The sequence below is a fragment of the Vicia villosa genome, linkage group LG2 (assembly GCF_029867415.1).
Source record: "Vicia villosa cultivar HV-30 ecotype Madison, WI linkage group LG2, Vvil1.0, whole genome shotgun sequence".
Taxonomy (NCBI): domain Eukaryota; kingdom Viridiplantae; phylum Streptophyta; class Magnoliopsida; order Fabales; family Fabaceae; genus Vicia; species Vicia villosa.
Genome location: NC_081181.1, coordinates 191,627,744 through 191,688,691, shown reverse-complemented (window position 1 = coordinate 191,688,691; position 60,948 = coordinate 191,627,744). Strand labels below are relative to the sequence as shown.

General features: G+C 34.7%; 2 protein-coding genes across 6 annotated transcripts; both read left to right on the top strand.

The window, feature by feature from the left end:
- Window positions 1–1,058: 1,058 nt before the first annotated feature.
- Window positions 1,059–13,353, top strand: LOC131653390 (probable leucine-rich repeat receptor-like serine/threonine-protein kinase At3g14840). Of its 4 annotated transcripts, none has more exons than XM_058923520.1 (24): window positions 1,059–1,235; window positions 4,840–5,014; window positions 5,484–5,555; window positions 5,680–5,751; window positions 5,910–5,981; window positions 6,099–6,170; window positions 6,300–6,371; window positions 6,458–6,529; window positions 6,630–6,701; window positions 6,815–6,889; window positions 6,987–7,058; window positions 7,375–7,446; window positions 8,075–8,134; window positions 9,042–9,104; window positions 9,186–9,221; window positions 9,363–9,400; window positions 9,757–10,136; window positions 10,216–10,414; window positions 10,523–10,660; window positions 10,943–11,061; window positions 11,182–11,392; window positions 11,512–11,749; window positions 11,905–12,055; window positions 12,787–13,353. In XM_058923520.1, the coding sequence occupies exons 4-24, from the start codon at window positions 5,732–5,734 to the stop codon at window positions 13,183–13,185; spliced, it is 2,631 nt and encodes an 876-aa protein (XP_058779503.1). In that variant the 5' UTR covers window positions 1,059–1,235; window positions 4,840–5,014; window positions 5,484–5,555; window positions 5,680–5,731; the 3' UTR covers window positions 13,186–13,353. The 4 variants fall into 4 exon arrangements, with proteins under 4 accessions (XP_058779503.1, XP_058779502.1, XP_058779505.1 ...); XM_058923519.1 differs by lacking the exon at window positions 1,059–1,235 and adding an exon at window positions 3,606–4,388; XM_058923522.1 differs by lacking the exon at window positions 1,059–1,235 and adding an exon at window positions 4,491–4,741.
- Window positions 13,354–27,259: 13,906 nt separating this feature from the next.
- Window positions 27,260–45,541, top strand: LOC131653391 (probable leucine-rich repeat receptor-like serine/threonine-protein kinase At3g14840). Of its 2 annotated transcripts, none has more exons than XM_058923524.1 (24): window positions 27,260–27,506; window positions 27,692–27,842; window positions 28,099–28,170; window positions 28,299–28,370; window positions 28,549–28,620; window positions 28,738–28,809; window positions 28,936–29,007; window positions 29,104–29,175; window positions 29,264–29,335; window positions 29,433–29,507; window positions 38,446–38,517; window positions 38,702–38,773; window positions 38,903–38,965; window positions 39,155–39,217; window positions 39,299–39,334; window positions 39,463–39,500; window positions 42,014–42,399; window positions 42,630–42,828; window positions 42,919–43,068; window positions 43,369–43,490; window positions 43,605–43,815; window positions 43,933–44,170; window positions 44,327–44,477; window positions 45,009–45,541. In XM_058923524.1, the coding sequence occupies exons 1-24, from the start codon at window positions 27,410–27,412 to the stop codon at window positions 45,405–45,407; spliced, it is 3,027 nt and encodes a 1,008-aa protein (XP_058779507.1). In that variant the 5' UTR covers window positions 27,260–27,409; the 3' UTR covers window positions 45,408–45,541. The 2 variants fall into 2 exon arrangements, with proteins under 2 accessions (XP_058779507.1, XP_058779508.1); XM_058923525.1 differs by having other exon boundaries at window positions 27,261–27,506; window positions 43,372–43,490.
- The last annotated feature ends 15,407 nt before the right edge of the window (window positions 45,542–60,948 follow it).

The window sequence follows — 60,948 nt, the reverse complement described above, 5'->3', positions numbered from 1 at the left end:
TATAATTAATTTAGTTTAGTTTTAATTTAGTTTAAATTTGGTTTATTTTTAATTACTTAAAATAGTTTAAATATCAATGTTAATACATTAATATTTAAAAAATATTAAATACCATTTATATTTAAAAATGTTAATATTTAAATAACTTTAATATTTAAATTACTATTTAAAAATAATGTTCGTATAAAAAATATTAATGGGATAATAGCTAAATTAAAACTAAACTAAAAATAAATTAAAGAAAATTAAAACAAATTAAAACTAAATTAAAACTAAACTAAATTAATTATATTTAATCTATATAAACTAATTTAAAACTAGTTTAATTAATCTAGTTAAATTAAAACTAGTTTAGTTAATCTAGTTAAATTAAAACTGGTTAAAATTATTTAAATTAAAACTAAATTAATTTAATTTATAATAATTTAATTTAGTTTATATTTTATACTTTAATTAACTTTAACAGTAAAATAAATATTAATTATTAATTTATAATTTAACTAATATTAATTAATAATCTTAACTGTTAACTAATAAATATTAACTAATAATTGTTAATTTAAATATTAACTATTAGCTAATATACTAATAACGTTTTTAGTAGAAATGCTAGTTAAGGCAACTATATGTCAAAAACCAAGCTGCAGCCTAGTGGTGAGGGCGTATTCCTGTATGTAATGAGTCTTGGGTTCAACTCTCCTTGAATTTTACAAAGAAATTCTCTTATTCTATACACTACTAGATACTTTAATAAAATAAACAGAACGAGATCGGATTAAATATTAATGTCCTTGTTATTTGACTGATCTCTATATATTTTCTAAAATAGAAAAACTTAAATTCAAATTCAATTAAAATGAATTTTTTATGAATGACTGATCTCTATATATTTTCTAAAATAGAAAAACTTAAATTCAAATTCAATTAAAATGAATTTTTTATGAATCCGAATTCAAATCCAATAAAAAAAAAATTATATGTTAAATTCATGATACATACTAAAATATTAAACTAATCAGACTCAACACTTAATACTATGACAATAGAAGGTGCAAAGTTATAACAAAAGTTAAAATTGCAAACAAGGGAAAAGGTGCTCATGACACGCGCGAAGAAGCTTAGGGCGGTGAAAGGCGGAGCATGGTGGTTGTTGAGTCCTCGCCGCGGAAAAACGAAGCTAAGATGATAGAAAGATTTTCGCATCAAAATAAAGATTATTACCTCTAAGATTAAAGGTATAATAAGCATCAATTCGAAGTTAGTAAATATTTTGAAAAATAGTAGCTTATGACTTTTACTTGTTTTAGAAAATTAATTGCTTATTACTATGACGTTTATCTGTTTGTTATAATTCCTAGCTGGGTCATACAACTGTAGTACATGCATAATTGTCTAAAGCTTGACTTGTATATGCATTGGCTTAGCCAGTATCTTAGTCTTTGAAACTAATGAAATTAAGACGTTTATCTGTTTGTTGAAATTCCTGACTAAAGCAAACATCTATTGTACATACATGCATTGTAGTGTAAAGCTTGACTAGTATATACATTTTCTGAGTCTTCTTCTCAATCTTTTCTATGTCACTTTCCTCCCCATAAATATATGTCTGGCAATCTTCCATGTAAATTCAGCATCATCCAACCATATACCTGACTTCAATTACTTTTATTTGTGAAGACATTTAAAGTTTGACTTGTATATGCTTTTCATGAGTCATTATCTTAGTCTCTGAAATTAATGAAATTTTAACATGTTTATCTCTTTGTATTAATCCTGGCCGGGGCTTACATCTATAATACATGCATAATAGTCTAAAGCTTGACTTATATATGCTTTTGTTTTGGTTACATGACTTATATACGCCTTAAATTTACATCTGATTACATTTTAAGTAAAATTTAACGATAATATAAAAATTGACCTTGTTCATATATATTTTCCAAAAACCCTTTTCATCTCTCATTCTAAAATCTTCACCTCATTTCTCATAGATATTTGATCAAGATGATTGAATAATTAAAGATTGAATCACAAGGTTTCCCAAAGTGAATTTATGTGTTTTCGAGAATGTTTTTAAGCAAAATTTTCGTTTTCTTTCCCGCATCTGCGAATCCTAGGTGAACTCATGTTTCGTTTAAAGTTTAAATTTTAGACTTCACGTGAACTGGAGTCACGTATGCGTACATATTAGAGTTTACGTAGGTTAAGTGATCCAAATTTACAAAAACTAAGTTTGTGCAAGCTTACGTGAATTGAGTTTGTGTAAGTTTTAATTGATATGAGTTTAGCTTACCCCTAAGATAAAAAAACCCAAAAAACTAAAGTTTGCAGAAAAAATAAACACTAAATCAAACACATAAGTAGTATATAATCACAAAAGAAGTATAGAATCACAAAAGAAAAAGAAGTATAGAATCACATAAAAATATATGGAGAAAAGCATGTGGTATACTACAAGAAATCCTCTGAATAGCCAGGGGATTTAGCTAGGGGTAAAACTTCACACAAATAAGTGAGGTTGCTTGGGTTAAGCCCCTCGCAACACACAATTAAAAAAAAAAAAAAATTCACATACCTAGAGGACACCCCTCGCAAATAGAAGAAGAGGGAAATTTTGATTTTTGAAAATCTGCATTGCGAGGGGCTACCCCAAGTAAAGGAAAGTGGCGCCAAAAAGAAAGTTTATTTGACAGCTAATGCAACATTTAGCGAGGGGGGTCCCCAAGGAAAAATTGGTACTGATTTTAGCGAGGGGCTACGTATGAATTTAATCGGTTCTTCATTTTAATTTTCTTGTTTATATCATGGTTTTAAATTGCGGTTGCGGCTATTGTGGTTGTTGCGATGCGGATTGCGGTCGTTGCGACATGAATTTATATTTATGAACAAAAAGTATTATATTTTATTATTTATGTTAGATTTCACATATCTTCTATTTCCTCTCTAAATTTTCATATATATATATATATATATATATATATATATATATATATATATATATATATATATATATATATATATATATATATATCTTATTAACAATTCGCCATCATTTTGAATATCACTATTCCTTTCAAAACATACCTTAAATCTATGATATAAATAAAAAGGAAGGTAGACCAAATAATTTTTGCGGTCTGATGCAGCTATTGCAGTGTTATGATGCGGCCATTGCGGCATTATGATGCGGTTTTTATTGTGATTTGCAATCACATCGCAATTGCGTTCTGATGCGGATGCTGACACTACCGCAACCGCAATATTGCGGCCGCATCACGTGATGCGGTCCGCAATTTAAAACCATGGTTCATACGTGAGCATTGGATGCAATAAATTATAGCCTTGAACTTTTGATCTTGGAGAAATTCAACATAAGCTTAGAAATGGTTTTACATCAAACAAAAAATGTGTTGGCAATATGGAATTTAATTTCAAATTAAGGGTACTTTAATAATTTTTGGGTGTAATCTGACTTTTATGGGGCATGACTGGAAAATATATTTTAAAATTAATAGGCGCTATTATGCTAGTCTCTAAAATTAAGGAAATTTTAAGTGTATGCTTTAATTTTAAATTTTTTATTCACATTCGTTCCTAGACAGTTTTAGGATTAGATTAAATACTTTAAAAGGATTAATATGCATAATTGGAGAGTTTCAATTTCAGATACTATTTTAGCATAATAATGTATTTATAAATCTCAAATTATTTAAATTCTATGTTGAAAAATGAAATGGTGTATTAAACGTTGTTCACAATTTCACATGCTACCTACTATTTACACTCGTGTTTCAGATTTACAAAATCGATAATGTTTAGCAAGTTAATACTTCTTACAAATATTTATCGAAATATTAAGAGTGTGCTCATCTCAATGTCTCGGGTTTGAATCCTGTTATGTGCTAACAATTCTTTTGTTGGACCAATTCATATAGAGTTTGCTTACAAATTTTTATCGAAATATTAAATATTGATAAAATATTACACAATTTTTTTTCAAAACAAACACATGAAATTATGTAATTGTAAAATTTTAAATAGATTCCTTAAAAATTGGCACATGCCTGTGGCATGCATGGTACACACTAGTATTAATAATTTTAGCGATAGGATTAATGAGGCCCTACATTTTTATTGACAAAATTGGTGATTTATGCTGATGATAAATGTGTTTACAATGCATGCATTAAGAACTTTCCTCAACTCTTTCATTACATATACACTATATATTCAGACTCTTTAGCTCTAAATTATTGATATATTTGAACCTCTCTTCCTTGTTAACATGAAGATGAGCACTACCTCTCCATTTTTCTCCCTTTTAATCATTGCTATTTTGTTCTTATCTCTAACAGCTTTTGGGGCTAATACTCTTCACCCGGACGAAAGTATGATATGTATTTATACAATAGCTCCCAAATAATAAACAAATTTCTTTGGTTTCACTTTTCCAGTCTTTTTATCTAAAGTTTCTTGTTAGTTTTATGTCATGTTTAGATAAACAACTTTTACAGCTTATAGCACAAACACTTATTTATAAGCTTACATAAATTATTTATATATAGCAAACGATATTTGTATATGCTATAAGCTGTTTTTTTATATATTTCAAAAAACTTGTGAAATCAAGTTGAAAAAAGCAAATACAAATGTCACGGGCTCTTTTCATAAATTCACCCGAACAGTATCTCAAAACTTACGTTAATCAGATAGGCTAATCCAAACAGGTCCTATATATCATGTATGTTTTGCTCATAATTTCTGTAGATATTTGATGATATATCTGTAGTTGAGGATTTTTCAGTACTTAGCTGATGGCTTTTGAATTTGTATATTTAGAGAAAGCTCTTGAAGATATAGCTAAATCACTTGGTAAGAAGGATTGGAACTTCGACATAGATCCATGCAGCAACAAACCTAACTGGTTTACGCCTCCCATACCCAACATCTTAGAAAATAATGTAACCTGTAACTGCTCTGTTCCTGGTGACAACTTCTGCCATGTTATTTCAATGTAAGTTGCTTTTTCGTGGAACTGACCCTTTTCTATCTCCACTTCTAATTAATTTAAATTTTTGTTTCTTCATTTACGGTTGTACTGAAATAATGAGGTAGGAATTGACATTGTACATGTGTATATACACGAGTTAGATCGGTTTACACCATGTAATAAACTTACCAGGTATACTTATAGTTATACCTTTCCATTCAATAGAAATTTATCATTATTATACATCTATAAAATTGCTATCCCTAATGTTCAAACTAAGATTTAGAAATAAAATCAATATTGTCAGAGACATGTATTTTTATTAAAATTATGTTGACAAATTGTAAAATCAATTTTAAAACTCTCTACACTAGAAGAGCTTGATGCAGTTTTTTTCTCTAAAATCTACCGGCTAAGAAATATATTAGACTTCACTACTTTATTTTGCTCATTGTTTATGTTTTACTTTTTTTATGGTAAAATGTATGTTTAGAACTTTGAAAGGGCAAAATCTTCCCGGCACTCTCCCGCCAGGACTGACCAGGTTGCGTTACCTTCAAATTATGTATGTAATTCCCAAACTTTCCCTCACATCCAAATTAACAGTATTATTGAACTTTTTTTTATATCTTCGATCACTTTTTCTATTAATTATTTTGCATGACACTTTTACTCTTCCTCTATTACAGTGACCTCTCTCGCAATTACTTGAATGGTACAATTCCGAGACAATGGGGCTCCATGATGAATATTAGTAAAATGTATGATTTGTCTCTTATTTGTCTGTTCTGATATTTACTCATTGATTGTTTGATATATTATACAATGTTGATCTTGACATATGGGTCTTATTTTTACATTCTTTGTAAGATTTTGTAACTCAATAAGCTAATGATGACATGTTTCTTAATTATTTCAGTGCTCTTCTCGGAAACCGATTAACGGGTTCAATACCAGCTGAGATTTCAAACATATCTACTCTCCAAACCTTGTGAGTTTCTCATTACCCACCTTATCATGGAAAATAAGCCATTTATAAGTACGCAAACATGTATGTGTTCAATTTAGATAGTTTAAGTAGAACTTAACTTTAACTTGAAATGGATAGGGAGTTATGGAACAATCAGTTGTCAGGAAATCTTCCTCCTGAACTTGGGTATCTAACCCAAATTAAAACACTGTAAGCACTTTATTTGTTTCCCCTTAATTGATGTTCCCCCTGAAATATCAAAGCTCATTGTTTAAAATCCACTTTGATTTACATTGCTTACAATCATAACATACTGTTTTGTTTTACAATTATATATAGGCGACTTTCCTCTAACAATTTTACCGGAGAGCTACCTATGACATTCGTCAAGCTCACTACATTACAAGATTTGTAAGATTCAAATTTTGTTGCGGTGTTTATTGATTACTAGTTATTTTTTATGATACTTCAAATTACCATATGCTCTCCCAATGCAGCCGAATTGAGGACAATCAATTCTCTGGAAAGATACCTGATTATATTCAGAACTGGACAAGTATTAATGCGCTGTATGCAAATTCTTTTTTATTTTAATTTTTTCCTCAACTTTAGTTTTTGTATTGCTTGACTTTTAAAAAGAATTATCAACGCTTACTTTACTTTTGACAGAATGATTCAAGGAAGTGGATTAAGTGGGCCTATTCCTTCTGGAATTTCACTTTTGAGAAACTTAACTGACTTGTATGTATATGATATTTCACATTCTATATACTATATACTGATAAAGTAAGGATTGAAATTTAACTTTTATTTTAATTATGTTTACTTAGCTTTGATTTAAATGTGATATTCAGGAGAATTTGTGATTTGGATGGATATGAAGATGCACCTTTGCCACAACTTAATAGTATGACAAATTTAAATACTCTGTAAGTTGTTTCCTCTGCCTCTTTCAAAAATAGAACATAAAAAAAGCTGCAAGAGAGGCACTCATACTATATCGTTGTCTATCTTATTGTTTCACAGGGTTCTAAGGAACTGCAACATCAGTGGAGAACTGCCTGGTTATCTTGGGACTATGACATTATTAAAACACTTGTAATTGCTTACTTGCTGCATTTTGTTTTACTATAGCTAACCATTATAATTTCTTCTGTTAAGTTTAGCTTATTAAGTAAACTTTGGTATATTTTTGCAATTATTGTTTTATAGATATAATATTTAGAATAATGCTAGCAACACACTCTCACACACATTTTTTAACACACTTTCTTTTATTGGTTTAAAATTTTCATGGGTCCTACCTAATTTATGTTGGACCCATATGAGTTTTAACCAATAAAAAAAGTGTGCTAAAGAGTATGTTGCTCGCTCTTTAACTCATTCTCTATATGATGTATGATATCTCTTTCAGGGACCTCAGCTTTAACAAGTTAAGTGGAATAATTCCAGATTCCTATGCTAACATGAAGAGTTCGAATTACATGTATGAATTTCATCATAGTTTCTTAGCACAACTCTTTCGGGGGTATATTTTTAGTCACATATTTGTTGGTTTCTTTACACCTACAACTCTATTTTCAACTTTTAATCTGAAGTAGTAGGGTAGCTAAATATTCTACTTAGATTCATGAAATTGAACTCAACCTAAATACTTGAGTAAAAATGTCAACCATATGGAGCTCAAAAAGTGCAGACCAAGTTTCCATTGTTAAATGTAAAAGATGAGTCATGTTGGAATTTAATTAATTATATGGTTGCAATATGTTAAGTGCCAGCAATAATTTTGCTAATTAAATGCCAAATGTTATTGCACCATTCTATAGCTATTTTTCTGGTATCAAAAGGATCACACACCCTTTCTATTTTAAAAGGCAAAAATCCAAGAGAAAGAAGGTGACCATATATGAAGTGTGATGATGAGAGTCAGTGTCTAAGAATTAAAACACATTTCTTTACAGAAGGGTCCTTCAACTAGATCAATTCAACCCTTCATATAGAAAAATAGATAAATGGATGTGATTAAAGATGACTGCTTGTATCCTTTAATGTTCGGTCTAGCTCAATAAATATTAAGCTTTGTATATTAATATCTTGATAATCTTTTATGGTAGATTTTTAACTGGAAATCTTCTCACTGGCCCCGTGCGTCGTTGGAGACATTATGTTGACACGTGAGTTATCTTTCTAATACTACTGTATGATTCCTTCGATTGAACAATGTTCCTCATTTATGAGGCAGAAAATACTGAACATATCATCTGTTTTTTTGGGTACTTTCAAAGTAGACTTTTCTTTTGCTTTTTGCTTGCTTTCATGCATTTTCCCCTTCTTTTTATTCAATAATTATTGTTTTAGCCTTATAGTTTTTATTTGGTTCACATAGGTGCATGACCACCAAGCACCAACTATGCTGCAATGATTATTTATATATCACCAAATTAAAGCTTCTAAATAATGTTATGCAAATAATATCTAATCTAAAGCATTAAAGCTTTTTTTCAGAAGTACTACAATTTAAACCTTTATTGTTGTTCTCCTGATAAACTCCAGTGTGTTAACTGTTAAGTCAATGATCATGAGTTTAGTTTTCCTCACTGTATAAGTTCATAAACCCTTCATCCCACTTCTCTCGGACATGTATGATCTATCTTCCTAAAGCTTCATGGTTGTCTTGCTCTGATTTAATGTTCAGGCTGATTGCGAATAACCTTTGTTTCATTTCTTTGATTGACTTAATATTATATCTTCAATATGTCATTCTCAAGTTTCAATTCAGAGATAAAAATCATTCTTCACATTTGTATTCTGTTGTCATTTTTAACGGAATGGTTTTCTCTTCCCTTCAATTGAAAATAAAGTATTCTTTAATGGAACAATTGATGAGGAGGTTATTTTTCACCTACTTCTCGGGAAGGAAATCGTTTTGATACTTTTATGTTCTTGGAGTAGTATTATGCAGTTGTTTAAAATATTAAAAACATTTATGTTGAAGGTTTCTTTGTAGTCACCAAATGTTTCTAGTCTCTAATGGTTGTATTATTATCATATTTTGATTCTAATTTTATGACTTGTATGTAGAGATCTCTCATACAATAATTTCAGCATCAGCCAAGTGAGTCAAAGATGTCAAGATGACAATGTGTAAGAATCCTTGCATTTGCGTGCTTTTGTTTGCGAGCCTTAGAACCTTCCTGAGACACTATCTTCTTTAATATATCTCAGGAACTTGTTTTCTACCTCATGGGCACACAATGACATGTAAGTTTGGTATTATAAGTTCTAAAACATGCGCGTGATGCCCGCATACACACATATATAACCTTTCCATTTCCCTCTTACTATGTGATGAATCTTATTTTACTAATCATGCTAACTTATTTTGTTGCTTCCATATCTCAGAGAAACAGTTTCGTGTTTGAGATTTGAATGTCCCAAACGTGAGTTTTTTTCTTCACGGTGACTTTCCTATAGACAGCTAAAGATCTCCCTATGTTTGTATTTCTTTTTTTAATAAAAGACAGCCATGGTTATTTTTTAATTTGGACACACTGCAATCAAGTTGTTTGTATGGAAAATATCAGCAACAATAATTCAAGGGACATAAAAATAAAATATGAGTATATTAAAATTTATGATTCCCTCCTTTAATCTTTGTTTGCATTGGGAAATAACGTGATAGCTAAAAAGAAAGACAATGAGTATATTAAAATAAATTTCAAGGGGCATATTTTTCTTTATTTGATTTTCTTAGTTTCCTTAATATTTTGTTGCTTACATGATCTCTTCAATCCAGCCTCATACTCCCTTTATATAAATTGTGGCGGAAAGCATGCAACAGTCAACAAAACAAGTTATGACGAAGATTCAGACTTATCTAGCCCAGCTAGATTCCATGTCAGTTCAAATGGAAATTGGGCATTTAGCACCACTGGTGAATTCTTAGATAGTCATGATCTCCGTGAAAATTATTCCCCTAAAAATATAGCTAAACTTACTATGGTGGATGCTGAATTGTACATGAATGCACGTGTTTCTCCTATTTCTTTGACTTATTATGGGTTTTGCCTGGCAAATGGAAACTACACAGTAAATCTACATTTTGCTGAAATAATGTTCACAGAAGATCAAACTTATGGTAGTCTTGGAAGGCGTGTATTTGATATCTACCTTCAGGTATATGGTTTAACAGTTAAAATACTTATAAATTGTAATCATTATGAAACACTAGAAGGTTGTGATTGAAATGTTGCAGGGGAAGGCAGTGCAAAAGGACTTCAATATTGCCAAAGAAGCAGGAGGAGTTGGTAAGAAAATCATAAAACAGTTCAAAGATGTTGTTGTTTCTAGTAATACTTTGGAGATCCGTTTATATTGGGCTGGAAAAGGGACACAGTTTGTCCCAAATAAATCAGTATATGGTCCTCTTATATCGGCTATCTCAGTGGAATCTGGTGGGTTATACTATGTACCTTCCTAATCTTATACTATGATCTCCATGTTATATATGATCTCTATGTTATAATCTAATAGTTAAAATGTGTTGTAAAATAAACAAACAGACTCTCCACCTGGAACTGGAAGCATATCTGCAGGAGCTGTGGCTGGAATTGTGGTTGCAGCAACAATTGTTATCATTCTTGTATTTGGTATACTTTGGTGGAAAGGATGTTTTGTAAAGAAAAACTCATTGGCAAGAGGTGACGATTACAAATGAATTTCTTTTGTTGCCATCATCATCTAACATTTTATTAACACATGAGTAGTTCAAGTGATAAAAAAAACTTGCGCATGTTGAGTAACTGAGTAAAGTTTCGACACGTATTTTTATCAGTATATCATGTTATGGAACTTGAGACTAGTTTTATCTTGATAAAAGGGAAGTTGCAAGCTTTCAAGAAATGGATTGTCAATGCAGAATGTCCATATGTAATTTTCTTAGTGTAAGAGATATTTGATCTTTCTTTTACTTCAATTAACAGAACTGAAGAGTTTAGACCTACCAACGGGTTTATTTACCCTAAGGCAAATCAAAGCAGCAACAAACAACTTTGATAATTCCAATAAGATTGGAGCAGGAGGATTTGGTCCTGTCTACAAGGTATATTGCATAATATAACAAATCATCTTTAGTGTCATGCTTTTATTATGATTGTACATGTATATTTCACAACAACAAAAAATTTCAACTTCTAACAACATGGCATTCCTCAAAATCCAGGGATGTTTATCCAACGGGACACTGATTGCAGTCAAGCAACTTTCTTCTAAATCAAGGCAGGGAAATCGTGAGTTTTTAAATGAGATAGGCATGATTTCTGCATTGCAACACCCTTATCTTGTTAAACTCCATGGTTGCTGTGTGGAGGGAGATCAGTTGTTGCTGATATATGAATACTTGGAAAACAATAGCCTTGCTCGTGCTTTATTTGGTAATTTTCATTATGGTCGGTCTAAGTCAGTTTTTATTTGTATGATATTCCACGTTTTCTGATATAACATGTGACTATGTGGTCTCGTTATTTGATATTTGTTAAATTCGCGAATATAGGTCCAGAGGAAGAACAAATAAAATTAGACTGGTCTATACGGCAGAAGATTTGTGTTGGTATTGCTAGAGGTTTGACATACCTACATGAAGAGTCAAGACTGAAGGTTGTTCACAGGGACATCAAGGCTACTAATGTGTTGCTTGACAAGGATCTCGACCCTAAGATATCTGATTTTGGTTTGGCCAAACTTGATGAGGAGGATAATACTCACATTAGCACTAGAATTGCAGGGACATAGTGAGTAACTATTATTCTTGTGTTCTCTGAGTTTATTAAAAAGTACTCCAAAAAGTTACCAAATTTAATTCAATTGATAATTTTTATAATATAATAGTTTGACATTATGTTGTATATTGATATTGTTGTTGAAATGATATGTTTCAATCATGCAGTGGATATATGGCTCCTGAATATGCATTGCATGGTTATTTGACGGACAAAGCAGATGTTTATAGTTTTGGAGTTGTTGCCTTGGAAATCGTTAGTGGAAGGAGCAACACCCTTTATCGGACAAAGGAGGAAGCATTCTATCTTCTTGATTGGGTAAGCTTATGATGTTCACCCTTAGTTATGTAAATTTTTATTATCCCTAGTAATATTAATATCTACTTACACTTAGTTTTGTGTCTTTTATATATATATATATATATATATATATATATATATATATATATATATATATATATATATATATATATATATATATATATATATATATATATATATATATATATATATATATATATATATATATATATTGTTTGTCATTCCTAATATAATAATTATTAAACTCTAAAAGCGAATAAAATCATGTACTCCCTGTTCATATCCCTTTCCTCGGCCTGACCAACAAGAAGACAATAACTTTACACATATTGTAACGAATAAGATACAAAATACTAATTTTGAAAAGAGAAATTTCTTTATTGAATATTACTTTTCACAAGAAGGAAAATGAAGTCATTACTTTTGATGAGTAATTGACTAATTGTACAAAACATTTCATAGTTACTGTCAATTTCTAAAATCATGAAAGCATTCAAGTGACTTACAAGTTAAGTGACATCATTTTTGGGTTTAGTTATTTTACATAAAATGATCAATTTTGAACTTTGAAGAGTTTTCAGAATTTGAGTTACCTAATGTAAAGAATTGTTATTTTTAACACAAACGTTAACAAAGTAAAGAATTTGAATTATTGTTAGTAAAAATATCTTTTCTTTCTTGTAAATGACTTGGGTTTCAGAAAACTATTCTATTCTTTGCTTCAACAGGCACATATGTTGAAAGAGAGAGGCGACCAAATGGAGCTAGTAGACAGAAGATTAGGTTCAGATTTCAACAAAAAGGAAGCTATGGTGATGATCAATGTGGCTCTCCTATGCACGAATGTCACTTCAAACCTTAGGCCCTCCATGTCGTCGGTGGTAAGTATGCTTGAAGGAAGGATTGTGGTTCCAGAGTTTGTTTCAGATTCAAGTGAAGTAATGGATGAAAAGAAGATGGAAGCAATGAGGCAGTATTACTATCATACGGAAGAAAATAAGATAAGCAAGTCACCATCACAGATTCAGAGTTTATTAAATGATGGGTCATGGACTGCTACATCTTCATCAGGTGTAGACCTTTATTCTGTCCACCCTGATTCTTCCTATTGGGAGAAAAGAAATTAAGACTGTTTGTATATAAGTAATTGCAATTGCTACCTTGATCTCCAACCACCGTGTCTTGTGATGAAACTGTGAATCATATCTTCAAAACTGAGTACTACTTCCGCCCATATTTATAAGCTGTTTGCAATTTTTTACATATATTAAAAGTGGTAATGTAATTCATTAACATTTATAGTGTGTAAACTTATTTCTAAATTTCTATTTGTTTATATATATGTTTAATATCGACTTTTAGGTTTGAATAGTGTGTACCTAAAACCTGCAACCTTCTAGAGTTTTAGGTCCCTAGAACCTTCTATCGGAAGACACCTGTCTCGTAGGTCAAATGTTGAGAGATCATTTGGTCCTTCTTGCTCCGAGGAATGTCTTGGGCCTTTGGACCTTTGAAATGGGGTCGTCGGCCTAGATGGGAATAATAGCCCTGTTGAGCCAGGTCAACGTTGCCTGAGCATGGCTTACAGTCAAGGTTGTTTCTCAACATGCGTGCCAAACTTCACCTCGTGGACTATTGGTGAGTACTCCTATATCTTTTCAAACCTGCCTTGGCCTTTCTTAGCTTTTTCTTATTTTTTTCTTTCGATATGTTAGAATGTGATGAAACTTTATGGGTTATGTCGCCTTGCCCTCTTGCCACATAATACATATGGTTTATAGCGTGATGGTGTAGCGGGGAAAATCTGATATCGAAGCCATGGGATTGACTCGAATCAATATTCCGTTTGAAATCGCCACCGCGCTTTATTTTTTCAAAGGAAAAGGGAAAAGAACGTAAAACCCAAAGTTTTGTTTTTTTTTAAAACAAGAAAGAGATCTCAGGTACGGGTGTTGATTATATGAGGGGAAGGTTTAAAGCACCCCTCATATCCGTGGTACTCCACGGGAACCTTTTTGAAAATCTGTGTGTGTGCTAAAAAAGAGTTTGTTTTATTTTTAAAATAAGCTCGGCAAAGCGTTAAGCTTTGTGCCTACATACCTCCTCGGTGCAATGGAGAAGTCAGAGCTAATGTAGTTCCGCTTTAGGGAAAACATTTTTAAAAACGAATAAACACTTCATCGTCGTCGGAGAGAAATACTCAGCCGTTGATTTTGAGCATGAGAACAAACAAGTTCTTTGCATCGCAAATGAAAGAAGGGCTCCAACTCGGATAAAATCAACGAGTATGCCACTAGCTCTCTCACGCGGAAAAGATCTCGTTATATCAATCAATTTCAAAATCGTGGGGTATAACCACTCGTTTCGACAATTAACAGTGTCTAAACTTTTGAAGAAAAGCCACTAAGGGCAAAAGATACTTTTAAAGAAAGGTTTTGAAAAGGTTTGTAAACATAAGAAGATTTTTGAAAAAGGGAGAAGATTTTGAAAATCTAAGAAAGTAGGAGGAGATGAAGAGGCTATCCTATTGCGTAAAATAAAAGCTAAGGAAAGAAACGCTCTAACCAAATAAGAAGCCAACACTTGACATTAAGAGTCAAGGTAGTTTTCCCATCCTTTGGAATTATCAATACCAACACATTAGCACTTGGGGGATCCAGATGAACTTATTATCTTAGCACCACTTTGCATTAAACATATTAAGATTCTGACGAAAATCGGGCAGAGTAACGGCTGTTTTCGGGTAAAATCCTTATCTCAATGCCTTGGAATTAACCATCAAGGGCTTTCAAGGAAATACCTGCACACATAAACAGACAACAATCCAATGCCAGACAGACAGAATAACAGCAGAGTAATAATAGAATAAAGGTCCAGAGGCACTAGGTCCATAAGTCCGAATCTCCAAAATGCTAGGGATAGTAACCAATAGTCCAAAGAGAGCCTTATGTGTTTTTTAGATTTTTGTTGTTTATTAGTGTTTTAGCATAAAAGTAAAGTATGGTCCAAGTGGACAAAAAGAAAATAGCGGAAGCATAAACATATGTCCAAATGGACAAAGAGAAAATAGCGGAATGTAAATATGATGAAATGATAAAATAAAGCGATAAAGCGAGAAATATGAAGAGCAATATAATAAAGGTGCGGAAATTAAAGTTAGTTGTTAAATGTTAAAGATAACCATCTTGAAACTTGTCAAGTATGTTATCAAAGTTAGTAGGAAGATCTATGGTGAGTGAAGGATGTCTCGGATTTAAATTCAATAGAAACTTATCAGAAGCTTGATAAAATCATAGCGACTACGCGATAAATTTCCATAAGTCATAAATCAACCGCATACAATTCTCTTCCATGTTGGATCTTTTTATTCGGGACACGAAATATTGCGCTATGTTAAGCAGATCGCCAAGTGATTTATGTAGAAATCACCCTACAACGAGGCCGGTCAAAACTTTATGTGCTAATGCATGCGAGAAGAACGATATGTAGATCGTTTTTCGAAAGCAATACCGCACGAAAAGAAAAAATGGTGAGTGATCTAGTCTTCACCAAGAATCCATAAGAATTCTCAAGGCATTAAGACTTTCATCGACCAAAATAAAAAGAAGTAAAAGATGGAACCACATTAAAAGATCCTTTCATCCATAATTTCAATCACTTAATATTGCGGGTTTGGATTCTCACCCTATCGACGCCCTAAGTCCATTGAAATTAGAGAGAAATTAGGCCTCTAACTTGTGATTCAAAGAAAATATCAAAAGAAAGGAGTAGAAGATGAGTTAGAACCAAAAACGAGTCAAAAACCACAAAAACAAGCATTCTGTCCAGATGTAAATCGATTTGCACAGAGTGTAAATCGATTTGCATAACTCTGTTTTCAAAATCTGCGAAGTTTTCAGTTGTGTAAATCGATTTGCACAAGATGTAAATCGATTTGCACAACACAGTTTTCAAAAAAACAGCAAAATAAAGAGAAGAAAACTTGTTTAAACATAAAACCAAACACCTTGTGATCTTGAATCAATTTGTGCACGAAAATGTATCAAGTAAGCCAGCAAAACTCATCAATGTAGCACCAAAAGTGCATCAAGCATAAACAACAATGGATCACATCTTGAATTATGGAATGGATCTAGAATTTTACCAAATCTTTCACAAACTTTGAATCTTCTTCAAGAACACACAACCACAAGCCTTGATCTCTCTCAATTGATGAAGAAAAGTAGTGTTTATGTTGAGGTTTAGCTCCAAATTAGTGAGGTTCAAGATATGACTCACTAATTTGTGTGGAAGAAAAAGAGCTTTGAGTGATGGGTTTGGAAGAGGTGAGGAGAGAATTTGCAATAAGTTTCTTGGCTATCAAAGCTTGAAAAATGAAGAGGGGAGTGCCTCAATTTATAGCACTTAGGCTTGGGAAATTTTGTGGCTTGGAGTTAGGATTGGAAAATAGAATTAGGCTTGGAAAAGTGATTTGGAGCCAAAAATGAGATCCAATGGCCTTGATGCAATCACATGAGGGTTCATGATAAAATGATGTAGGAAATTAAATGTAAGAGATAAGTCATGCTTCCCATGCTTGCAAATGATGTCAACACTTCAAAAAGCTGAAATTTGCCTTCATTTTTCCAAATTCGCACTGGTGCAATCGATTTACACTTTATGCAAATCTATTTACATAGCTGAAAAAGGCAAAATCTGGGGAAAAAACAGTTATGTAAATCGATTTGCACCTTATGCAAATCGATTTGCACTGATGGCAGAAGCAAATCTGGTGCAGAAACAGTTGTGTAAATCGATTTACACCTTATGCAAATCGATTTGCACAGTGAAAATGTTGAAAAATGCCCTTTTTGAAGGATACTTTGACTTGGTACCTACAAAACACAAACATACAAAAGCACAAGGCAATATTTTTGGTATTTTGGTTAGTAAAACAATATATACAAGACTAAAACATTGGTGCTCGATGATTCCCTTGCAGATGAAGTGAGCATAACACCGAGAGTAGAGCTTTAAGATGAAACTCTTGATTGATGATTTATATGCAAATGAGGTATGATCTTAGGGTCAAAGATTGGGGTATGACAGATGACATGTGAACAGGTGTGATATGATTGTTTCCTAGAAATATATTAGTCACTATGACTAAGTGACGTAATCCTTGTTGCATGATACCAATTTAGTAGTAGATGCACAGGCTCAGGGATCTTTGATTCTTGCTTGTTAGATTCTTTTCCTTTCTTCTTATCTTCCTCGTCTAAAGTGTATAATCAAAAAGAAAGGAAAAACACGTAATAGAATACTGTAGTAGATAACATAATAAGAGAACAAAATGAAACAAGTTCCCTCGTTCTGGGGATGATTGGGGAAGGGATCTGCTACCTTTGGCTTACATGCCTTTGGTAAATTTGTGTGTATTTTTCAATAATAAATTATCATTTCTCATTTAAATATATTAATCTATTCATCTATGTATCATGTTGCTATACTAAAGGCACAAAGTTATGAAATAGGAAAGGTAGCCAATTCTCTCCCGATGATTTGTTACCCATCCCTCTTCCCTCTATAAATGGTGGACTAGGGGAAGGTTGATTGTTACCTATATCCCTCTTCCCTCTATAAATGGCTGACTAGGGGAAGGTTTTGATCTGGGGTGATCCGTGATGTAACAGATTTCTTACTTGAGATTTAGTACATCTCCTTTCAACCTAATCTCTTTTATACAATTCCCTAAGACCATTGAGATCTTTACTAAATTCCTTTAAAACTTTAAATTTGGATATATCATTGTCTAGCCTTATACTAATAATGCTAATAGGACCATATGTAAAATTGGGGAAACATTGATGCGATCGTCTGTGAATCATTATTTCCCAGCTATTAGAGACAGGTGCATTTTCACAAAATGGAAGTGGGCCTATTATTTGGTGAATTGGGCCTTTATGACATAAAAAGAGAGCATGTTCGTAGAATTAGAGAGTTTGTTTGTAGTTTTGATAAGATAACAAAGAAAAAGATTAATATATAGACACACAGTTTTTGCTAACGCCTTTCATTTGAAAGAAGACTCTTGAAATTTTGGGTGTGTTCCGTGATCCTTTCAGAGTGTGAGGTTTCTAATTATTCTTGTTGATTGATTACTTTCTTTATACAAGAAACATGGATAATGATCATAGGTATAAATATAGGTATAGGGCCAACAAAAAGATCAAAAGCCCAATTATTGATCTTGGAATTTCCATCTTCATTGTAGCCCGCCCCTAGTCGCCTAAGTTAAAGTATTTGACTTGTCTTCATTGCAGCCTCCAACATTTTCATTGTGATGGGTTTGAAGGGTGGATTTAATATCACATTGTTTAGTGATATGACATGTGTAGTATTTATAAATGGTGACAATTATCACCTTACAAGTCAATTTTATAGGGTTGAGTTAGACCCAATTCACATTCTAAGATGATATCAAAGTCTATCATATATCACTTGTTATGCTTCCCACGTCTTCCATATTTTTGCCTAATTGAGGCATGAACATGAGAGGGTGTGTTGGAATTTCCACCTTCATTGTGGTCCGCTTTTAGTCGCCTAAATTGCAACATTTGACTTGCCATCATTCAGTCTTAACACCTTCATTGTATTGGGTTTGAATGGATGAATTTAGTCTCACATTACTTAGAGATATGACATGTAATGCATTTATAAATGAGAGATATCCTCACCTTACAAGCCGATTTTATAGGGATGAGTTAGGCTCAATCGACGCATTCTAAGAATTGGTCAAATTCATCCCTTGTGGAAGGTGGCCTAGGTCAAGGCACTCTTCCAATTGGGAACACTAGTAGACATTCTGTAAATGTTGCGATCCTAACTTAAATGGTGGTTAATTTTGTGTGTGCTTTTGTAACTGTTTTTCCTATTCCTACACCATCCTTTTCTCCTTTTCGTGTTGTTTATCTGAAGAGGAAAAACGTGTCCTTTAGCCTAACCTCTCCCTTCATATCTAGATACGCTTTGTGCCCTGATCCTTAATGTGGACAGGTACTCACTATTTAAGATGATGCCTAAGGCTTGCAAGAAAGTCTCTCCAGATGTATGTCTTATATGTAAAAAATGATTACTCTAACAAGCTCAAAGTTTATTGCGAACCATGAGTTTATGATTGAGGAGAAACTGCAATCTAAGGTTAAGTTTTTGGAAGGATTTGAAGATGGCCCAAAGTTTTACTAAACCCATTTGTATTTCTTCTAAGAAAGAGTAGAATAATATGAGAGAGGCTTTGAAAAAGGCAAAGAAAAAATATTTGAAATTAGTGAAATATGGGAGTTAGCGAGGAAGAAGCTTAAGGAGACGGAAAGGAAAATTTGGTTCCTTAGTGTAGATAAAGAATGCCTTAAGGAAAAATAAAGAACCCATGGAAGACCAAAACTCATGAAAATTGAGGATGTTATTGTTACAGCTAATACACATGTCGTACTGAAGGACACAACAAACTCATAACTCACAAAGCCTGAGGGACAAACCAGGTTTTGATACCAACTATGTGACATTGATATCCTAAAACCTAGTTTTTTTTATAAAACATAATTTTTTTAGAGTATTAATTTCACATAATAAAACAGAGCATCACATTAACTCAAATAAAGTCGCACATCTCATATATGAGTACTTGTTCAAACATTGAATCAAACATGGAAATTAAAAGTAAAATCTCGACCGTGATGTCACAATATCATAGCCTTATTACAAACCTAAACATACTAGCTGACTTAACAGTTCAACATTTATAAATAAGAAAGAAAACTAATGAAGTGGTCTTTTACACCATCCTCAATAAAAATACCGCCCTATGACTATTCCTCGGTCTCAACCTGGGGATATCTAGCACATGACTCATATCATGGAAACATAGAAACATAGGGGTGATAATACATTTTGTAACTTATAAGGTATAATAACAACAAATGATAGCATAAATAACAACATACAACATTACTTAGTCATACAACATGACACAATCATACAACATTACATAATCACACAATATTATACGGGGTTACACGACATTATGCAGTATATAATGAATGCTTATGCAATACGTTGTATCCTCTACTATATATGCAAGTGGTACCAGTCACTAAACTCATGACTTATTCTGGAAGGACATGCAGGCTAGGCTACCTTATGAACCATAACACTCTTCTTAAGTTCTATAGTTTAAGAGGACAAGTGAGATATGTTATGTACTACAACACTTTACCTATACTTCCAAGGACTCTTAACAGTCTAGGAGTACATCTGAGCTACATCCACACTACAACACTCTTGCTAAACTCAAATCTAGGAGGACATCTGAGCTACATTCGTACTACAACACTCTCACTAGACGTCCGTAGAATCTAGATATGGCAATAAAACCCAGACCCACGGGTACTCACCCGAACCCACCCCGAAGTTGACGGAGAAAACCCGCTTTAACTGGGTTTGGGTTCGGGTTTGGGTTTTCCCCGATTAGAAAACATGGGGATGGGTCGGGTAATGGGGACACTAGTACCCACCCCGAACCCGCCCCGTTTATTTCAATATGTATATTATTATTTTTATTTTATAATTTATATTATTAAATATGTGGCTAATATTTTAATAATTTGATTTGTATTTATTATTTTAAATATTTGAAATATATGTATGAAATTTTTTGAGATTGTTTTATTTTGTTATTTATAATGTAATTTGATTTTTGAAAAAGTAAATATTTTTATTAAAAAATTGATTTTACGAAATACATGGTGGCGGGGCGGGGATACCCGAACCCGTTAAGGACGGGTTTGGGTTTTAATTCCCCATCCCCGTTTGGGTTTGGGGCGGGTAACGGGGATTGATTGGGGATTCGGGTTTGGGTTATGGGAGGTAAAAACCGTCCCCGACCCGCCCCGTTGCCATGCCTAGTAGACTCTCAAATATTTAGGATTATATATGCGCTACATTCGTACTACAATACTTTTTCTATATACAACCTACTCTCACTCTAGTATGATGCTTGATGAATCAAACATATGTGAATTCCTCCCGAACCTCCTTCCTCTCTTGAAAACACATTTCCTCGATTACCACATTAGGGTCTTCACGAGATTTAACCACACTCTTACTTTGATTGTCGCATCTGGGTTTCATAATGGTTTTATCAATCTTTCAACTTGATCTCCACATTAGGGCTTTGCAATGATTTTAACAAGTATCGCATAGTCAACAAGGTTCATTGTTTGATAAGTGTTATCACATGTAGTAAAAGAATTGCATCGAAAATTAATTTTTTTTAACATAAATATGTCATACAAGCATAATTTTAATTCACAATTAGATAGCGATTTGAACTAATTTTCCAACGCACCCGACAATGTCTCAATTGAAGTAACAAAACTCATTTTATGGTGTTTTCAGGGTGCAGAACCGATTACACAAAACACGTAACTGGTTACACACCGGTTCTGCCTCAAATTTTGACCAGTTTTGAGGGAGGTAACCAATTATAGACAGAGTGTAACCAGTTACACCCTTTTTAGAACCAAAAACCACTAAAATCCCCATCATTTTTCCAACCATAACCCCATAAAATCATGTCTTAACATAGGATAAACCTGGAAACATTTCAAAGTAGCACATGCAAGTATAGTTTCACACACATTCATGACAATAATGTAAGTTCATAGGATCAAATATGCAAGTTTCAATAATTCAACCTAATTCCCCTCATGCAATAATCCTAGGTTCTAATCCTAGTTAAAGCCTAAAAACCCCACCTTAGGTGTAAACCTGAACTAAAGAGGAAATTAGATGATGATGAAAGAGATTCATAGCATAAAGTTTATGAGTAATTATCTCGTGGGGAAATTCTCATAAGAATTAGGATGAATCTGCAATTCAAGGGAAATCCCGCTATCCTACACACTAAAATTTCAATGTTATAAAATAATCTCCACCTTACCTTGTTATTGTAGAAATTCCCATGCGAAGCTTTCAACAATGACAATAAATCTTCCTTTCACAATATATACTGCGATCTCCTTGATGAATTGGTTTCTTTGGAGAACAAGAGAGTGGCTAGGTTTTTTCTCCTTTTTCTCAGAAAAACCTGTGATTCTCTATTGATTCTCTTTTTTTATCTCTTTCCTTTTCTCTTCTCTATTTCCTTCTTCTATCTCCTTGAAAGCTTATTTTTATTTCTTTATTTCACCCCCTTTTCCTCTCTATTTCTTTCACTCTCTATTTCTCTCCTTTGTCTTCTCTCTACTGATTCTAAATTATGAAATTACTCCCAAAAAATCATAATAATAATAATATTGTGTATAATAATAACAATAATAATAAAATTTAAAAATACAAAAAGGTTGAAATAATAATGATAATAATAATAATTCTAATATTTTAATTAATTTTGGGGTGTTGCATCTCGTCTTCTTCAAGTTAAACTAGGATGGGCAGCTATGACAATACCTCTTTGAGTTTTGTCAAAGTAGTCTCGCACTTTAGGGACCACTCAAACGTGACTTATTTCCTTAGTAATTTATAAAATGGTAAAGCATAGTGTGCAGATTTGAAGATGATTTATGAAAACTATATTAATGTCTATTCAACTGTTTAATTCCCTTTTTTTTGTTCTTAAGGATGTCATGTTGATCACGATCTAACATTTGTCTTTATGAACTTGATTTCCCTTCTTAGTGAGGTAGTATCCCAAAAAATTTGGCTATTTTAACTTCTAATGTACATTAGTTCAGATTAAAACGCATGTTTTGCTTCCTAAGTTCCTTGAAGACGACCTCTAAAATGGGTCTTGTGATCTTCCTCCTCTTTTGATTTAACAGTAATGTCGTCTATATATACTTCAAAGGAATGATAATGCTATTAACAAAATGGGTATTGACTAAAATTGACATAATATAAAAGTGCAAATAATGTGAATACACTTTTTATGGTGTCGAACTAGTAGCACGAGTGAGACAATATTTCCGGTTGTGTCCGACCTGACGCCACAAACAACACTTTCTTTCTAGCTTGTCAACGGAGTCCATTTCAGTTGCGATACACTTGATTTTGGGACGAACCTTTTTATTCCTTTGCATTTGTTCGTTGTGCCAAACTTTGTTTCCTTCGTACGCAGGCCAATAATCCAGTTTTGCTACCATTGGAAAGCTATTGTTGTATATGTTGAGCAAAGTATCTGCCTTATAAATGGGAGATAGAAGTAGTAATGCATCTTAATGAGTATAAGTACATGCCGCAATGACATGAGATCAAGGCATACGAAAGTCTTGAAACCTTCCACAATCACACTAACGAGAAGGTAGCATAACCCTAAACTCTTGTCTTAGCAGCTCCTCGTTATGGCCAATTGTCTCTTTGACAGTGAAGTTGTGGTTATGTTAGTGGAATCTTGTCACATGATGAGTGTGTGCTTTGGTACTTTCTGCCTTGATAAATTTCAAGCTGCTTTCACTCCATAGTTTCCCGATTGTAACACCGCATTCCATATTTCACCTCTTTTTGCAAACAATGAAGCCATCCTAAAATATGTTGATTGGACCAAAGCGGTTACTAGGAGGTTTCGTATGCTTTTGAAGACACCATTCATTGATTCAATAAGATTTGTTGTCATATGGTCCCATTGTTGTACGGCATCGTCCATTTCTCCACTGGAATATTATCAATCCACCTACCTGCCTCAGGATTTGACAATCTGATCTTCGTGTGATAGTGTCGGAACGAAGGTTGTGTTAATGCACACCGTGCGTTCATAACTTATTTCCGAAAAGCTCTGTCTTTGATCTCCCGCATGAAATTTTTTACGATATGTCTAATGCAGTAGACATACATTGAAGGGGGGTCATGACAACCATTAGCAGGATTATTGTATGCACTCTTAATGGAAGCATGTCTGTCGGAGATCAAGCATAGACCAGGTTGTGAAGCCACATGTCTTCGGAGATTCTTAAGAAAGAAACTCCAACCACCACCAGTCTCTCCCTCGACAAGAGCAAATGCAATTGGAAAAATGTTATTGTTGCCATCTTGTGCAACCGCCATGAATAGCGTGCCTTTGTAATTACCGAACAACCATGTTCCATCTATCTGAATAATAGGTTTCCAGGATGCAAATCACGTTATGCAAGGTTGAAAAGCCCAGAATAGGTGACGGAATATTCCATTTCCTTTAACACATGAATCGTTCGGGGCATATGCTGGTAATGTTTCCATAATATAAATTGTTCTAGGAGCATATGTGTGAAGTGCATGCAAGTAGCTCGGTAATTCTTTGTATGAATCCTTCTAGTTACCATATACCTTTTCAATAGCCTTTGTGTTTGCTAACCATGCCTTCCAGTACAAGGGAGTATAGTTGTAGGTTGTAGCGATGTGAGAGAATATTGTTTTCACTTTCAATGACGGATCATTATTGACGGATCATTACTGATCGATGGCAAATTTATTCTTGCAATGTTGGAAAGGTGGAGACCCGAGACACACACCTTTCATTTACCAATTGGAGAATGTACCATCACATTAGAGGATGTGTACATGTTAATAGGCCTCGTTATTGATGGTGATGCGGTAAATGAGTCGGTTCAACAACACAATACTCTATGCAAGGAAATGTTGGGCAAAGATATGGTGGATAGAGTTATTGCTAGGGGCCAAGGTATTTTTCTAACCGAACTTAAAGAGCATAATGCGTCTCTTATGTTGAATGAAAATTCATCTTACGAAGATAAAATAATTTAAGCCAGAAATTATATTATGATACTATTTGAAACCATGTTATTCCCCAAAAGCACATGAAATAATGTCAATATGATGTATTTAAGTTTACTTTGGGCTCCGCCGTTTTAGCCAATCTATACAATTCATTATGTAAAAATGCAACAAATGACACATGTACTTTTTATAGATGCACTTTCTTGCTCCAAGCATGGGGTTGGCGGAGAATGAAGTCCCTTAACCCTGTCAACTACAATCTGTTCACGTTCCCATGCACAACAAAGTAAGTATATATCGTAAATAATTCATTATTTCTCTATTCGCTAAATAGATGTACATAATTAATTTTTTTATCATTCCTTAAGTTTTTTGTAAAGGGTATGAATTACAACAAGAATCCAAGAAGTAATGCGACTCTCTATCGTAATATTATAGATCACCTTGGCCCAGATGATGTACACATTAACTCGAAACTTTTTCTTCTTTTAATTTAGGTATTTTTTAATTTTTAATTATTCTAACTTAATTTTATCCACAGTTTATCTGGCGACCATATTTGGGTTTGGACCATGAATGCAACCCCGAGGAAGCATTAGTTTGGACTGCAACTACTGCAATAATACGGTTCAACATCGTGGAGATGCACCAAAGCGACCGTGTCAAGATGCATTTTGGAATGCATCAAGAAATACCACACCCTCCAACTTGTTTAGAATCTTGACATCTCAAAAGAGTCAATGTCCAATGGGGTATTAATTGGAAAGAATTTGCTCCGAAATGGTGTAAGATGTGGCATAGGCGTCACCGATATGTCTTACAATTCCCTGTTTTCCTCAACCAGAATAATATGCGACATACTGATCAATATATTGATTGCTACCGATCAGTTACTAATCGTGAAATGTTTGTGTCTGACCCTAGGTATTTGATCGACCCACACACACAATGGGCATAACAACAAACACAACATGAATCAACCTCCCACCAAACAGCACCACGACGCAGATCCACAAACATCTAACCCCAATCGCAACCTCAATTCGAATACACCCAATTGTCTCACAACACCCAACCCCAATCACAACCTCAATACCAATAAACTCATATGCCCCACACCCAATCATAGTACCAACAACACCAACCATACACGAGCCCTCCTGATGTGGGCCCCTCATCATCTCACCTTAGCCCAAACATTGGCCTATCTAAAGAATATTCCCCCAACCAACCCAAGTTACAGTCAATAACCTCAATACCAATACACCTAACAATCATAGTACCAAATTCCACAAGATTCATTTTCTTTGCAGTCCCGTTATTCATATGACCAGTGCTATCGACCCTCCATGGAACCCCACCCCCATTGTTTCAAAGCGGATCTTCCAGATATGACGATCTGACGAATTTCAGGGATCCTGAATGCATCGACTACGCAAGACCCTCGACCCAACCACAACAACCACCGACCCAACTGCAAGAGGAAGATCGTTGAAACCCACCACGACTTAGGCGAGGAGGCAGGTGCGGAACAATAGGTCGTTATTGAGTTCCGAGAAACCATTAAATAATATGTAACTTTTTTTATTATGTAATCGTTTAACTATTAATGATGTCGTTTAATTATGTAATTGTTAGTTATTTTTTAATAATTTTTTTTAAAAAAAAATCTACATAGGCGCTGTTTGACATGGCTTGATCAAAAGATCATACATGATGGAGTCATGTCAATTGTCGCCTTCCTTCAATTTTTAGGAGGAGAAGTCAATTCAATTGGCGTCTCTTTTATAATTTTTTTTATTTTTTTCCGAAACGTGATTATTTGTGTATTTTTTTCTTCATATTTGGTTATTAAAAAAAAAATTCACAAAGAAGTTTATATTTGTTACAAACCTAAAAAAAAGGGAAAATGTGAATATACAAAGCTTACGATGGAAGAAAAGCGCGCGCGAGAAGTATACGGTGGTGAACGGCGGAACTGTGAAAATTTTCACAGTAAATAAACTATAATTACTTCTAAGATTACAGGTATCAATGTTATTAACACTAATGTAGACACACTAATTGTTTTAGAAAATGAATTGGTTATTACTATGACAATGACGTTTATCTGTTTGTTAAAATTCCTAGCTGGGGTATACATCTGTAGTACATGCAGAATAGTCTAAAGCTTGACTTCTATATGCATTTTGTTACTCATTATCTATCTTAGTCTCTGAAATTATTGAAACTTTAAGACGTTTATCTGTTTGTTATAAATTCTGGCTGGGGCATACATATCTATAGTGTAAAAGCTTGACTTGTATATGCACTTTCTGAGTCTTCTCCTCAAAATCTTTCCAATGTCACTTTCCTCCCTTAAATATATGTCTGGTAATCATCCATGTGAATCGAACATCATTGAACCATACACTTGACTTTAAGTTCTTTTATTTATGGGTAGTTAATAAGTTGATTGATTCATCAATGTACAAGTTCTCAATCACATTAGTTTTACATAGATAGGTTAAGGGATTGGATTAACCCTTTTAAAAACTGAGTATTTATTCAAACTCTCAACTTCTAAATTATTGAGATATCTGAGCTTCCCTTGTTAATATTAAGATGAACACTTCCTCGCAGTGTCTCTTCCTTTCACTCATTGCCATTTGGCTCATATCTATATCAACTTTTGGAGCTACTACGATTCACCCCGATGAAAGTGTGATATCTATTTCTATCATAGCTCCCATTTCTCTTTCTTTTCCAGATTTTCTTTATCTAAGGATTTAAGTTTTTTTTTTTGTTCAGAATTTCTATAGAAATTGTCTATATATTTGATGACATGTGTTTGAAGATTAGAAAATTTTCAGTCCTTAGCTGATAGCTTCTGAATTGTATATTTAGAGAAAGCTCTTCAAGATATAGCTAACTCACTTGGTAAGAAGGATTGGAATTTTAACACAGATCCATGCAGCAACTGGGTTACAAAGTTAGAGAACAATGTCACCTGTAACTGCGCTGTAGCTGGTGACAACTTCTGCCATGTTGTTACAATGTAAGTTTATTTTCCATAGAAGCGACCCTCTGATATCAGTAGTCTTAATAATTTGGTTTGATTTCTTATTTTACATGTCTTTGCTGTCAAAGATATGTATTGTGCTAAAATTATGTTTGACAAATGGTAAAACAAGTCTTAAAACTCTCTGCAGTAGAAGAGCTTGTTGCAATTTTCTTTTAAATCTATCGGCTAACAAATATATTAGAATTGATTTATTTAAATAAATTTTTTTTATGGTAAAATAAACATACAGAATTTTGAACAAGCAAAATCTCCCGGGCACTCTCCCACCAGAACTGAACAGGCTGCGTTACCTTCAAATTATGTATGTAAATCCCAAGCTTTTTCCTAATATCCTGATAAAAAAATATTATTGAACTTGTTTTATATCCTAAATCACATTTATCTTGCATGACAAACTCTTTCTCTCCTGCCATTGCTCTTCTATTAAAGTGATCTCTCTCGCAATTACTTGAACGGTACAATTCCTAAAGAATGGGGCTCCATGACGAATCTTCTTAACATGTATGATTTGTCTCTTATTTTTCTTTTCTGGTTTTTAATCATGGGTTGTTCTTTAGAGGTCTTGACATATGGGTCTTATAGTATATTCTTTTTAAGACTTAGCATTCATTTTCTTATATACTTGTAATAATTACATGCAAAAACAAGCTAATGATCGCATATTTCTTAATCATCATAGTATTCTCTCCGGAAATCGATTAACCGGTTCAATACCAAAGGAGATTGCTAATATATCTACTCTGATACAATTGTGAGTTACTTGTTATCCTACTTAGCAAAAAATAATTCCATTTCATAAGTACATAAACATGTATGCGTTCAATTCATAAAGTTTTAGTAGAACTTAGCTTTAGCTTGAAATGGATAGGAACTTGACAGGCAATCAAATGTCTGGAAATATTCCTTCTGAGCTTGGGAGTCTACCCCATATTCAAGCACTGTAAGTATCTTTTTTCCCCTTAATTGATGTACTCAGTTCAAATGTGAAAGTCCAATGTTCATAGTCCACTTTTGATTCCATAGCTTAGAATCATAATTTATTGTCTTGTTTTTTAATTATATATAGGCAACTTTCGTCTAACAATTTTACTCGAGAACTACCCGTAACATTGGCCAAGCTCACTACACTTCTAGATTTGTAAGAGACAAGTTTTTTCAGTGATGTTTACTAATGACTATATTAAAAAAATATATTTTTATGATGTTTCAAATTCCACGCCCTCTTTCAATGCAGCCGAATTTCAGACAACCAGTTGTCCGGAAAGATACCTGATTTTATTCAAAATTGGACAAAAATCAGTACACTGTATGCTCTATCCTTTTTTATATTAATTTTTCCTCAACTTGTTTTTGTATTTCTTGACTTTTAAACAATGGTCACTTTACTTTGACAGAATCATTCAGGGGAGTGGATTAAGTGGGCCGATTCCTTCTGAAATATCACTTTTGAGAAACTTAATTGAATTGTACGTATGGTATTTTATATCATGATAAAGCTAGGGTTGAAGTTTAACTTTCATTTTAATTATGTTTATTTTGCTGTGATTCAAATGTGATATTCAGGAGAATTAGTGATTTGAATGGATCCGAATATGCACCTTTGCCACAACTTAGCAATATGATATCGTTAAACAGACTGTGAGTTGATTCCTTGCCGTTTTGCAGAAATAGAAAGAAGAGGTTTAAATACATTTTTTCCCTTTACTTATTGGAAAATTCTCAATCCACTTTCCCTTAAGTACTACAAATTTTTCTATTTTGACCCTTATCTTTTCGGTAATATATTTTCAAGTTCTAAAGTAAATACACTATAAAACCTTTTTTTTAGAAGGATCCTCTCGAAAATCCATTTTTATTCGCTGTTGGGTTGAAAATTATTATTACATTGATCACCTATAAAATTTCACATCAATAAAAAATCATTTGATAGAGAATGATCAAAATTCACGATTTTCATGAAGTTTTGTAAGACGTTATTTTTTATGCATCTCGTTGACTCGTCAGATGATTTCCAGTTGATGTTAAATTTTATAGACATGATCTATATGATAACAACTTTCAATCTAACGGTGAATTTTATTATACAAATATGCGGTAAAGAATTATCGGAGGTGTCATGTTACTAAGTTTGACACCTTGGTGTCATTTGATCTGACCTATATAAGTAAGGAAAAATTATACCCTAACAAATCCCACTAAGTAAGGAAAAATTATACTAACCAATACCACTAATCAGGGGAAAGATAATACTAATAAAAAAAATACTGTTTATAACTGAATAATATATTTCAAGTATCTTAAAATTACAAGTACTAATCTCTTTATATAAGACTATTAATCTAATGGGCCTAACTAACAGACTAAGAGCCCAAGTATAAATTACTACTAATAATAGTAAAAATAACTTATTTATAACACCGCCCCTCAAGCTGGTGAATGAATATCTATCATTCCCAGTTTGGAAACAATTTTTTCAAAGTTATTGTTGTTCAGCTCCTTAGTTGGAACTTGGAAGATCTGCACGGTTGTCTTGAGAAGAAACAGATGGAGTGCAAATAAGACCACTATCTAACTTTTCTTTGATGAATTGTTTGTCAACTTCAATATGTTTGATTCTATCATGCAGCACTAGATTATGGGCTATGCTAATAGCAGATTTACTATCACAATAAAGTCTCATTGGTTCATCACTTTTTATCTTCAAGTCTTCTAATATCATTTTCAGCCAAAGTATTTCACATATCCCTTTTGCCATTGCTCTGAATTCTGCTTTAGTACTAGATCTAGATACAACACTTTGTTTTTTACTCTTCTAGGTCACAAGATTCCCGCCTAAAAAAGTACAATATCCTGTAGTTGATTGTCTATCCACAACTGGCCCTGCATTGTTAGCATCATTATATGCTTCAAGACTCACACTTCCATTTCGTTCAAACAAAATTCCTCTACCCGGAGTTCCTTTTAAATATTGCACAATTCAAAACGCAAATTGTAAATGAATCTCCTTTGGTTGGTGCATGAATTGGCTGACTAAGCTTACAGGAAAAGCAACATCTTGTCTAGTATGTGATAGGTATATACGTTTTTCGACTAATCTTTGATACATTCCATTATCAACTGGAATATTTTCTTCTGCGTTCCCCAACCTTACCCTTGGATCAATTGGTGTAGTTGCAGGCTGTCTTACCTGTCTCTCGTAGAAGATCAATAATGTATTTTTGTTGAGAAATGAAGATTCCTTTCTTAGATTGAACAACTTGAATTCCTAGAAAGTACTTCAATTTTTCCAAGGTGTTAATCTCAAACTCCTTGGCTAAGTGTTCGGCTAACCATTATTGCTCCTTCTTATCATCACCTGTTACTATAATGTCATCCACATACACTAATAGAACTGTTACTCCCCCTGTCTCAGAATATTTGATAAATAGAGTATGATCTCCTTGAGTATGTTTAAAATCCTAACCTATCATAACTTTGGTGAATCTTTCAAACCATACTCGTTGTGATTGCTTTAGCCCGTATAAAGTCTTTTTTAATTTGCACACAATGTTGGTGGTAGTAAGTTCATAGTATTCAGGGGGTACATCCATATAAATCTCTTCATCTAGTTCTCCATGAAGGAAGGCATTTTTCACATTAAATTGATGTAAATTCCAATTGTAATTAACTGCTTAAGATAATATTTCCCTTATGGTATTCATTTTAGCAACTCGAGCAAATCTCTCTGAGTAATCGACTCCATAAGTTTGGGTGAATCCTTTGGCAACCAATCTTTCCTTGTACCTCTCAATAGATCCATTAGCCTTGTATTTTTCTCTGTATACCCATCTGCACACTACAAGTTTCTTTCCACTTGGCAGAGAAACTAATTCCCAAGTATTATTTTTATTCAGTGCCTCCATCTCCAAGTCCATGGCTTGTTTACTTTTCCTGTCAGACAATGCCTCAGATAAAGAGTTAGGTATTGTTTGTTGTAGTGTTTGAACCCTTGAGGAAGACTTTATGGGTCGGTGAAAAATGTTCAAAACTTAGGTAGTTGGATATAGGGTAAAATGACTTTTTAGTACATTTTTTGATATCTTTTCTAAGGGAAATTGGAAGATCTAAATCCTTGTAGTGTGGTGGTAGTACTGATTTGGATTCTGTTTCTTATTCATGAGAAAATTCAAAAATTGAATCACTAGTGCTTGAAGGATCAGGAGAAGTTTTCTCATATAATGTCGGATTGGATTCTTGGATATGAGTAGATTCAGGAATGTTCTTCTTTCTTGTATATACTAAATTCTTTCCAAATCTCACATCAGTTTCAACATTTTCATTTTTTCAGAATCAAGTTCAGTCTCAACATTGTCACCACTAGTTTCAGTCTCAACTTCCGTTCGAAAGTAAGGTCACAAAGTAGAAAAGACTCATCGTCCTTACTTATATTCTCCTCCTGAAGATGAGTTTGAAGGAAGTAACTTTCTTGTTCATGGAAGGTGACATCTTGAGAGACAAATTATTTATAAGATGGTGGATGATAACATTTATAACCCTTTTGGGTAAAGGAGTATCCTGTAAAGACATATTTTAACACTCTAGGATCAAGTTTCCCTCTACCATCCCTATGGATATGGACAAACGACGTACACCCAAATATTCTAGGGGTCAAATTACTTGAAGTAAACACATTAGGATAGAATGAGGATAAGACTTCCATAGGAGTTTTGGAGGCAAGGACAGTAGAGGGTAAACAATTAATGAGATATGATGTAGTTAAGATAGCCTCGCCCCGATATTTTTGTTGGACTTTCCGCCTAAATTGCGGTGCGCCCCTAGTCGCCTAAATTGCGGTGCGCCCCCAGTCGCCTTAATTGCGGCACTTTGGATTGCCATTGCAGCCCCCAACACCTTCATTGTGTTGGCTTTGAAGGGGTGGATTTAGTCACACATTGCTTAGAGATATGACCAATGTTGTGTTTATAAATGGGGGACAATCCTCACCTTGCAAGCCGGTTTAGTGGGGATGAGTTAGGCCTAACCCAAATTCTAAGAATTTCTTAGGGACTTTATTTTGGAATACCATAGCACATGTTTGGTCTAGTAAGTGCCCATTCTTTCTCTCAGCAATCTCTTTTTGTTGAGGGGTTTTAACACAAGAAGACTAATGAATAATACATTCTTTTTGACAAAAAAAATTAAGACCGTGGTTGAAGTAATCTTTGGCATTATCAGACCTTATTCTCTTAATACTCACACCAAACTGATTTTTAACCATAGAGAAGAAGTGAAGAAATACCAAACAAACTTTTAATTTTTGTTTTAACAAGTAGACCCAAGTAACCTGGGTGCAATCATCAATAAATTTTACAAACCAACGAGCAGCTGGTATATTTGGACCATTCAACGAACCCCAAACATCAGTATGAATTAAGTAAAACAGAAAACACAATAACCAGATGGAGAACGTCTATCACTTGTATCTCATGCCTAATCAACATCTGAATATCCAATGATATCATTGTGGCCTCTATCATAAAAAAACAAGTCCTTTTCTATGCGATCCTTTGTTATACTTAAGGATTCGAATAACCGCATTCCAATGGCTGTCATAAGCATATTTTAGGATCTGACTTACTACACTGACTGGAATAGATATATCAGGTCTAGTCAAGGTAAGATAATTCAATTTTCCTACAAGTCTCTGATAGTTTGATATCTACCTGGATCAGTATACGACTCCCCCTTATTAGGAAGAAGTTTTACATTAGGATCCATAGGAGTGTCAACCGGTTTGCAATTTGTGAGACATGTTTCTTCCAAAATATGAAGAGCGTACTTCCTTTGAGAGATAACAATGCCTGACTTTGATTGAGCTACCTCAATCCCCAAAAAGTAACGAAGATGGCCTAATTCCTTTGTCTGAAAGTTCTGAAAAAAGTGTTGTTTTAAAGCTTTGATATCATCAAAATCATCACCTGTAAATACATTTATTTGATGATGAACATTTGGTGATAACAAGTGATCTGATTCACAACGGCTCATCCCAAATTATGGCAACACTTTACTAAATCCTCCAAACCATGCCCGAGATGATTGTTTCAACCCATACAAAGACTTCTGCAGCAATTTACATGCGCAATTACACTCCTCTTGAGCAACAAACCCAGGAGGTTGCTCCATGTAAATCTCCTCTTTCAAGTCACCATGCAAAAATGCATTCTTGATAACCAATTGAAATTGAGGCTATTTTTTAATGGCAGCCATTGCGAGAAAGAGACGGACAAATGCCATATTTGCAACGGAGAAAAAGTATCACTATAATCTTAACCATAAACTTGAGTATATCCCATTGCCACTAGGCGAGCTTTCAATCGATCTACCTGTCCATCAGGAACCAACTTAACTTTAAATATCCACCTGCAACCAACAACCGATTTCCTAGAAGGGAGAGGAACAAGCTCCCAAGTATGATTAGATTCTAGAGTTGACATTTCATCAAGTATTACCTTTTCCTCCTTGGATGGGATAATGCTTCTTGAATAGTTTTAGGGATAGAAACAAATGCAAGTGCAGTAACAAAAGCACAGTGGATAGGTGATAACCGATGGTAAGACACACAATTATAAATAGGACAAGGGATACGGGTTAAACAATTACCTTTATGGATGGCAATGGACAAACTGAGAAACAGAGCCGAAGCAGGGGTGGAGGGGCTTCGAGTAGGAGCTGAATCACGTGGTCCAAACCTTCTTTCATAAGTAATTCTATATCGGTTCAACGGTGGTGATGACTCATTTATCACAACGGGTGGACTAGACGATAAAGAAGTGGACTCAACAGACTCAAAATACGGAATATGCAAGACTTGATCTAAATCAGGTTCAGGAACATCTGAGTTAGGAAAGTATGATATGTCCTCAAAGAATGTAACTAATAGAATTATTTCCCACTTTCTTACCCTTGCGCACATACACTCTCCAAACAGCAGGATTGGGCCTTTCATTAGTAACTGACCCAATAGTAGTGGTTCTATCACAACCACTATTATCAGAATCGCGATCAGAATCTTAAAATCCATGGATTTTGCGATTTTGCTCGCCCTAAACGATCTGAATCGTGAGTAGAATCCTAATCCAGAGCAAAATCCCAATAAAATCGCACAAAATCGCAGAATCGCAGCAAAATCCGCGATTTTATATGGATTCCACCGTTTTTGGGCTTTTTTTTGTGGGTAATTTTAGAATGGGTAAAGGCGACCCGTTTAATAATTGTTCTGTTCTGGGCTAATAATTGACTGTTCTGGGATAATAATTGTTTCTAATATGGACTATGGCTAACAGGTTAATGTGTATATATATAGTTATATAGTTATATACTATTATGAGTTGAATCCATCGATTTTGGTTGCGATTTTCGATTATTCGATCTTGATTTCCCCTTTCGATTCAACAAAACGATTTGAATAGAATCCACCGATTTTGGTTGCGATTTACGATTTTTCGATATTACTATACTCTTTCGATTCAAAGTAAACTCTCGATTCTGACAACCTTGATCACAACGTGCTAGGCGAAACACCTTAGTAGGGTTAAGTACGGAGGAAGGGTGGATCGATGACATTTTTTTTATTAAAGAGGAGATTAAAAGTCATTTGAGAAGAGGTTCTCCAAGACCATGCTTTAGCGTCCCAAGTTGGATGCTGTTGAGTGCCCTCAACTTTCTCAAGTTGAATCCTTAAATTTGGAGGTTTCTTTTTTTTAGGAGGAGGTGAGGGAAGCTTTTTTGGAATTCGGATAGTGAGAAGAGTCCGGGTCTAGATGGCTTTAAGGTGTGTTGGCCTTTCTTGAAGAGTGATATTTTGGGCTTCTTTAATGAGTTTTTTGAATTTGAAACGCTTCCTAAGGCGGTGACGGCGTCGTTTATGGCTCTAATCCCTAGGATTTATAATCCTCTTTCTTTGGATGTTTATAGGCCAATTTGTCTCATTGGTGGCATGTATGGTATCTTGGCGAAGTTACTAGCCTCGAGGTTGAAAAAGGTTATTGGGAATTTGGTTTCAAATTGCCAATCGGCTTTTATTTCTGGTAGGAATATGTTGGATGGTGTTTTGGTGGCGAATGAAATTTTGGATTTGGCTAAGAGGAGCAAGAAGAAGTGTGTGATGGTGAAGGTTGATTTTGAAAAAGCGTATGATTGTGTTGCTTGGGATTACTTGAGGTATCTTTTAAGAAGGATGAGTTTTGGAGAAAGGTGGAGAAGGTGGATGGAGGCTTTAGTTTTTAACAATTCTATGTCTATTTTAGTTAATGGGAGTCCAACAAGGGACTTTGTGGTGACTAGAGATTTTCGGCAATGGGGATCCTTTATCTCCTTTCCTTTTTCTCTTGGTGGCGGAAGCTTTGGCGGGAATGATGGGGAACGCTTCGAGTCTTGGTGACTATGTGGGGTTTAGGGCTAATGATAATTTGCATTTTGAGATCCTTCAATTTGTAGATGATACTCTTTTGATAGGTGATGAATCGTGGAGTAATTTGTGGAGTGTGAAGGTTATTCTTAGGGGCTTTGAGGTGGTTTCCGATCTTCGTGTTAATTTGACCAAGAGCCGTTTGTTGGGGGTTGACTTGAATCCAGATTTTGTCCAAGCGGCGACTTCGTTTCTTAATTGTGTCGTAGGTGCTACTTCCTTCACTTTTCTTGGAATTCCAGTGGGGGTTAATCCTAGGAGGCGGAAGGTGTGGAAGCCTATTGTTGCGAGGCTGAGGAGAAGATTGGAGTCTTGGCAAAATAGACATTTGTCTATTGGGGGGATGGTCGTTTTGTTAAATTTGATTTTGTCAAGTATTCCGATTTATTTCTTTTTCATTCTACAAGGCGCCAAAAGTCATCATTAAGCTTCAAAAGATTTTTTTTTGGGAGGTGTAGAGACTAAGAAGAAGATAAATTGGATTGTTTCGGATAAAGTGTGTTTGCCGAAGAAGGAGGGGAGATTAGGAGTTAAACATTGTGGAAAGTTTAATTTGGCGTTGCTTAGTAAGTGGAGATAGAAGATTCTTAATGAGGAGAATTCCTTATGGACTAACCTTCTTTCTTGCAGGTACAATGATATTAGGAGGACAATGCTTTTAGATTTGGTGATACATAAAAGAAATATGGTTTCTCTTTGGTGGAAAGATGTTTGTTCAGTGGGATCGGCGGGAAAGGATTCGTTGGAAAATTGGTTTCCTTCATCTATTTCTTGTAAACTTGGAAATGGCGAGATTATTGATTTTTGGGCAGATCGGTGGGTGGGAGGGCACCCGCTTTGCAACCGTTTTCTATCTCTGTTTTTGTATGCTGAAGTTTCTTCTACAAAGGTTTGTGACAACGTTTATTGGAACAATGGTTCTTGGGTTTGGTTTATTAAATTTTACGAAGGCTTTTCTAATGATGATGATGGGGAGCCTCTTGTGGATTTGTTGACACTTATCAATTCGGTGCAGCCCGTGATTAGAGTTTTGGATTTGTTTGTTTGGTGGAAGAATCCTACGGGTTTTTCAGTTAAGGCAACTTATGAGATGATTATGGAAGGTGAGTCTCGGGCTTATGGCTTGGATGAAAACATTTCTAAGGAGTTATCTTGTTTATGGAAGACTAAGATTCCGAGTAAGGTGTCTATTTTTTGGGTGGAGGCTATTTTGGAATAAGATTCTCACTAGGATGGCTTTGGCATCTCGGGGTATTTTATTCGGCCTGGATAATTTGGTTTGTCCTTTGTGTTTGTTGGCGGAGGAGGATACAAATCATCTTTTTGGGAATTGTTCGGTGACTTTAGGTTGGTGGAGTAGTTTCTTGGATTGGCTTCGTATTGATGTTTCTGCAATTTTCGGTAATATCTTTAACCGTCTTATTGCTCTTGAGGTTTCTTGTAAGTCTCTTTTTGTTGTGAACACTAGATGGTTTTTCGGTCTGACTTTTTGTTGGAGTATTTGGTGTTGTAGGAATGAAATCCTGTGTCTCTTTATAAACTCTTATCAAACTTTATATTTAATTACGCCAAACTTAGATGGCAACAAAGCCAATTTTGAGGTCATTCATCATTCACATCTATGCACCAAGTTTAATAGTGTTGAACGTCAGAGGATGTATTGAAAAAATCAAATCCCACATAAATTAAAGATAAAATTTGAATAAATTTTATTAAAAGTAGCACCCTCATATTTTAAGCTGATTTTATAAAAATAAGTTAGGTCTAATATAAAAATCAAAAGTGTTGTTTGAAATGAAAGTGATATCTTTCTAATGCAAAGATTGGCAGTAGTGTCCCTACAATGGTGGTTGTTTGGATGATTTGAGAGAAAGAAAATTACCTTTAATTTTTTAGGTTACTGAAATGATTACTAAATAAAAAAAAAGTTTTGACTTATATAGCTTGTTAGATCCACATGTAGGTATGACAACGTGAGAAAACAGAGGTAAGGAAAAAGACCAATTCAATCCAATATAGAGTTAAAAAACCAAATAGTATCTTATAAATAAGTAAAGGGATCAAAAAGATATTTAAGACAAAAGAAAGATGTGGAAAAAAAGTTACTCATAACATATTGTTGTCTTGCAGGGTTATGAGGAATTGCAACATCAATGGAAACCTACCCGAATCTATTGAGAATATGACAGCATTGAAACACTTGTAATGGCATACTTGCTACATTTTGTTTGACTATTATTAACCATTGAAGTTTTTTTTTTTGACAAATTTAACTTATTCTTAGTCTTTGACATTTTTGTGTTTTAAAATTATATCTCCAGCTATTAGAATGCAGGAATATTTTTTCTTACAAATTTTCTCTGTATCATTTAAATATCCCTTTCAGAGATCTCAGCTTTAACAAATTAAATGGAACGATTCCGGATAGCTATGCTGACATGGACAGTTTGAATTTCGTGTATGAAACTTATCATAGTTTTTCTTGGAGTACTTTTTAATCACACATCTGTTGGCTTCTTTGCACGTACAAGTCTAGTTTCAACTTTCAGTCTTTGTATATTAATATCTTGAGATTCTTGTATGGTAGGTTTTTAACTGGAAACCTTCTCACTGGACAAGTGCCTTCTCCTTGGGGAAAGAATGCATATGTGTGAGTTATCTTTCTAATACTACTTGTATGATTCCTTAGGTTTAACAATTTAATTCATTTATGTGGCAAAATTATATCGTTTCCTTTTTACTTTTCTAACTAAACTTTACTTTTTCTTTTTGCCTTTTTCCTATCTCTGATCATCATATTGTTATAATATTCCGAATTAAATTTACGACTTATGTATAGAGATCTTTCATACAATAACTTCACCATCAATCAAGAGAGTCAGATATGTCAAAATGAAAGAGTGTAAGAATCTTTCCATTTGTATGCATTTGTTTGCAAACTTAAGAACCCTTCTGAAAAACAAACTTCTATAATATGTCACAGGAACTTATTTTCTACTTCATGGGCACGCAATGACATGTAAGTTTGACATTATAAATACTAAAACATGCATATACATATTGCATATTCATGTTTGCGCATATTGTGTGATGAATCTTATTTTACTAATCATGCTAACTTTTCTGTTTCTTACATCATTATCTCAGAGGAACAAATTCGTGTTTGCGCTTTGAATGTCCCGAACGTGAGTTTCTTCATGGTGACTGTTGATATTTAAATATAGGAATATCATATTCTATTGTAGTTAATGATACTTACTGTATATTGATTTGTTTCTAAGTGCATATAATAGAATCTCTTTAGTGTAGTTTAGACGGTACGGTTTCACCATATTCCTCCCTCATTTTTTCTCATTCAACTTGGTATCCGGAGTCTATTGAAAGGCAACCGTATTCAATGTTTTCCCGGTCTATCCACTTTCCTTGTCACTCCTTACATCCCACCTACCACATCATCAAAACCGCCACAAAAAACCGAGCCAACCCCCAAAAAACAGTGCTAGCGCCGCCGCCTTCATACGTGCCACGAGGGGACTACAATATTTCCTTTGTGAATCTTTCAAATGACGCACGAGGGGACTTTTTTAGTTCATATAAAGCCTTCTTTAATCTTTGTTGGCTTCATCCGCGGTACTAAAACCGAGTAAATCTCCATACAGACCTCCTCTAAGTTTCCATGTAGGAACGCATTTTTAACGTCAAATTGTTGTAATTCTCATCTAGAATAAACAACAAGAGATAGTGTTGGAATTTCCGCCTTAATTGCGGCACTTTGGCTTGCCTTCATTGCAGCCCCTAGCACCTTCATTGTGTTGGGTTTGGAGGGCTGAATTTAGTCCCACATTACTTAAAGATTTGGCATGTGTTGTGTTTATAAGTGGGGACTATCCTCACTTTACAAGCCAGTTTTGCAGGGATGAGTTAGGTCCAACCCAAATTTTGAGATGGTATCAGAGTCTATCCTATATCTGTTGTTGGACTTCCCGCATCATCTACGCGAGGGAGTGTGTTGGAATTTTCGTCTTAATTGCGGTCTGTCCCTAGTCGCCTTAACTGCGGCACTTTGGCTTTCCTTCATTTCAACCCTAACACCTTCATTGTGTTGCGTTTGGAGGGCTGGATTTAGTCTCACATTGCTTAGATATATGGTCTGTGTTTTGTTTATAAGTGAGGATCATCTTCACCTTACAAGCCGGTTATGTAGGGATGAGTTAGACCCAACCTAAATTCTAACAGATAGTAAGATTTCAACCACGGGTGCAAATGTCTCCTTGTAATCAATGTCATGTCTGAGTATAACTTTTTGTCACTAGTCTTGCCTTGTAACGACCAAGGGTGCTATCTGCATCCCCCTGGCTTCTTGCCTCTCAATAGTTTCTCAAGTATTATTTTCCTCAAGAGCTTTCATTTTCTCACTCATAGCTTGGGTTTAATTTTTACATTTCAATACTTCTTCAATAAATGATGGAATTCTCACAGAATCAATAGCTACAATAAGATTTTGATATTGCATGAAAAGAAACAAGCTTGAATGCAAACATGCAAGTGTTCCTGTAGAAAAAGTATTTTCATATATTTCAAAGTTGAAACTTCAGTAGGAGAATAAATTAGATTAAATAGAAATAAACCTAAACCTAATGGACTTATTTAATGAGCCTCATACTAATAAAATAACCCATAAAACACGGGCACCCCGAACATGACACCGAAGCTGAGACAGCAATTTCGTACTAATATAAAAAAAATGAATAAATTAAATATAATCACAAGTGTCAGGGTAGGTGTTCGACACGAACACGTATTTTTTAGAGGTGTCGGTGTTACAGAGAAAATAATTATAAATGTTAATATTTTGAATAGTTCCCCTTGAGCAAAATCACAAGATGAACTATATGAGGTACAATATCAAAGATTATTAAAAAAGTTGATTTACTTGAGAGTTGAGACACACTAGACCGAATTTGGCTGATGCAGTTAGTGTGGTGAGTAGAGAAAATTATTTTCAAATTGTAGAGTGAGTTTTATAGTATCTCAAAGTCACTGCAGGAATATGACTCTACTGTTTAAGAGATGTGAAAGCCTACTTTTGTCGGAATCTTGTTACATGGAGGAGTCAAAAGCAGAGTGTAGTGGCTCAAACAAGAGCTATAATTCAGATTCTGAAATACATACAAATGCTATTGAAAATCGTCTCTATTATGAAGATAGAGGACATACTTAGATAATTGATTACTCATATACTGATTGGGCATAATCATGCATTGGTAAACGATCTATTTATGGGTATTGAGTTCTTCTTGGAGGAAACTTGATATTTTAAAAGTAATAAACAAAATGTAATCACGCGATTCAACGCAGAGGCAAAATAAGTGACCATGTCATTAGTAAGAAACAAAATGTACTCGTTTGGTTGGAATACTTCCTCAAGGAGTTTTAGTTTGAAGAGAAAGGCCAACAACAAGCTGTGTGTATATGAAAATTTCCAGCAAGAGTAAATCATGATTTTTGCTTGACTAGCTAGAGTATGTAACCCTCCGTGATTCCCTCCTTTCATCTACATTTGCAGTGGGGGATAAACATGAAAACTAAAAGAGAGAGAGTATCTAACACTAAAATTTCAAGGAACATATTTTTCTTTATTTGATTTTTTTAGTTTCTTTAATATTCAAATGTTACTCACATGATCTACACAACCCAGACTTTTACTCCCTTCATATAAATTGTGGGGGAAATCAAGAAAAAGTCAACGGAACAAATTATGAAGATGATCAAGATTCATCTGGACCTGCCAGATTCGATGGCAAGGACAGTCCAACAGCAAAGTGGGCATTTAGCAGCACTGGCAAATTCATTGATAGTGGAACATTTGGAAACACTTATACTCCGGCAAATATCTCTAAACTTACTATGGTGGATGCTGAGTTGTACATGACTGCACGTGTTTCTCCTATTTCATTGACTTATTATGGGTTTTGCCTCGCAAATGGAAGCTACACAATAAATCTTCATTTTGCTGAAATAATATTCACAGACAATCAAACTTATGGTAGTCTTGGAAGGCGTGTATTTGATATCTATCTTCAGGTACACGGTTTAACAATTTTCTTTCAATCGTCAAGTGATCACTAGGTTACTATAGGGACATTGGCGAACTATTTTTCCAATTAAAATATATAAAATATCGCACTAACAACTGAATATTTTTCTAATTAGCAGTTCACTTGTTTGCCATTATTTATAAAATAAATGACATTTAAAAAATTTGTAGGTTGTAATCATCACGGTACATTATGGTTGTGATTGGAATGTTGCAGGGAATGCGCGTGCAAAAAGACTTCAATATTGCCGAAGAAGCTGGGGGAGTTGGTAAGAAAGTCACAAAACAGTTCAAAGATGTTAATGTTTCTAGTAATACTTTGGAGATCCGATTGTATTGGGCTGGAAAAGGGACACAGTATCTCCCAGATAAATCCGTATATGGTCCTCTTATATCAGCTATATCAGTGGAATCTGGTGGGTTATACTTTGTACCTTTCTAATCTTATGCCATCTCCATGTTATGTTCTAACATTGAAAATGTACTGCATCATAATAATCAAGCAGACTCTCCACCTAGAAGCCCTAGAACCCATAGAAGCAAACCTGCTGGAGCTGTGGTTGGAAGTGTGGTTGCAGCAACAATTATTATCATTCTAGTATTCGGTATACTCTGGCGGAAAGGATGTTTTGGAAAGAAAAACTCTTTAGCAAAAGGTGATAACAAAGAAATTTCTTTTGTTGCTATTATTATAAAACTTTTTGCCAACACATGAATTATTCAAGTGATACGAGATAAACTTGCTCATGTTGTGTAACCGAATGAGTTTGAGGATACACTTTTATTAGTATATCATGTTATGGAACACGAGATTAGTTTTAGTATTCATGCGTTAGTTCAAGCTAATTTGATGAAAAGAAAGTTGCAAGCTTTCAAGAAATAGATTGTTGATGCAGAGGGTCCATGTGTAAGTTATTAATTCAAGCTACCTTTGATTCTTCTTTTACTTCAACTAGCAGAGCTGAAGAGTTTAGACCTTCAAACGGATCTATTTACCTTAAGACAAATCAAATCAGCTACAAATAACTTTGATATTTCAAATAAGATTGGAGAAGGAGGATTTGGTCCAGTGTACAAGGTATTTTGCATAATATAACAATTCCTCTTGGGTGTCATGTTTTTATTTTAATTGTACTTGTATTTTTGAGAAAATCACTTCTCTACTTCTAAATCAACATTCCTCAAAATGCAGGGATGTTTACCCAATGGGACATTGATAGCAGTCAAACAACTTTCTTCTAAATCAAAGCAAGGGAATCGTGAGTTTCTAAATGAGATAGGCATGATTTCTGCTTTGCAACACCCTTATCTTGTTAAACTCTATGGTTGTTGTGTGGAGGGAGATCAGTTGTTGCTGATATATGAATACTTGGAAAACAATAGTCTTGCCCGTGCTTTATTTGGTAACTTCCCTACATTGTTTACTTCGGCTGCTATTTATGTGATAGTTCACGTTTTTTAACTTAGCACGTTTCCACGTGGTATCTTGTTCTGATTTTTTATTACATTAACAAATAAAGGTCCAGAGGAACACCAAATAAAACTAGATTGGTCAACTAGGAAGAAGATCTGTGTTGGTATTGCTAGTGGTTTGGCATTTCTTCATGAAGAATCAAGACTGAAGGTTGTTCATAGGGACATCAAGGCCACTAATGTGTTGCTTGATAAAGATCTCAAACCAAAGATATCTGATTTTGGTTTAGCCAGGCTTGATGACGAGGACAATACTCACATTAGCACTAGAATTGCGGGGACATAGTGAGTACCTGATTTCTTGCCTTCTCTGAGTTTATTAAAAAGTATTCCAAAAAGTTATCAAGTTCAATTCAAATGATATCTTTGTGATAATAGTTTTGATATCTTGTTGTGTATACTAATATCAAATTGTTGCAATGATATGTTTCAATTATGTAGTGGTTACATGGCTCCTGAATATGCAATGCATGGTTATTTGACGGACAAAGCAGATGTTTATAGTTTTGGAGTTGTTGCCTTGGAAATCGTTAGTGGAAGGAGCAACACCCTTTATCGGTCACAGGAGGAAACATTCTATCTTCTTGATTGGGTAACTTTTTTATGTACTCCCTGATCATGTAAATTTAATTATCCATGATACTTATCTAGTTACATTTTTGTGTCATACATATGTCGTTATTCGTTTTTCATGTAATAATTCAACTCTACAAGAGAATGAAATCGCGTGTCACCTTTTCCTACCCCTTTCCTTGTCCTTACCAACATGGAGACAACATTTTTACAAAAATATTAACAATTAAGAAACAGAACGTTAATTTTGAAAAGTAGGAGAACATTTCTCCGTTGAAGTATTACATTTCACTTGGACGATGAAGAGGATTGGAAAAGTATATAATTTTAATCTCTCTAGAAGAGTAATTGCAGAGGACATTTCATAGTTACTGCAATTTTCTAGAATCTTACTATCACGAAGCTTCTTGATAAGTGACGTCCTTTTGGTTTAGATATTTTACAGAAATATGACCAATTACTCTGAAGAATTTTTCGAAGTTTAATGTATCTATTCTAAATGACTTAGGTTTCAAATCAAACTATTCTTTTTTTTTTCTTCTTTCAACAGGCACATTTGATGAAAGAGAAAGGTGACTTAATGGAGCTAGTTGATAGAAGATTAGGATCAGATTTCAACAAAAAGGAAGCTATGGTGATGATCAATGTGGCTCTCCTATGCACGAATGCCACGTCAAACCTTAGGCCCTCCATGTCGTCTGTGGTAAGTATGCTCAAAGGTAGGACCGTGGTTCCAGAATTCGTTGCAGATTCAAGTGAAGTAATGGATGAAAAGAAATTTGAAATAATGAGGAAATATTATTATCAGATTGAAGAAAATGAGATAAGTAAGTCACAAACACAAAGTCAGAGTTTATCAATTGATGGGCCTTGGACGGCTGCATCTTCATCGGCTGTAGACCTTTATCCAGTCCACCTTGATTCGTCCTATTGGGAGGAAAGAAATTAAGAGTTTATCAATTGCATGTGCCTGCTTGATGTCTTGCCAATATGCCTTGTGATGAAACTGTGATGCATTTAAAATAGTGTACTCTGTCCCTATTTATACATCTCATTGTCATTCTAAGTGTCGTGTTTATTCAATATCCGTTTTGTTGAATGCAGAGTGCTCATAGGGTTTTTTATAGTTAAACAGCTTCATCATCTATATATTGAAAAGATTTGACCCTCTAAGGTGACATTCAAATATTAGAAACATCCATTAAAAGTTGTTGATTTCTTGAATGTTATAAATTAATTGACTTAAAATTATAAGAGCTATGTTAGCAACATGTTAGTTGTTGGTTCTCCTATTCTTGCATTTTATTTTTTTTAAGCAAGAAATATATTAATGAGAGAACTAAGGGTTCTCCAACCTTGATACACAAGACCGGAACAAATTCGACAAAAAAGAGGATATTACAAACCAATTACAATCACGATAAAAAAGACAGCGGATCTTTACAAAAACTGTAAAAGTTACAATTGGAGTGAGTAATATCACCAAATGAAGATCACCTTCACATCAAAAACTTGATTTTCCACACTATATCATTTATATTCCAAACCTCATTTTTAAAGCAAAAGTCATTCCTTGTCAACCAAAACACCCTCAATTTACCTTCTTTAATTCTTTTCAAACGACTCATGGCATATCATTCCATAAAAAGCGGAATGCAATCGTCCTCCTTCCAACCCGAATAATCCACCCACTCACCAATATCTTTCCAAACAAGTTTAATTACATTACATTTGAAGAAAATATGGTCTCTATCCTCCAAATGAACCCCACAAAAGACACAATTTAAATTAGAAGTAGGAAAAGCAATACCTCTAACTTTTAATAGATCTTTGGTTGGTAGCCTATTCACAAAAAGTCTCCATGCAAACGCTTTACTTTTAAAAGGAATCTCCATCTTCCAAATCTTTTCCAACGCCTCATCATTCCTATTCATGGGACCAAAAGGAATTCGCCGGAAAGCATACCGACGGTAACATGATGCTACCGTAAAACTCTTATCCGTCTCGATATTCCAACACACGGAATCCTTCTCCAAATTGCAACCCGCAAAAGTTTCCAACAAGTTCCTTAGAGACAAAAGCTTAGATAATAAACCCGCCTCAACCGCTTCGACCATCGGAATGCCCAAATCCCCTCATTTCCATACACCATCACTCCACCCTCCTATAACCGCTACGGAAACATTTTTCAACAAAGAAATCTCAAAAAGTTCCGGAAAAGCCTCCGACAAACAAACATCATTAAACCAACAAACTTCCCAAAACGGAGTGTTAAAACCATTGCCCACAATAAAACAACTATTCTCAAGAAATGGATCTTTATGAAAAGAAGAAGAATTACCAACCTTTAGCATGTCACGCCACCAAATTGAAGAAGAAGAATTTTTTTTATGAATCCCGCCACCAAAAAGATGCATATTTAAATCTCCATATCGCGCCTTCAAAACATCCAACCACAAAATCCTCCCCCCATTTGCAATTCTCCATCTCCACTTATTTAAAAAGGCTAAATTAAAATCGTTTAAATCCTTAATATTTAAACCACCCTTTAAATATGGCAATGTCACACCCTTCCAACTAACCCAATGAATTCGACGAGTATCGGTCACTCCTCCCCATAAGAAATTACATTGCAACTTTGTAGATTCACTTACCACTTTAGCCGGCATCTTGTAAAAGGACATGGTGAAAATAGCTAGAGAACTCAAGATAGACTTCAAAAGAGTTATTCTTCCACCAAGGTTCAAAAAACGATTTTTCCAACCCATCAAGCGATTCTTCATTTTTTCCAATAGCGGAGTCCAAGTGCACTCCTTCCTCGGATTGAAGCCAATAGGAATGCCAAGAAAATAGAAGTTATTATTTTCTAATTTGCAAGAAAGGTACAAAGAAGCCGCTTCAAAAAAGTTCCTAGACATGTTAATCCCTAAGCCGCTTCCAAAAAGTTCCTATTCTTGCATCTAGTTTGCATAAGCACCACTAAAGGAAAGAATTATCATACCATATAAAAAAATATATCAAATGTATCATTTCAGCCTTTTATGCATCTTTTAGTTTTTATAGTTTTAAAGAGGTCTTTTTAGTGACCAAACTTTTGCAATATTGGTCAAAATCTAAATCTATGTTTAAAAAAAAATAATGTGTCGGGTAATTTACTCACTTGGCAATTAACTTAAGAGGTGAACTAAAAAAAGTTGACCATTGACAACTAAAGACTTCGATGACACAAGTTAAATATTTGAAAATTTCTTTTTTCATCTTTATAACTTTTTTCAAATTTTTGGCGAAAATTAAAAAATCTCCAAATTTTTGGAGATGAATCTTCGGATGCATTTATTTTTCACAAAATTGAACACAAACGAACAAGTCACCTTTATGATTTTTAGACTTTTTCCTGATTAAATAACATTGTAAAATTTTGATTCAGAGTTGATTTTCCAAAAAATCGAGTTTTTTACGCTAGTCCGCGAAAAGGCCAGAAATGCAGGAATGCGAGGATACAATTCACATGACTCTAAATTAGTTAAAATCAACAGAGTCCCCGACAACGGCGCCAATTTCAATGAAAAACGTGTAGCAAATAGGATCATGGGTGTTTTCGGAAATGCATCTCCGAATGCATCCTAGAAAATTTCAGAGATGCGTCTCCGAACCAATTTGTGTAAAAAAGGGGTGGCTAGTTGATTTACAAAGGATGAGGTGATTTAAGGCGCGTTCGGAGATGTATCTTCGAAAATTTCCGACGATATTTTTGAATTTTCAAGAGTGTGGGAGAAGGTACAAGGGTGAAAATAAATTACCAAATATTTTTCAAATAAAATATGGGGAAATGTTAAGATTAAACGTTGGAATCCTTAGAATACGACCCAACAACTCTTCTTTTTGACAATATATCCTTTTTGGTTTCTTAAATTTATCTCGGGGTCCATTTTGGTCCTTAAGTTTAAAAAGTTTCAAATTGATCATTTAATTGTTCAAAAAGGTCCACAGTGATCCTTACTGTCAATTTGGCTGAAACTGACGTTTGTTTTGGTCTACGTGGCAGGTGATATGGATTACATAAACTTCTTATTCGTTCCATATTTCCATTCCCTTTTTGTACAACCCAGATTTTCCCCAAATTTTAGGTTTCTTAAATTTTAAAGCTTCCAAGACTGAAAATGCTTGTGGAAAATGAAGTAGTAATCATCAACTAACTCTGGGCAATGTACATACGAATCCAATGTGAAGAGCGGTGGTCGTTGGATGCCAATTTGCGATGGAAACCCATATGTGGTTGTGGACACATGACTCTTCTTGGAAAGGCTTCAACTGTCACGAACTTTGGGAAAGAATTTTAGGGTTATCGTCATTATAAGGTAAAAAAGAAATTACATTGCTTCTTAATTTCTGTTTGTTCTGATATAGTCGAAATGTGAATTACATAGGGTGCAACAAAAGCTGACTGTGGATATTTTCAATGGTTCTATGATGATGTGGTGGATGAGAAAGACCAGTTTATGAAAAAGCAAAATAGTGGATCGGAGAAGTTTCAAAATGAACTTGATGCAACACAAATGGAGATGAAGTCTTTAAAGGAAACAAATTATGGACTCAAGATACAAATAAGGGACTTACAAATTCAAATGAAGAAGATGATGAATTCGGAAAAAAATTGGAAGAGAATGTTTGTATGGTTTTAGTTGTGGTCCTATTTAGAATGTTGTAACAATTGTATCAGTTTGAATTAGTTTGAGTCAGTTGTAACAATTTGTTTTAGAATGTGGTGGCATTTAGAATATTGCAATAGCTGTAAAAATTGTATCAGTTTCAAATGTTTGTTATGAATTAATGTGTTTCCATTTCATTATTTATTTGATTTCAAGTATTGCGTATGTTTGTTTTCAATTGAATATGTTTGCTTTCATTCACAGTTGGTTTATACAATTATTTATCAGTTGGTTTATATTCAAACATATAGACATTCAATTGAACAAAGCCCTTAATTTTGATCCATTAATAATATGGTGTGAACCACCAATATTCAAAAATTTAATAATACCAAAACGCATGTTCATGCTAACAACAACAAACATTACATTACATGTTTAAAAGATCTACATTAAAGGTTCAACAGACCTTACATTACAGGTTCAACAGACCTTACATTATAGGTTCAATAACAAAGTTAACTTACCAAGTTGCAAGTTAACATAACTTAACTAAACAACAACTCTAACATTAAACTAAATTTTCCAGTTTGGTGTGGATCTCTTAGTAGGTGTTGTCCTTCTTGTTATTGGACCAACATCAGTTTTGGCTGCATTTAACCTAGTTATTGTAGGTGGTATAAAAGGTGTAGTTGGCATTCTGACTGGTAACTTCTTGGATTTTTTAGTTACTTGCTTGGATGCTTGTTGTGATGGTTTTTGGGATGCTTGAGTAGGAACATATTGGGATCTTTGATTAGGAACTTATTGGGATGCTTGAGTAGGAACTTGTTGGGATGCTTGAGTAGGAACCTATTGGGATGCTGAGTAGGAACTTATTGAGATGCTTGACTAATTGGTGTCACCTTGCAAGTAACCTTGTTGTGACCTGGTTTCTTACATCTATTACACTTGACAATGAATCTAGTTCTTCTCATCTTTATATCAGAGCCATCAACATCACCTTACTCTAAATTCCTCATCTTTTTTTGTCCTTTCGAGCATTTTCCTATACTTTGGGGGAAGAACATCAGGATACTTTGTTCTTACCCACATATTAGAGCCAATAACAGGAAAAATTACAAGTTTGTAAACTTCCATATATCTTGATTTCCTGTAATAATCAGAGATGTAGTCATCAACCTTATGGTTCCTACTCTTCATGGCTAAAAGTGAATGAACACAAGGTAGGCCTGTCAGCTCCCATCTTCTGCATGAACAAATCTTTTCCTTCAAATTGGTGGTAAATTTTTCTGCTCAGTTTTCTAGATGCCTTATTTCAAAGATATGCTCATGAGATATCCTAACACAGAACAATAAACAAAATACAAAGTCATCCAAAAATATATTGCTCAAATGTATGATCCATAGACAAACAAAGTCATCTCAAAACAGACAAATGCAAGTATTGGGATTAAAGGTATTTACCTGACAAGCTACAAGTTTGTGTATGAACTTGTTTTCTCAATTTTCCTTCTAATGTTTGCTAACACTTCAATATCTGCCAATTTTTGAAATCTCAACCTATTTGTAGCCCATCTCTCCATCATGTATGTCCTTATTTCTTCCACCATGGTTATCAATGGCTTAGCCCTAGACTCCAGGAGCTTATGGAGGTAGAGAGGTATGAGGTTGCCACTATGGCGTACATGCTACATCTAATAGCATATACTTTCTTTGCAGATAAGTCAGGTGTTTACATTGATGTCTGATAACTGTGGTTGTTTAGTAACCTAGAGACTCCATGTTGGGCTTGTGAAGTAGCCGCCTTGACCATGAACTACAGGGCACTTGGAGTTGCGACTATGCCACAGACCAGACAACTTGCTGGTTATCAAAGTTTAATACAAGTATACGAGCATTTCTTATCTGGTTTTAATTAATTATTGTTTGTGACATTGATTATTTTTTATTCTTCAGTGCTGGATATACGAGTATTTTCCTAGCATTTATGATAAGAGAGTGCAACATGCCGCAAAAGACGATCCAAGGGCCAGGAAGGCCATGAAGCCAATTGCCGGTGGGGTTATAAAGTACAGAAGGAGGCTGGATGCTCTGAGAATAGATGATGTCATCTAGACACCATATATAACTCATCGGGCCCATCGTCCATTCAACGAAGCTGCATTATATTCATGGCATATGAGGTGGGAGACATTGGTGGCTAGACATTTGCCTGAGAGGTGTCTTCGACAGTATGGTTATGTCTAGGGTATCCCTCGACCAATTCCTGAGGCTCTAGAGGGGAGTATTGATAGATGGTTTTAGAGCCATAACATCAGCTCTTCCCGTGAGATTAGATATAGGGTAGTTCTAGTTCAGTACCCTTCGTAGTGTGAAGATAGTTATCAGGAGTGGTATCTCATAATATCACATCCTTGCCTCATACCACTTGCTTCAGGGTCTTCGAATGCTAAGGGCCTTCTGTTGCTAGGTTTTTGATCCTGGGGTACCGGATGACGACGTGCCTCTACCACTACCTCTACCAGACATAAATGACCAGGATCGTCTCCAAATGATCATCGTTATTATGGATGACCTCATGGGTTTAGAAAACCCCGGATGGTGAGGTTTTCACAAGATTAGCTCGGGTTGCACACATACCCCTGTGATGTCAAGACTTTCCATCTAAAGTGTTTTGATGAAGACAAAGTACAAGTCAAATAATCATGTCAAAAAGTATGGAAAAAGCTTCAAGAGTATTGTATCAATTCAAGTGTCCAAGTCTTATCATAGGCAAAAGCTAGCACAAAATTATTCAAGATTAAAGTTGAATACTAAGCATAGATCTTGATTGATAGAGGTACAAACACTAGAATCGATATATTGATACTAAGCATGGATATTGATTGATAGAGGTACAAACACTAAAATTATACTAAAAATCACTTTCAAATATTTTTTTTATCATATATGAACCATGTTAAATCACTTTCAAATATAATTTTTTATCATGTTTGAACCATGTTAAATCACTTTCAAATATAATTTATTGACTCGGATAAATCAATAGATGTTGCATTGGGTTGGTTCAAATAATTAGACAAATTTTCAATTTTTCAAACATGCAGTTTTTGGAAAATCGTGGCATTCTGACTAGCCATACAACACAAAAACCCCCACAATTTACAATGTTCCGAAACAGTATTTTTAAGGAGGTTGGAAGCAAGAGGTTGAAAGTGAGAGGATTGTTCTCATTTCAACTTGATTGATCCAAGATTATTGTTCTTTGTGGTCTTGTTGTTAGAAGATTGTAGGAGAAGTCTTGGGTTTAGCCTTGCACAAATATCTAACAATAGTGAAATCTCTTTCGTGTTGAAAGGGGACTGGAGTACTCTCAAATTGTGAGGGGAACCAATATACATCATTGTGTTCTTTACTTTTCCGCATTTACCGCTTTCATCATAAATAAAAAACTAGAAAAGAAAGAAACACATGTATAAACTCTTGCACCAAACCAGAAAAATCAGAACAAGTATTCTAAAATCAGATAAATTTTCAAATTCCTAATTCACCCCCCTCTTAGGCGCACTATTAAACTTATAATTGGTATCAGAGCAGGTTATAGGTAACCTAAAAGATCCTGATGGCTTCCGCAATTCAAAATCCAATTTTTAGAGACGGTGGTAGTAACAACAAGCCTCCATTATTTTGTGGAGAATACTTTAATTTTTGGAAAATTTGGATGAAGGCTCACTTAGAAGCACAAGGAGAAGAAGTATGGGAAGCAGTCTAAAATGGTCCTTTTATTCCAACAACTATTGTCAATGGTGTTGGTTCGATAAAACCTAAAGGTTCATGGGATGACGACGATAAGAAAAAAAATCCTCTATGATAAAAAGGAAATCAACCTTCTTCAAGGTGCACTTAGCATGGATGAGTTTTTTCGTGTTTCTTCATGTACAACGATAAAACAAATATGGGATACTCTAGAAGATACTCATGAAGGAACCGTTGAAGTTAAGAGATCTTGATTAAATACATTGAGTCAAGAATGCGAGTTATTTAAAATGCAAACCAGTGAATCCATTCTCGACTTACAAAAAAGATTCGTGCACTTAGTAAATCACTTGAAAGCACTTGGTAAGACTCTTACTACCGAGGAACTCAATCTTAAAGTGATTAGATCCTTAACAAGGGAATTGCAACCAAAAGTGACGACAATATCCGAGAAGAAAGACCTATCAAGAATGACTTCCGCAACATTGTTCAGAAAAATTCAAGAATATGAAACGAAACTCAGAAGACTTGAAACACATGAAATTCAAGTAAAAGATTCAAAAGAAATTTCCTTAAAGACGAGAGTCAAACATCATGATAGCAATCAAGAAGAATCCACTAGTGATGAAGATGATGATTTTATCAAGAAGTTTTGAAAAGTTTCTAAGAAAAGAAAGGAAAAAGGAGATCATTAAAGGGGAAACACCAACAAGGAAGGTTAAATGCTTTGAATATGGAGAAAAGGGGAAATACTTCAAGTGAAAGAAGGATAAAAGACCAAATAAAGCATATGTAGCATGTGATGACAATGAAGTAAGTTCATCTTCTAATTCCAAAAGAAAAGATTGTGTAAATCTAGTATTTATGGCTTCACACCATTCCGATGATGAAGACGATGAGGTTAGTAATGAATTTTCCCTTTATGATAATGATGCACAAGGTGCCATAAATGAGCTCTTGAATGAATGTACAATTTTGTACAAAACTATATCATCTTAAAAGAAATAAATTTCATCTCTAGAAGAAAAAGTTGAGACAATGGAAAAATATTTCAAAGATGAAAAACAAAAGATGATTAGTGATAAAAAAAATTGTATGAAATAAATGTGAGTCACTTTCTTTCTAAATTGTCCAATTAAAGAGAGTTCTTGAAAGGTATGAAAAAGGAAAAATTGGGTTGGAATGTGTCCTTAGTAAACAAATATATTCCAATGATAAAAGTGGACTTGGGTATTCAAAGTCATCAAAAACAAATTCTAATAAAACTATCTTTGTTACGGCTAGTGATGAAACATTTCAAGAGAAAGTGAAGAAGCTTAAAGTGGTTCATCTTTATCCTAAAAGGAAAAGATTTTTTTAAAAGAAATCTTATGTTCCAAGATACCAAATCAACTTTATTCATACATGCTTTTATTGTGGTATAAGTGGCCATACACCTAATGCTTTATATGTTAGAATTTTTAGTGTGGCAAGTGGGCATTATGTGTGGGTGTCATACCCCAAAATTTGCCCACCATATTTTTATATTCAGGCTCAGCTGAATGTCAGAAGCACAAGACTTAATTACATGAACACTCTCCTAATCAACTACTCTCCAACTAGGGTTTTGTTCTTCTCAAAGAGAAATCAATCTCTGATGCCTCAAATGGATCCCATGGCCTCTCATATGACTCATAGTATCTCCATGACAAATTACAAGCTTCAAATCCAAAGATTGCTCAGTCAACTACTCAAATGATCAATAGACGACTAGTTGACCAAAAAGTCAAACTACGGTCAAACCACAATCAAAACTCCTGATTTTTTGTCAACATCCTCATATTGAAGTATCATTCACCATTTGATCAAAAATTGATCATGGTTCATCAAGGAAAGATCAGAAATCGACAAATTCAAAAGTTTCTAAATTAGGGTTTTCATAGGAGAAAGTCAACCGAACTTTGACCAGCCATAACTTCCACATGGAACATCATAAAATTTCAATCCAAAGCTCATTTTGAAGGAAATTGAATTCTCTACAATTTTGTCTCTCACAAGCCAAGTCTAAAAATGCTTCATTTAAGAGATATGGATCAAAACATTATAGGTCCTTCTAAAAGTCAACCAAAAGTCATCTTTTTCAAAAGAGCATACAAGGAGCATGGAAAATTATTTTTACATGGGATCAAAGACATTGGTTAGAGGACTCCTCAAGGTTTCCAAGAAGTCCTAGAACATCTCCATATGATTAAAATTGATGGAGTTATGGCTTGCATAAGTTGGGCGATTTTGAGAAAATGCATGAAATACAAAGTGGAGAAGTTTGAGGTTTTTGAACCTTTGGGCCTAACTTTTGGATTTCAAACATGTCCATGGGTCTTATATTTACCATTTAATTAATCATTTTATTTTTATAATATTTGTCTTATTTATTTGAATTTTTTAATTCATTTAAATATGAATAAATCATTATAAATGTGAAAAATTAATTTTAAATCAAAGATTTGATTTTGTAACCAAATTCAATCATCCAAATGCTCCATATTAGCTGGAAATTTCGTGCAAAGTGGATTGGCAAAAGATTGATACAAAAATAACAACTTTCCAATCTAATTTCAATCAAATTTTTCACCATCAAAGCACATGATTTTATTTGATTTCCTCCAAACTTAAAACCCTAATTCACTCCCTATATATATAGCTAATTATCCAACAAGCAAGGACACGAAATTAGGAGAGGAAAAATCGGACAAAGAGACAAGGGTTTGCGAGGAAGAAAAGTTCAAAGAATAGGGCATAATCGAAACTCACTCTCCATCAAGCTTCAAAGCCAAACAGCCGCCCAATTCAGCTTTTGAGGTAAGGTTGAGTGGGAATGCACAGTTTCTAAGCTTCTATAGCGTCTGCAATATGCGCATCAAACTCCACATATTCATTCATATTTTTTAAAATTCATATTTCATATATTATTGCGTTTTAACGTGGTTTGATGATTTGTTTAAGTTTGTGGCATGAATTAGAGAGGATTTGAGTCCTTAGATCGAAGCTATTACGCACGGATCCTGTGTTGCCATGGTTAGGGCTTAGAAAGGTGGAGCTTCCGTTCATGTGCTTCCAGGCCATGTCCGCCTAAGATGAGGCTGCCATTGAATCCGCAGCATAAGTATTCACCAATCTGGGCTGTTTTTACATGCATCTGACCGTGTTTTGCAGGGATTCATCTCGCATGTCATTAGCTACGAAATTTCATGCAGAATTCGTAGTGAATTTGTAGCTAAATCGCGCCAGAATCATAGCTAAAATTTGCAGGTTTTTGTTGAAGAAGACAAGCCACGCGTAGCTACTGGAATGGCTGGTCAATTTGCCAAACAAAGCTCCTCAATCCGATTGGACGGTCGACTAAGATGTGGGCCACGCGCGCAGGTTTTCTGAATGCCAAAAGATTTAATCATATTTTTACTTTTCACTGCGTTTTGATATCAACTAACTGATGGTTCAGATGGCAAGGCATTGAGATTGGTAATTGTGTGGTCCCTGGTTCGATTCCCAGGGGATATAGTTTCCACTTGTTTTTTTCTTATTTTCTCTTCAGCGCAGATTCAACGCAACGAAGTCTTAGAAGACCATGATGCACACTCATCTAACACCGTCAGATCATCAAATATCCAGATCTCACGCCCAGGAAGCTGTGTCCACACCATGGACCTTCAGAAGACTGCCACATTCGATCTGAGCTAAGTGCTCTTCCATTTTATTTTTGTTTATTTTATTACATGGGTTCCTTTTGAATTATTTTCTTTTTATTTTTATTTCCTTTTTCTTTCTTTTTCTTTTATTAAATTTATGTTATTATTTTCATAATAATGATCATTTATTTTATTTTATCGAAAACTCGACTTTACCACAATTTTATCAATAACTATTTCTAAAGACAATAAAAAGTTTTTTTTGTATATACTTTGTTAATCAATTAATTTTTAGGTTCGTTAACCTCGATCCATTTATAAACCTTAAAAGCCTTTAGGTTTATTGGTAGGTGCTAACGCATTTTAAGTTTTGTAAACCTTGTGGGTCACAATAGGTTTTCTTAAATAACCCTTTAGGGTTTATAAACTTTTTTAAGGGTTCCTAATTAATTAGGATTTGAATCAGTAATGCACTAACACTTCTCTTCTTCATGCCAACTTTCAGGGTTAACCAAGATTCTCCGACTATGCGCCGCCAAATCAAAAGCTAAGTTTCTATTTCCTTTTCTTTAAAATATCATTTTAATTTTATTTTTCCTTTACCCTAAAATTAGGGTTTGCCTTCAAATATAATGAATTCGCCTACACTCACCCTCTATTATTTTCATTTTAATTTTCAGGGTCAATCAAATCTTCGAGGGAAGATCAAGGCATTCAATGTTTAAAACTAATTATTGATTTCTCTTATTCTTTGCCTTTTAATTTCCCCCATCCCCGCAGGTGTTTATTGTAATAGCGTAGGAATTTATTTTCTGCCTTTAATTTCCGTCATTTTAAACTGCGTGGTTAGTAATCTTAGGGAGTGCAAGCCTTTAACAGAATTAGATCACTAATTACAAGATAACAATATCTGAATTAATCACGTGATTGTGCCACACACACACCTTTAGGGTAATCCCTCTTGTTGCTTTTGTTGCCTGTTGCCTTATAAACCTGTTGCCTCTAAGTATGCTAAATAGTCAAAGTCCCTCGATTCCGAGGATACCTAAAGCAATGTTAACTCCCCCGAGGTTGCCTTATAAAGAATGATTGTCCCTATTGCTAAGGTATCCTCGCATGATGCCTAAAAGATTAATGACTATAATATCCTTCCCTTAGACTACCTGCCCTCTTTATGGCAAGGGACAGTCTTATGGCGAATGATGACTCGATGACCCTTACACATCCAATTGAAAGGCTTCCTACCCTCTTATGGTACGGATAGACCCTTTCGCCTCGAAAAGCTAAAAGAACACATTTTCTAACTTAGGGTAGTTGCTATTAATTGCTTGCTCTAATTCAAATTACTTTTTACACCTCTTTTTCAAATTAAATTCAAAGAGACTACGCTTATTTACAAGCTAAAGTTCTTATTCAAAATCTTTTTCAAACAAAACATTTCAAACAAGTGAGCTAAGCAATTAAGAGCCCATGGAAAACCATGGATGCAAAGGGTGCCTTACACCTTCCCTTTGTATAACTTACCCCCCGAACTCAATCTCTTTCAAAAAAAGGTCTTTCCTGTTCTTTTAGCCTTTCCAAATTGGATAAAATAAAAGTCGGTGGCGACTCTTGCTTACCGCGACATTTCGATTAAAAGGTCAGTTCACCGTATTACAGAACTGGCGACTCTGCTGGGGATTCTTTCGAATTAAAAGAGGGGTTACCTTAAAGCTTAGGATTCACTTTAAAATTGTTTGATTTGTTTGCTTTATTTTTAAAGGCTGTTTTGGGAATATTACTTGTGTGAAAGATCCTAACCCGGATCTGAGTACCGTAGGTAAATGGCATGAGACCAAGGAGACTGCACAGCGTATACTGATGTGGTTGATATGGTGGCCATCGTTAGTGTGACACATTGGTTTGTCCTGGTGTTCCTTGGGATCCGACTCGAGGAAACACTTGGCTGCTGCGTGGTGTCATTAAGCACTAATTTGCCCCTAGAACCCTAGTTGAACTTGACTTTGGCCTATTAGAAAGTAGCGAGATAGCTGGCTTTGGTTCCGACCGAAGTTGGTTGATACTCGAAGCTACACTCATATGGACTGGACTTTCAGGACCTTCTCGGTTGGTGATTCGATTGCCGAACTGAGATAAGCGCCTTCGAGAAAGGTCAATGATATGAGCTCCCTAGAACCCGATCTTTATATAGGACAGGTTGAACCAACTAAACTTCAGTGGGGAGGGTACTTACCTACGAACTTCATGCAAGCCTCTAAACCTAAGGACACTTGTGTGACTTGTTTGTGTGTGCTACTAACCTTTGTTTCCTTGCAGGTTTTGCTAAAGGACTTATTTGCCCTTACTATTTCACGCTGTGCCTAATGAACTGCATTCTCATAACATTCATGACATCATGACATCATAAGCATAACATGATTTAACTAACCCTTTCAAGGATCTTAGGGATTTAGGGCGCACAATTTCAGGTACTCCTATTAAGAACTGAATTCCTAATCAAGGGGCAAGAGGATTTATTTTCCTCTAGCCACATACCTTCCAATTCAAAGGCTCAACACCTATCAAGGGGCAAGAGGATTTATTTTCCTCTAGCCATGTACCTTCAAATTCAGAGGTATCTCGAATCAGGGGCTATGACCCACTGGATATGGTGAGCTCGATTCCCAGAGAAGAACACCCAAGAATCAAAGTTCTTCAAACAAAGACGCAACCAAACCATTTTCTAAAGTTGCTAACTAAATTTCCTAAAGATCCTTGAAAATGTTGCATCTGCATTCATAACATTGCATCACAGGTTTCTCACCTCCTCGCTGTTTATTTCAGCATCATGAATCTCGAGCAATCAGTCAAAGACCTTCAAGCTCAGAACGCCCAATTTCAAGATCTGATCCTGAACTTGTCCAAGGGGCAAGATGAACTGAAAGCACTCCTTACCAAGAATAAGAAGAAGAAAGGCAAGAAGATTCTAAGAAAAAGGCTTAGACCGATCTTGCAACTCAGGGATGCCGAAGCCTCTGAAGACAGTGACGAAGATGAGCAAGATGATGATGCTAGTATCAAGACTGAGGCAAAAAGCAACCATGATACTTCCAAGCCCTCTGAAGAAGAAGACTATTACCACGAGGACGAACATCCAGACGACAAATACAAGCTGCTTGAAGAACGTATGAAAGCCATTGAGATCCAGAAGGTACCTGGGTTGGATTTTGAGGAACTAGGACTCATCTCTGGAGTTGTAATCCCTCCAAAGTTCAAGGTTCCGACCTTTGCTAAATATGACGGAGTCTCTTGTCCTAAGCTGCATTTAAGATCATATGTGAGGAAGATTCAACCTCATACTGCTGATAAAAAGTTGTGGATCCACTTCTTCCAAGAGAGTTTGTCTGGAACTCAACTCGAATGGTACTATCAGCTGGAGGGTACCAATATCCGCACTTGGGAAGACTTGGTTGTTGCCTTCTATAAGCAATATCAATACAATTCTGATCTCGCACCAACCCGCATGCAACTACAAAGCATGTCTATGGGCCCTAATGAAAGCTTCAAAGAATATGCTCAGAAATGGAGAGACTTAGCTGGAAGAGTCAAACCTTCCTTGGCTGACAGAGAGTTGGTAGATATGTTTATGAGTACACTAACTGGCCCTTTCTATAGTCATTTGCTGGGAAGCTCATCATCTGGATTCACTGAGCTTATACTGACTGGGGAACGCGTCGAGAATGGCATCCGAAGCGGTAAGATTCAAGCTGCTACGTCCTCAGGTGCTACAAAGAAACATTTCAATGGGAAGCCAGAGTCAAACGAGGTATATGGTCAGAGAAAGAATAACCATGACCAATCTGTTGGGGCAGTTCTAATATCCACACTGGCACCTCAAAAAGGTCGTCAAAACAAGCAAGACACGCCTAGGCGTCAGTTCACAAAGATCAATATGTCACTGGCTCAAGCATTACAACACCTGTTGAAGTCAGAATTGATCACTTTAAAGGATCCCCCTAAGAATCCTAGTACTTCTGCTCGAAGCTATAATCCTAATGTGAGGTGTGCATATCACTCCGATAGTCCTGGTCATGATACGAATAGCTGCTGGACATTGAGGAACAAGATCCAAGATATGATCGATGCTGGGGGAAATTGAATTTGATCCTCCTGAGACTTCTAATGTGACTGCTAATGCTGTGGATGGCTAGAAGGATGAACCTTTAGATCATTAGTCTTACTTTTCATTTGCAACTTCTATTTTGTTTGTTTAAACATTCGAATTATGATAGACATTATCTGTTTTAATAATCATCATCAGTGCATTGCATATGATTGTCTTGAATAAATTATTTCGCTATCACTCCTTTTAAATTATGTCTTTAATCTGCATATGTTTTGTAATACTCAACTCCTGCTAAGCTGTAAGTCTTTTAAG

Bases quoted from the DNA above. Each gene is read 5' to 3' on its own strand.
- LOC131653390 (XM_058923519.1), top strand. From the start codon at position 4,286: ATGAAGATGAGCACTACCTCTCCATTTTTCTCCCTTTTAATCATTGCT. The intron at 9,401-9,756 runs GTGAGTTTTTTT...TCTTCAATCCAG, and splicing joins GAGATTTGAATGTCCCAAAC to CCTCATACTCCCTTTATATA. The intron at 10,415-10,522 runs GTGGGTTATACT...ATAAACAAACAG, and splicing joins GGCTATCTCAGTGGAATCTG to ACTCTCCACCTGGAACTGGA.
- LOC131653391 (XM_058923524.1), top strand. From the start codon at position 27,410: ATGAACACTTCCTCGCAGTGTCTCTTCCTTTCACTCATTGCCATTTGG. The intron at 28,171-28,298 runs GTATGTAAATCC...CTTCTATTAAAG, and splicing joins CTGCGTTACCTTCAAATTAT to TGATCTCTCTCGCAATTACT. The intron at 28,810-28,935 runs GTAAGTATCTTT...AATTATATATAG, and splicing joins CTACCCCATATTCAAGCACT to GCAACTTTCGTCTAACAATT.